General features: G+C 41.5%; 1 protein-coding gene across 1 annotated transcript; it reads right to left on the bottom strand.

Moving 5' to 3' along the window:
* Nucleotides 1-5,830: 5,830 nt before the first annotated feature.
* On the bottom strand, nucleotides 5,831-54,764 carry vps4b (vacuolar protein sorting 4 homolog B). The gene is made up of 11 exons (XM_041184592.1): nucleotides 54,606-54,764; nucleotides 42,422-42,533; nucleotides 36,455-36,602; nucleotides 33,812-33,873; nucleotides 30,651-30,770; nucleotides 26,558-26,714; nucleotides 22,586-22,734; nucleotides 18,614-18,695; nucleotides 17,388-17,607; nucleotides 9,108-9,248; nucleotides 5,831-6,649 (listed from the first exon to the last, which is right to left on the bottom strand). Exons 1-11 carry the CDS (start codon nucleotides 54,630-54,632, stop codon nucleotides 6,548-6,550), a joined length of 1,320 nt encoding a protein of 439 aa, XP_041040526.1. The 5' UTR covers nucleotides 54,633-54,764; the 3' UTR covers nucleotides 5,831-6,547.
* Nucleotides 54,765-72,089: the final 17,325 nt, after the last annotated feature.

The raw sequence follows: 72,089 nt of genomic DNA on the forward strand, positions 1-72,089 counted from the left end.
GCTGCTTAAGTCTTGCAAAATTAGTTACCAGCAGTTTTAGTACAGGCTCCCTTTTTTCAGGAGTGCATCAAACAATAGGGAAGAGAAGACAGCCTGCACTACATAGTTCCAGCCCAATGTCACTCGCCCCACTGCTAAACATTGAGGTTTTCTGCAGCAACTTAAGGAAGACAACAATGCAGAATCGATGTGGCTCCATGCTATTTTAATGAGGTGGGAGCACCAAAATTACGTGCTCCCTGCCTCTATTGGAATCGATGCAGGAAGGCCATAAATCACAGCCCCTGTAATTGGAAATGAGACTGGGCCAGTTTCTAGCTTGATAATCCTTGCAGAAACCACCTACTTTGTGTCTCACTAATTTTGCTCTCCCTAATCTGATGACAGGGACTGATTTTATGGATGGGTTAAACAACTTTAGCACTTACTTATCCTAGGCCTCAGTGAAGCCTGTTCATTGTTATTTATTAAATTAAGTATGAGCAAATTTGAAACATAGCAAAGTTCCTCAAGGTAGTATCCTAGGCCCAACAATCTCAGCTGCTTCAATGACCTTCCTTCCATCATAACATCAGAAGTGGGGATGTTTGTTGATGATTGCATAATGTTCAGCATCATTTGTGACTCCTCAGATGTTGAAGCAGTCAACGTCAAAATGCAGCAAGACCTAGGCAATATCCAGGCTTAGGCTGACAAGTGGCAAGTAGCATTCACGCCATATAAGTGCCAGGCAATGACCATGTCCAACAAGAGAACCTAACCATCGCCTCTTGACATTCAGTGGCATTACCATCACTGAATCCCCCACTATCAACATCCTGGGGGTTACCATTGACCAGAAACTGAACTGGAATAGCCATATAAATACTGTGGCTACAAGAGCAGGTCAGAGGCTAGGAACCCTGCAGTGAGAAACTCACCTCCTGACTCCCCAAAGCCTGTCCACCATCTCCAAGGCACAAATTAGGAGTGTGATGGAATACTCTCCAACAACACTCAAGAAGCTTGACAGCATCCAGGACAAAGCAACCTACCTGATTGGCACCCCATCCACAAACATTCACTCCCTCCACCACCAACAAACAGTGGCAGCAGTGTGTGCCATCTACAAGATGCATTCCAGGAACTCACCAAGGCTCAAAACAAAAACAGAATTACCTGGAAAAACTCAGCAGGTCTGGCAGCATCGGCGGAGAATAGTTGACGTTTCGAGTCCTCATGACCCTTCAATAGAACTCTAAGTTCTGTTGAAGGGTCACGAGGACTCGAAACGTCAACTCTTTTCTTCTCCGCTGATGCTGCCAGACCTGCTGAGTTTTTCCAGGTAATTCTGTTTTTGTTTTGGATTTCCAGCATCCGCAGTTTTTTGTTTTTAACTCACCAAGCCTCCTTAGGCAGCACCTTCCAAACCCACAACCGCTACCATCTAGAAGGAAAAGGGCAGCAGACACATCGGACACCACCACCTGGAAGTTCCCCCCTGAGCCACTCACCATCCTGACTTGGAAATATATCGCTGTTCCTTCACTGTCATTGGGTCAAAATCCTGGAACTCCCTCCCTAAGAGCACTGTGGGTGTACCTACACTACTTGGATTGCAGCAGTTCAAGAAAGCAGCTCACCACCATCTTCTCAAGAGCAATTAGGGTTGGGCAATAAAAGCTGGCCTTGCATTAGGTGGTATCAGACTGGTTCAGCATGGAACAAGACTGGGGGACCCTCTGTTGCTGTTAGGTTGGATACTCCAGAAATAAAAACATTGTTTTCCCCCTTTAATGACATGTTACTGCATGGTGAAGTTGAGTAAAAGAAAGAACTTGCATTTGTATCATGCCCTTCATATACTTTGGGAAAACCTAAGTGCTCCACAACCAATTAATTACTTTTGATGTGTAGTTGTTGCTGTAATGTAGAGAAATATGGAAGCTAATCTGTGCAATCACAGAATGTGCAACACCTGCCCCTTTACCTCCTCCCTCTCCACCATCCAAGGCCCCAAACACACCTTTCAGGTGAAACAGCACTTCACTTGCAGCACCTTCAATTTGGTCTACTGCATTCGCTGCTCCCAATGCGGTCTCCTCTACATTGGGGAGACTAAACGTAGACTGGGTGACTGCTTTGCAGAAGTATAACTCAGACCTTCCTGCCGCTTGCTATTTTAACACACCATCCTGCTCTCATGCCCATATGTCCGTCATAGGCCTGCTGCAATGCTCCAGTGAAGCCCAACGCAAACTGGAGGAACAATGCCTCATCTTCCAATTAGGAACCTTATAGCCTTCTGGACTTAACATTGAGTTAAAAAACAATTTTTTAATCCTTTTTCCCCAGAATTGTTTTATGTTTGAAAATTCCCATAGGCTTTATTATATCCATCAGCTATGCAGGCTAGTGTCACGACTCACTGGAGATAGTGCGCTGTAAACAGTCCACTGTTCTCTGAGCCGCGACAAATGTGAAAAGTTTGATCAAACCACCAGATTGCCCCAATTCTACCTGTTTAATTTAGGTCAACAGAATATGAGCACCACGTTTGTAAAGTTAATAAGTAAATAACTATTTATTGAACAAATTGTTTTTAATAGCAAAAGAAAGAAATATGAACTGCTTAATTCTAACTTACACTCTACCCACCCCCCATCTTAAATCCCTATACACACACACACACAAGACAAATAAAACATGGATTCTAAAGTGGGGCAAAACAGTTCAACAGCACAAATCCGGATTACAGGATTCAGTGGGCTGATTTTGATCAATGTCTTCCAAATTCCTTTCAGTTCTTGCTGATGACATGAGTCTTCCAGCACTTTCAGTATTTAGTTCACTAGTTGAGAACTTGCTTTTCAATGTCTCTAACAGTGGTTTTCTCCTTTTCCTTTTTAAAAGGGTTTCCTCAGAGAGAGAGCATGAGCAGGTTATAGATATAGGAGGAAAAGAGATTTTTTAGAAAGAGCTTTCTGCTGCATTGCTACCACACAAAACCCTGGGCACCTGGTCAGGAGCCAATTAAAAATATATTGTCAGGTAGCTCCCTTAGTCCAGAACTCCTTTCCAGAACCATCCTGTCTTTTACAGTATACTCTGTTCCAGGACTGCAGAATTGTATATATCTCCCATCCTGTTCCAGTGGACATGTCCTTAAACTTCAGCCATTGTAATTCTAATCCACAGTCCAACATAAAATAAAAAGATATGTTCTTTACAACAGTCCAACAGAAATAAAAACATATGTGCTTTACATGCCTCCACCCATTTCAAAAATGCGTTTCATTACAAAATATGGGACACATGGTTGGACAACAGAACATGAGACTTACTTCCATCCATCCTTCCTGCCCCTTTATACAATCTTATATGATCTTCGGCATTTCTTATTTTAGTATTTGACACCTGGCACAATGCATCCACAATCACAATATCTTTACTGGCAATGTGAACAACCTTTACTTTGAATGGTTGAAACAATAGACTCCATCTAAACATTCTCACATTTTGAATTTTAAACCTTCAGTGAATGCCAGCAGATTATGGTCAGTGTACATTAGTGTTCCTTTGTTGTCGTGTCAGACGTAGACTTCGAAGTGTTGAAGAGACAACAACAATGCTAGGGTTTCTTTTTCTACTGTAGAGTACTTTCTCTGATATTGATTTAGTTTCTTGGAAAAGTACCCCACCGACTTCTCTATCCCTAATTTATCACCTTGTTTAGCTAACAATATATCCAGGTGTATCTACAAATTCCCTTATACTTCCTAAGAAACCTTATTAGATCTTCCCATGGTCCTTCCTCTAAATATGAGAAGAGTGTCTAACAGTCTCAGTGTTGTCATATTGGTTTGTCAAATTGTAGGAGTTTCACTTTGGGCACCATCTATTTCTCCTTCTACCTTGCACTTTTTGTCTCTGCCATCCACCATTACTTCTACCACCTGACATACTTGCTCTGTCTTATCACGATGATATTACTTCGGCATGTTTATGTGACACAACCACTTTTTCTTCCGACACTCAGGATTATCTATCAGATCAGTCACTTTACTAACTCTCCTAACTATCTTGTAGGGGCCACTGAATTTCACTTTTAGGGGTTTACTCTGCAGAGGCAACAATACCATATTTTGTCTCCTGCTTGGAACATTCTAGTTGTTGTATGTTTGTCTACACGTTCTTTCATTTTGGCTTGGGAAATTTTTTAATGCTCTCATGCTCCTGAGTGTCTTTCTAGAAACATGGACACATAATCCAACATGGAGGATTCGTCTTTCTGCTTTAGGAACTTTTAATGGACCTCTTATTTCATGACCAAAGATCAATTCAAATGGACTAAATCCAGTAGAGTCATTGGGAGAATCTCTGGTAGCAAATATTAAGAAATCTAATCCTTTGTCCCAATCCTTTAGGTATTTGTAGCAATAGGACTTAATCAAGGTTTTGAGAGCCTGATGATATTTCTGCAAAGCTCCCTGTGTCTGTGGGTATTGGGCAGATTTTATTTGTTTGCTACCCAAACTGCTGATTATGTCCTGGAAAATTTTAGGTATGAAGTTAGAACATTGGTCAGATTGTATTTCAGTTGGTAGGCCATAACGAATGAAAAACTGAGTTAGCTTTTCCACTATCGGCTTAGCTGTAATTGTCCTTAAAGGAATAGCTTCTGGAAATGGGGTTGTCATATTCATGATTGTAAGGATATACCGATGTCCTGCTTTTGTTTTGGGTAATGGCCCGACACAATTTACTAATACCCAACTGTATGGTTCTTTAAAAACTGATATGGGTATTAAAGGTACTGAGGGTGGAGGTGAAACTCGAAGGCCTAAGTGTTTCCAATGTAATAAAGTGGGACATGTTTATCAGAATGCTGGAAGTTGCAAGGGAAGCCCTTGGGACTTACTGGAGTTCATAAGAGTGACTCTGAAAAGAGAACTCAAAGAAAATGCCACTGATCAAATTGTAGCTTTAACTACATGTGATTACATGCTTTGGTTTACCTACTATCTGACATGTATGACACATTTCACAAAATTGTACATCCTTATGAAGTCTTGGCCAGGTAAAATGCCTGTTTCTCTATGCTTGGGTACATCTCCTACCATAGGGATTTCATGTCCTACTTGCAATATCTCCTTACAATATTTGGGCGGTACCACTATTTGATGAACAACCGTTCATTTCTCATCCACAGATCGGAGAGGGTATCTCCACTTCATCATCAGAACTCAGTTTTTAAGGTAACAGCACTCTGGAATTCTTTCCACCTCAGCTTCAGTGTCAGCTGACTGTGCTAACTTGTTTAACTCTGGATCTGCTTTCTGAGCCTCAATTTATGAAGACCTGCCAAACACTTCCTTTGAATTATCCTCACCCTTAGAGAAAGCTTTGGTTACTCTAACATCTGCTCATGGTATTACTTTGACCTCTGGTGATAGACTTTGTTTAGCCAATGCTCTGATCACATCACACATGATTGAAAAATACCAGGAGCTTGTTCTTGTAAATGTTCCATCTCTTAAGCCTCAGTTGGACTTTCCGTAATTATGGGCGAAGCTATAACCTTCACTTCTGCCAAATCGTTCCCCATATCTCATTTCATAGTCCTAAACCCCTGTTCAACACTGAGTAAACCAGGTGAACTCACAATTCTGCACAAAAATAAAGTTGCTTCCTACCACCCTACAACCTAGCTATTATACATGCAGATTTAGATTTCTAGAAAAATGTGCCTATATCACTCACGAAGGACAAACAAGAATTTTTATTGAAGAGCAGCTCAGTAAATAAAAAAACACTGTCTCCTGAAAGAAGAATTCAAAACAGGATAGCATTAGGTAGATGTAAGCTTTATTTACAAAAAACAGAAATTAAACAGGAAATATAACGGCTCCCAAACAGGTTTCCATTATAAAAAATCTACATATATGGAAGTTGATCACTTCATTCGTATTTCTTTGAATACAAATAACTGCATAAGTAGTCCCAATTTCTTCAATACAAAGCTTCAAGTTTATATTTTACACACAGCTGGAAATTTTAGAGCCTACCTGAAGTACAATGAAATGGTCAATCCTATGGGCAGTACGGTTATTAGAGCTTATGTGCAAATAGTCTCTTTAAAATGCCCCATTCACAAAGTATTTAGAATGTACCAATGATATCCAAGATTATTTTACATTCCTTAATAATGTCAGCACATTGTATGTACAGGGTACTTCATTCATTTTAAAATTCTTAATAATTTCAGTAATGTTGTTTAAATATCATGCTAAACCCTCGATGAAATCTATATTATGTTTCTCTTAGCCTTTTTTAGATTATTAGATATGAGAACTAGTTTCCTAAAGGCAAATGTAGAAATTAGTATTATATAAAGTTGGAGTTAAGACTATATATATTAAGTCCCATGGCCTGAAACACAATAGTTCCAATAATAAAATGAAGAGAAAAATAAACCTTTACTATAGTATGCAATTGATTTAAGTGAATAGAAAAAAGAGATGTACAAGAAAAAAATATTCTGCAGTGCAAATTAAGGTCTTATGGTTTAGCCTTCCTGACCAAAATCTTCTGTGAATTTCTTCAACTTCTCCAAGTCCTCATCATTAACAGTCGGTTTTATGCTTGCCAACGATTGCATCATATCAGGCTGTTAAAGAAAATGAAAGAGGGAAATGATTAAGTATAGTTAGAGACTGTTATGAATAATCCTAGCAGAATGTATGACTATTTGCATAGATCATGTTATTGTTAAATGGCAATTTTTAGGAGACTTTCACTTTCCTCTCTTACACTCTAAACTGCTGGAATTGACCACAGCTCTTTGTGAAGCTCTTATATCTCCAACAGTTCCTTTAACAATTTAATAGGAACTGAATTTTTAAAGTACTCAGTGTACTTAATACAATTCCTTTAAAAATGAGCCAATTCTTTATATAAATTTTGAGTAAATTTTTAAAAGTTAATCTTCATCTAAGGGCAACTCAATATTTCTATACTGTAGATAAGTGATTTAAAAAAGCATTTTACCCATAAAGGTTATCCACACATAACGACACTATTCTCACTACCTCTTTTATATAAGAGACGACATGCTACTCCCTTGCATCTGGCTTTCCTCTATTCTCCCAGGTTGATACTGCTGTATCAAACACTACACATGAAAATTAAGTGGAACTCCATTCTTTTATATTCTCTGTAGAGAGTATGACCAACATCAAGAAGCAAGCAGAAACGATCTTATTGTGTGTAGATGGGGGCAGAAAGTTGCAAATGGACTATGATAGATTCAATGAGTGGACAAAACTGGAAGTTCAATGTGGGAAAGTGCAAGGTCATCCATTTGGACTAAAAATTGGAATATTTTCTAAATGCTGAGAAGCAGAAATATAGGGGGGCCCAGGAGCAAAAATCACTCAAATCTAGGGGACTGGTTAAAAAAAATTAAGAAAGGCTAATGAAGTGGTGGCCTTTATTGCCAGAGTTAGAGATTATTTATGGTTCTAAAACAAAAATTGCTGAAAAAAACTCAGCAAGTCTGACAGCATCTGTGGAGAGAAAGACAGTCATATTGACTCGAAACGTTAACTCTGTCTTTCTTTCCACAGATGTTGTCAGACCTGCTGAGTTTTTCCAGCAATTCTTGTTTTTGTTTCAGATTTCCAGCATGCTCAGTATTTTGCTTTTAAATTACTTACAGCTGTTCAGAACTTTAGCTAGACCACACTGAATTCTGCATTCAGTTTTGGATCTTAAGAAGGATATGCTGGCCCTGAAAGGTTTACATTGCAGGTTCACCAGAATGACACTGGGACCAAGAAGCTCAATTACAAGAAAAGATTGCACAAACCAAGCTTGAATGCCCTTGAATACAGAAGACAGTATTTAAAAGATGGTTAAATAAAAAGAGTTGATAGTGTAAATAGGAAAGAAACTATTTCCCCTGGTATAAAAGTCCAGAATAAGGGGCATAACATTCAGAATTAGAACTAGGTTATTCAAGAGTGATATTAGAATGTGCTTCTTCACAAAGGGCAGTTAAAATCTTGAGCTCTCTCCCCCAAAAAGCTGTTGAAGCTAGGTCAATTAAAAATGTCAAAACTGAGATCAATAAGATTTTTAATAGGAAAGGATACCAAGGGTTATGGAACCAAGCCAGGCAGATGGAGTTAAGATATAGATTACTCATGATCTACTTGAATGGTGAAATAGGCTCAAGGGACTGACTGGCTTACTCCTGTTCTAGTGAGTATGTGGTCTTTATTGCCAGAGTTAGAGATTATTTATGGTTCTAAAACAAAAATTGCTGGAAAAACTCAGCAAGTCTGACAGCATCTGTGGAGAGAAAGACAGTCATATTGACTCATATGGACTTTCATGGCTGGAAGCCACAATTTCAAAGTCTAGGAGCAACAGGATTGGCTAGTGCATTACTGATGGCTTAAAGGACACATGCAAACAGCCTCAAAAGCCAGCACTGCACAATTGGTGAGAAGCTAGATATTACTCAAAGTGCTGAGCTATCTCAAGTAATGATCACATGACTGAGGACAAAAAGAATGGCTAAATAGTTTACAAGACAAATATAGTTAAGGAAAATCATTTGCCCTATCCTAATTCTTCCATCTAGAAAGAATCTCATTTTCGTCTTTATAGTATCCCCCCGATTCTTAAATGATTCCAGGGTATTTGCCTTCACTAGCATACCTAAAAATGCATTTTACAGTTAAGTTTTTTTGTGAAAATCTTCCCAACACTAGTTCTATGTAGTTCTTAGTATCACAAAACATCTCAAAGCATCTTATATATAAAATAACTTTAACATGGGGTCAAATGCACAATCATTGTGTGTTAATTTTCACATTTACTTAAGGAATCAATTAGCATGCATCACAGCCTATGCATATAATCCAAAGGCTAAATTATTTATTACATAAGAATATATTTGTTAAACTCTTTCAATAAGATTGTTTTAGACAGCTGTGGATGGTAGTTTGAAACATCTCATTTTCATGACATGTTATGAAGTGGGGGGTGGTGTGAAGGACTATAAACAACCTGAGATCCGAGATATAACAGTAAGATCTGTAGAAATTAAGGCCACTTGCCATGGACACTACAGGCTCCAGAAGCTTATCCCCTGGAACATCGATCCAGGTCATCTCCAAAGCATTAGGATCACCAGGTGAACATGGCGTTAGAAGGTCATCCACAATCACGGATGGATCTGCATTTGAAGGACCTCTGACCTACAAATTTTAAAAAGGCAAACTACTTAGCAATTATGCTGCAAGTTAACAATGTGTCTAACACTATAAACTTAATTTAAATGTTTCTTCTGTACAGTAGAGTAACAGCGTAAATTCTTTAAGTTTGCAAGCCGATAACAAAAGCAAAATATTGTTTGGAGTCTGTAAGAAAGAAAATGCTGGAAACACACAGATTTGGCTGCATCTATAGAGAGAAACAGAGTTATCATTTTAGGTCAATGACCTTTCATCAGAACTAGCTGCTGGCCTATAGTAGTCAATTGCTAAGATGTTATGAGTTGCTACAGCCACTATTTCACAACAGACTGCTAAACGTGGTATGTCATAAATAACAATAAGTAAATTTGATTTTAATTGGGCCAAGTCTGAACAGAAGAACTTGCCTATCCAAGCAATACATCAAATAACGTACACATTGGTGAGATGCTATGACTAAATTAGACAGCAGCTTCCAAACCCACAACCACTGCCATCTAGAAGGACAAAGGCAACAGATACATGGGAAAACCACCACCTGGTTCCCCTTCAAGCCGCTCACCACCCTGACTTGGAACTATATTGCTGTCCCTTCACTGTTGGTGGGTCAAAATCCTGGAACTCCCTCCCGAACAACACTGAGGGTGTACCTAACACCACATGGCTGCAGCGGTTCAAGAAGGCAGCTCACCACCACCTTCTCAAGGGCAGTTAGGGATGGGCAATAAATGCTGGCCTAGTCAGCGACAACACATCCCATGAAAGAACAAAAACAAAATCCAGAAATATGAGAATATGGACAAAAACATTCCCACAACAAACTATAACAAGGCAGATTTTTTGCAAATACAAAGTTGGTTTGAATTTGTAGTAAAAATCAAAATTTAACACCATACTTTTTTAAAAGTGAGATGATAAATTTATGTGCTGTCTCTTAATCTGATATTTAGAATTTATGGTGGTTAATAGAAAAAATCTTTAATGGAGTTCTAAGTGATGCATTACTCTGCTATGACAAAATGGGAGGTATATTATGCCTATAATTATTTTATTTTTCACAAAGCAAATTACTTTTCAAATTTTGTCTAAATATTAGGCAAAGGCTGCAATAAGTTGTAAGTCTAGAATGCTCTTGCATGAAAAGAAACATCTGAGCAGTTTACAGTATGGAGGATGAAAGTCACCACTAAGCAGATGAATAGGGAAATGGAAAAGGAGCAAGGGGAAAGAGGACTTGGAGGCAGTAACCACCACCTAGAAGAGCTATCCAATCCAGTCCAGTCTGTGGCTTCAGAGCTGACTGGCCACGTTCTGAGAGAAATCAAAGTGTGACATAACAGGAAAACAGATAAGTGATTGGTTGGTGAATATTTTGCTAATTTATCTTCAAAACCTGTGCAATTCATTAGTAATTGAGGTTTTATTAGTCATAAAGGTTATTTGGAACAGCAGTGTTTATTAATTATGAATTAATTAATACATAAAAACGATGGCAGAGTAGGTGACATATTGCGATTCCAAAATGTGGGGAATTCCTGGACATTGGGGTGATCCAGGGCAAATATGTGTGCAATAACTGTCTGTGGCTTGAGCAGCTTCGGCTCAGAGGCACGGACCTGGAGGTTGAGCTGCAGACACTACGATGCATTGGGGGGAGGAAAATTACCTGGACACTCTGTAACAGGAGGCAGTCACACCCCTTAAGATTGGCTCTTCTGATTTTGGTCAGCAGTCAGGGACAGGAGGGTGTGATTTCGAGTGAGGTGGGTATGGGCATCCAGAAGGTAGAAGCGGAAGAGCCTCAGCCTTTGCAATTGTCCAACAGCTTCAAGATTCTTATAGATACATGGATGAAAGTTGTGGGTACAGGATGGATAAGCAAACTGACTATGGTACAGGAATCCATTCAAACATTGGCAGGGGGTGGGGGTGGCTGTGGTGGTGGGGAAGCTAAAAGGAATGTAGTGGTAGTTGGGGATAGTATAGTGCAGCCGAGAGCGGGAGTCCAGATGGCTGTGTTGCCTACCCAATGTCAGGGCTCGGGATATCGGCTTGGGGCTGGAGGGAAACTCCAGTGATCGTAGTCCACCGACGTACCAATGACATAGGTAGCTTGAAGAAAGAGGTTCTACTGAGGGTATACGAGCAGCTAGGGACTAAATTAAAAAGCAGAACCTTAAAGGTAATAACCTCTGGTTTAATACCTGAGCCACAACCAAATTTTTTTTTTATATTCGTTCATGGGTGTCATTGGCTAGACCAGCATTTATTGCCCATCCCTAATTACCTTTGTTCAGGGGACATTTAAGAGTCAACTACATTGCTATGCATCTGGAGTCAGATGTAGGCCAGACCAGGTAAGGACAGATTTCCTTCCCTAAAGGACATTAGTGAACCAGATGGACTTTTACAATCAGCAATGGTTTCATGGTCATCATCAGACTTTTAATTCCTGATTTTTATTAAATTCAAATTTCACCATCTGCCACGGGATTTGAATCTGGTTCCCCAGAGCATTATCCTGGGTCTCTGGAATACTAATCCAATGACAATACCACTATGCCACCACCTCCTCAAATTGGCATAGGGTAAATCAGATTAGAGCATTAAATGCGTGGTTCAAAGATTGGTGTGGGAGAAATGGGTTTCGATTCATGGGGCACTGGCACCAATTCTGGGGAAAGTGGGAGCTGTACCGTTGGGACAGTCTTCACTTGAATTGTGCTGTGATGAGCGTTCTGGCAAGTCTTATAACCAGATATAGAGAAGGCTTTAAACTAAATAGTGGGGGCAAGGGATCAAGTTTGAGAAGATGTGATAAATTAAATAGAGAAAACAAGGCAAAAGAGCAAGGTAGGAATAAGGGAAATGATGATCAGAGCATGGCAGAAAGGGACAGTGTACACAAATCTGAGTGCACCAGCAGATAAGGCTAGCTGTTACAAAAAAAAGTAAAAAGACAGAACTAAGGTTAACAGACGAGTGAACAGCACAAATAATTAAATTTGTATGATCTGATAGCAATTACAGAGACATGGCTGCAGGATGACAAAAATTGGGACCTGAATATTCATGGGCACACGACATTGAAGAAGGATGGGAAGCTTGGAAAAGGTGGAGCAGTAGCTCTGTTAATTAAAGGTGACATTGGTACAATAGAGAGGTATGACCTTAGTTCTGGAGATCAAGATGTAGAATCAGTTTGGGTAGAGATGAGAAATAGTAAAGCTAAGAAGTCAAAACAAAAACAGAATTACCTGAAAAAGCTCAGCAGGTCCAGCAGCATCAGCGGAGAAGAACAAAGTTGACGTTTCGAGTCCTCATGACCCTTTAACAGAACTGAGTAAAAATAGGAGGGGTGAAATATAAGCTGGTTTAAGGTTGACGGGGGGGGTGGGGGAGAAGAGAAGTTGGAGGGGGTGGTGGTTGTAGGGACAAGCAAGCAGTGATAGGAACAGATAATCAAAAGATGTCACAGACAAAAGAACAAAGAGGTATTGAAGGTGGTGATATTATCTAAAAGAATGTGCTAATTAAGAATGGATGGCAGGACACGCAAGGTACAGCTCTGGTGGGGCTGGGGTGAAATAAGACTAACAGGGCATAAAAGGTATAGATTTAAAAATAATGGAAATAGGTGGGAAAAGAAAAATCTATATAAATTATTGAAAAAAAGGGAGGGGGAAGAAACGGAAAGGGGGTAGGGATGGGCAAGGGAGTTCAAGATCTAAAGTTGTTGAATTCAATATTCAGTCCGGAAGGCTGTAAAGTGCCTAGTCGGAAGATGAGGTGCTGTTCCTCCAGTTTGCGTTGAGCTTCACTGGAACAATGCAGCAAGCCAAGGACAGACATGTGAGCAAGAGAGCAGGGTGGAGTGTTAAAATGGCAAGTGACTGGGAGGTCTGGGTCATTCTTGCAGGCAGACCGAAGGTGTTCTGCAAAGCAGTTGCCCAGTTTGCGTTTGGTCTCTCCAATGTAGAGGAGACCACATTGGGAGCAACGAATGCAGTAGACTAAGTTGGGGGAAAAGCAAGTGAAATGCTGCTTCACTTGAAAGGAATGTTTGGGCCCTTGGACGGTGAGGAGAGAAGAAGTGAAGGGGCAGGTGTTGCATCTTTTGCGTATGCATGGGGAGGTGCTGTAGGTGGGGGTTGAGGAGTAGGGGGTGATGGAGGAGTGGACCAGGGTGTCCCGGAGGGAACGATCCCTACGGAAAGCCCCTAGGGGGGTGAAGGGAAGATGTGTTTGGTGGTGGCATCATGCTGGAGTTGGCGGAAATGGTTTTCCACCCACGGTCATTGACAGGGCCCTCAACCGTATCCAGCCCATCTCCCGCGCATCTGCCTTCACGTCTTCTCCTCCCTCCCAGAAACATGATAGAGTCCCCCTTGTCCTCACTTATCACCTCACCAGCCTCCGCATTCAAAGGATCATCCTCCGCCATTTCCGCCAACTCCAACATGATGCCACCACCAAACACATCTTCCCTTCACCCACCCTGGCGGCATTCCGTAGGGATCATTCCTTCTGGGACACCCTGGTCCACTCCTCCATCACCCCCTACTCCTCAACCCCCACCTACAGCACCTCCCCAATGCATACGCAAAAGATGCAACACCTGCCCCTTCACTTCCTCTCTCCTCACCGTCCAAGGGCCCAAACACTCCTTTCAAGTGAAGCAGCATTTCACTTGCATTTCCTCCAAGTTAGTCTACTGCATTCGTTGCTCTCAATGCAGTCTCCTCTACATTGGAGAGACAAAACGCAAACTGGGCGACCGCTTTGCAGAATAGCTTCGGTCTGTCCGCAAGAATGACCCAAACCTCCCTGCCACTTGCCATTTTAACACTCCACCCTGCTCTCTTGCCCACATGTCTCTCCTTGGCTTGCTGCATTGTTCCAGTGAAGCTCAACGCAAACTGGAGGAACAGCACCTTCTCTTCCGAATAGGCACTTTACAGCCTTCCGGACTGAATATTGAATTCAAAAACTTTAGATCTTGAACTCCCTTCCCCATCCCCACCCCCTTTGCATTTCTTCCCCTCCCTTTTGTTTTTTCCAATAATTTATATAGATTTTTCTTTTCCCACCTATTTCCATTATTTTTAAATCTATACCTTTTATGCCCTGTTAGTCTTATTTCACCCCACTAGAGCTGTACCTTGAGTGTCCTGCCATCCCATTCTTAATTAGCACATTCTTTTAGATAATATCACCACCTTCAATACCTCTTTGTTCTTTTGTCTGTGACATCTTTTGATTATCTGCTCCTATCACTGCTTGCTTATCCCTACAACCACCCCCCCACCACTTCTCTCTCCCCACCTTAAACCAGCTTATATTTCACCCATCTCCTATTTTTACTCAGTTCTGTTGAAGGATCATGAGGACTCGAAACGTCAACTTTGTTCTTCTTCGCCGATGCTGCCAGACCTGCTGAGTTTTTCCAGCTAATTCTGTTTTTGTTTTGGATTTCCAGCATCCGCAGTTTTTTGTTTTTAAGCTAAGAAGTCAGTTGTAGGAGTGTGTCATAGACCCCTAACAGAACAACACTGTAGGACGGGTACACAGGAAGAAATAATGGGGGCTTGTGAGAAAGGTATGGTGATAATCATGGTTGATTTTAATCTTCATATAGATTGAACAAATGAGACTGGCAAAGGTAGCTTTGATGATGAGTTCATAGTATGTTTTTGGGTCAGTTTCGTAGAGGAGTGCGTTTCAGCACTAACCAGAGAGCAGGCTATACTAGATCTGGTAATCTGCAATGAGACATGATTAATGACTTCAGTGAGGGTGCCCCTAGGTAGCAGTGGTCATAATATGATTGAATTTCACATTCAGTTTGAGGGAGAGAGGAGTGGATCCAACATTAGTGTTTTGAACTTAAAAAAGGGCAATTATGAAGACAGTGCTGGCTAAAGTGAACTGGGAAATTAGGTTAAGGTCAGTAGAGATGCAGTGTCAGGCAGCAGAGATTTCAAAATACTCAGAAGATACATTCTGGTAAGAAAGAAAGGCTCTAAGGGAAGGACACACCATCCATGGCTAACTAAAGTTAAAGATAGTATCAAATCAATCTACAAACATGAATTGCAGGTCAAAAGATTGGAGAGAATATAAAGAACAGCAAAGAACGACTAAAATATAAGGAGGGAGAAATGAGAGTATGGAGAGAAAGCTAGCTAGAAATATAAAAACTGATAATAAGAGTTCCTACAGGTATTTAAAAAGGAAAAAGTAAAGTGAGCATCAACCCTCTAGAGAGTGAGAATGGGAAGTTAATAATCAAAAATAAGGAAATGGTGGATGAATTGAGCAGATATTCTACAACTGTCATCATTATAAAGGATACAAATAACATTAGAAATTATGAAACAGGAGGTAAAAGGGAGGGAGGAGCTGAGAAAATTATCCGTACCAAAAGCTGACAAGTCCCAAGGTCCTGACGGACTGCATCCTATGGTCTTAAAAGAAGTGGCTGCTGAGATAGTAGATGCATTGGTTTTTAATTTTACAAAATTCCATGGATTCTGGAAATGTCCCATCAGATTGGAAAATAGCAAATGTGATTCCTCTATTCAAGAGGGAGACTGAAGCAGGAAACTACAGGCCAGTTAGCTTAACATCTGTTGTAGGGAAATTGATGGAATTTATTATTAAAGAGTTTATAGCAGAGCACTAAGAAAATCTCAATTTAATCAAGCAGAGTGAACATGATTTTGTCAAAGGAAAATCATGTTTGACTAATTTATTGGAGCTTTTTGAGGAAGTAACAAGCAACACGGATGGAGGGGAACCTGTGGATTTACTGTACTTGGATTTCCAGAAGGCATTTGACAAGGTGCCACATCAAAGGTAACTACACAAAATGAGAGCTCACGGTGTAGTGGGTAACAGATCAGCATGAGCAGAGGATTGGTTAGCTAACAGGGAGCAGAGAGTAGAGATAAATAGGTCTATTTTGGGTTGTAAAGGTGTGACGAGTGGATGCGACAGGGATTAGTGCTGTGGCCTCAATTATTTACAATTTATATCAATGACTTGGATGAAGGGGCCGAATATATGGTTGCTAAATTTGCTGATGACACAATGATGGATTGGAAAGTAAGTAGTGAAGAGGACTTTAAGAAGTTTGCAAAGGGACAGGGATAGGTTAAGTGAGTGGGAAAAAAAACTGGCAGATTGTGTAAGATTTGGGAAATGTGAACTTGTCCATTTAAGCAGGAAGAATAGAAAAGCAGCATATTATTTCAGTGGAGAGATATTGCACATGAATTCTAATTAGTATGCAGCTACAATAAGTGATTAGGAAGGCAAATGGAATATAAATAGAAGCAAAATACTGATGTTGGAAATCTGAAATAAAAACAGAAAATGCTGGAAAAACTCAGGTCCGGCAGCATCTGTGCAGAGAGAAACAAAGTTAATGTTTTGAGTCCATATGACTCTTCTTCAGATAATGGAATATGAAAGTAGGGATGTTTTGCTGCAGTTGTACAGGGCATAGGTGAGACCATGTCTAGAGTACTCTAGTTTTTATCTCCTTATTTAAGAAAGGATATAAGTGTGTAGAAGCAGTTCCAAGGTGGTTTACTTGATTGATCCCTTGGACTTGGGAAGTTATCTTACAAGGAAAGGTTGCCTTTTGGCAAACCATCTTTATGCAGAAAGGAAAACCATAAAAAGAGATGCAAGCCTTTTCAAAAACAGAATTACCTGGAAAAACTCAGCAGGTCTGGCAGCATCGGCGGAGAAGAAAAGAGTTGACGTTTCGAGTCCTCATGACCCTTCGACAGAACTTCAAACCTTTGTTGTTGGTAAGAATTAAACCATTTGAAAGGTGTGGTACAGAGTGAACAGTGGGTTGAAGGCAAGGTAGATCCTTAAAGAATTAGGATGTGAAGAACAAAAGGGAGCACAACTCATTTTGAGTGCTATTCTCCAAATTCTAATAGCTGATACATAGAGTTAACATCCGTGAAAAATGAGCCATGGCAGACATGAACCAAATAGCTGAGGAGAAAGGGTGAAATATAATTTCAACTTTGGTTAATGAATTTCTTTACATTTATCTTTATGGTTAATAGGATGGATACATCTTTCCTGAAAATTACTGACTTTATTTTTATGGTACCTTACCGTCTTGAAATGAGTAGCTGACTGAACCTTTCTGACTGGCTGCATCAAAGCATCTCGTACTATGATACTGATGTCAGCCCCAGAATATCCTTCTGTTTTCTTCGCCAATATCCGATAATCTTCATCAGTCAGACTATTCTGCGTTGTCCCAAGGTGCAATCTAAACATTATAGCACGAGCACCCTGTTCAGGTAATGGAATGTAGATACGTTTCTCAAATCTGGAAAACAACAGTTTAAATGTAAGAAATTTTGTAATGCCAAAGACCCGGTGATAATGAGGTGCATTAATTTGATTTGATCAATAATAATGGTGATCATTGGGTATACAAAGCTTTGAGACTATCTGCATTCACAGCATTAAATCCATATTTTAGCACTGCTTTGCTAAGTTACGGGATGGGGATGGGGGCTGAATTAGCTCTGATAAGTAGATTGACCAAATTCAATGCATATGATTATTTGCACTTGTTTTGGGGATACTGTACTAATAGAACATTATTCTCCCATCAAAACATCAATTCAAATTGGCTTCAGTAGTTGGATTCCACGATATTATATTATCAATTAGGCGCCAAGATAAATCCAAAAGCCAGCTATATCTTCAAAATAATTTAAGATCTCTGCAAGGAAAATCTCATTCATAATTACACAAATAGATCTTTATGGTGTCTGCTTCCTTTTTTCAATCAAGCTTACCACAATTTGTATTTTGATTTTACAGTAAAAATGCATCATCCAAATAGAAAATCATGATAAAACATATAATGAACAATTTTCTATTTTCCCCAGTGACAGCACTGGCCATTGAAAGTAAACACAAGATGTTAGATGCATGCATTTAGGATTCCCCATATACCGTGCCAGTTGTTTCTCTCTATGAAATGACAAGAGGTTATACATAGTATTTTGTATCCAACAGTTAAAGCTCTTTGGACAATTACAATCAATGGCAGCACGAAGCAATCTTTGAATGTTGTGCTTTGTTAAGAGTGATAATTGTTTAGTGAAAAGTTGACCTGTAATTCTTGAGTGCAGCATTTCACAAGGGGCTGCTTTCAGTTTTCTTGACAGCAGGTTTTGTCAGCCATAAAAATCGGCATCATTGTGCATGCACGCATGCTAATAGGGAGTCATAATTTGTTTACCAGTACGGATAAACTTCTGACAGGTGTTATTTTCATTTAAAAGGCATCAGTAACAAAAAATGTTGCATAAACATTTTACCGTCTTCTTATGGCAGAATCCAGAACCCATGGGATATTTGTTGCTCCAAGTACCAAAATTCCTTCATTATCTACTCCAACACCTGTTAAAAGTTAATCAAGTGTTAGTGTGTAATGTGCATTATATACAAAACAGGACATAGTAGGAATTTGAACAGTGACAAGTTGAATTTCATCTCTTTGGAAACTCATCATGTTGAAAATTCCATAAAGTGAAATTTTGATTAAGTAAACTAAGGTTGTTATACCTTAGTGTCAAGTTAGACATGTGCTAGTTAATGTTCAGGTTCAAGATTCAGCAATGTGTCAGATCATTCATTAAAAAGATTGCAGTTCAATGAAAAGCAGATCCTCATCAATAAAAGTTAAGGTTAAAATTTTTCAGTAGAGCAGGTCAGTTTCTATCAGCACAAATCACAACAGGTGATCATTTCAAGCATTCTATTAATTTTGATATAAATTATATCGTGGACCAGGAGTACTGCTGGAAAGAAACATTATTCTCAGAAACTAAAACTGAAAATGCCACAGTAGTAAAGTTGGATGAAGCATCTTTGTAGCCTTCGATGCATATGTACAAATTTAACAGTTTTCTTGGGAGAGAAGTGTTGGTTTAAAAGATCTTGGTGATTACAGCTTTCAAATAGCTTTCATTCACTGATACATTAATTTTGCTTAGTCCATGAATTATCTAGTTAGATAGAATATTTCCCATTAAATCTTATTTAATAAATAAAAGCATCATAAAACTGACAAGTCTTTCATTTTCTGCAATTTAACACCAAGTCAAATGTAAAATGCAATGTCTTACAGTTATTTAAATATTTCACAAAACAACCTGGGACTATAGGCTGCACCCAACAAGAACCTGTAGTCCTTAATACACCCACATGGCAAAAGGTTGCACACACTAATAATGAAGACGCAGTCACAAAATTGAACTTGCTATCAACTTTTCTTCCAAATGCCATTTAGAACCTAAAATTAGACTACAGCTTTGAGCTTATCTTTTAATTTTGTGGTTTGTTAATAAAATAAGAACATTGCTGAACATTTTAAATTGATATATTGATTTCGTCACTGAACCGTTGTGCTACTTTAACGTGTCTGGCAGGTATGTACAAAAATGTCCTAGGTGAATTTACTAGGTTAAAGGTACTATATAGACAAAATCTGTTGTTGTAATGTCTAAATGGCAAGAGTCAATTAGGCCTAACTGTCCTATCTCATTGTTTGGGTGCTAGGCGCAGACTGGTTGCCATGTTTAGCATGCCATAACAGTGACACTTCAAAAGTAATTTATTGACTGATGTGTTTTTGGACTTCCTGAGGAAGTGAAAGGGGCTCTATAAATGCAAGTTATTTCATTTCTTCAGTTTTCATTTAAATACCAAAAGTAATTGATCATGTAGATGTAGGCTTCAACTGCGAATTTGGAAATTGAGTCTCATGTAGCACTTAATTAGGATTCTCTTTTCTCTCTCTGATGCAATAGATAAGTGGAACAGATTCCCAGCAAAATCTGTTAATGCTGTGTTGATCAATAGTTTTCAAAACAGAACTACATTTTTAAAATTCATTCATGGGATGCGAAAGTCGCTGGCTAGGCCAGCATTTATTGCCCTTGAGAAGGTGGTGAGCTGCCTTCTTGAACCACTGCAGTCCATGTAGTGGAGGTACACCCACAGTGCTGTTAGGGAGGAACTTCCAGGATTTTGACCCAGCTACAACGAAGGAACAGCGATATATTTCCAATGGTGAGTGGTTTGTAGGCGAACTTTCAGGTGGTGGTGTTTCCATGTTTCTTCCAGCCTTGTCCTTTCAGATGGTAGTGGTTGTGGGTTTGGAAGGTACTGCCTAAGGAGCCTTGGTGAGTTTCTGCAGTGTGTCTTGTAGATGGTACACACTGCTGCCATTGTTCGTCAGTGGTGGAGGGAGTGAATGTTTGTGGATGTGGTGCCAATCAAGCGAGCTGCTTTGTCCTGATGGTGTCAAGCTTAAGTGTTGTTGGTGCTGCACTCATCCAAGCAAGTGGAGAATATTCCATCACACTCCGGACTTGTGCCTTGTAGATGGTGGAGAAGCTTTGGGGAGTCAGGTGGTGAGTTACTCGCCGCAGGATTCCTATCCTCTGACCTGCTCATGTAGTCACAGTATTTATATGGCTAGTCCAGTTCAGTTTCCCATCAATGGTAATCCCCCAGGATTCAGCAATGGTAATGCCATTGATTGTCAAGGGGTGATGGTTAGATTCTCTCTTGTTGGAGATGGTCATTGCCTCGTACTTGTGCAGCACGAATGTTACTTGCCACTTGTCAGCCCAAGCCTAGTTATTGTCCAGGTCTTGCAGCATTTGGACATGGATTGATTCAGTACCCGAGGACTCGTAAATGGTGCCGAACATTAAGCAATCATCAGCAAACATCCCTACTTCTGACGTTATGATGGAAGGAAGGTCGTTGATGAAACAGCTGGAGATGGTTGGGCCTAGGACACTGCACTGGGGAACTCCTGCAGTGATGTCCTAGAACTGAGATGAATGATCTCCAACAACCATCTTCATTTGTGCTAGGTATGACTCCAACCACCAGAGAGTTTTCCCAGATTCCCATTGACTCCAGTTTTCCTAGCGCTTCTTGATGCCACACTCGGTCATTGATGTCAAGGGCAGTCACTCTCACCTCACCACGGGAGTTCAGCTCTTTTGTCCGTGTTTGAACCAAGGCTGTAATGAGGTCAGAAGCTGAGTGGCCCTGGCAGAACCCAAACTGAGCATCACTGAGCAGACTATTGCTAAGCAAGTGTTGCTTGATAGCACTGTTGATGATCCCTTTCATCACTTTACTGGTGATGCAGAGTAGACTAATGGGGCGGTAATTGGCCGTTTTGGACTTGTCCTGCTTTTTTGTGTACAGGACATACCTGGGCAATTTCTCACATAGTGGGTAGATGCCAGTGTTGTATCTGTACTGGAACAGCTTGGCTAAGCGCGCAGCAAGTTCTGGAGCACAAGTCTTCAGTACTATTGCTGAAATATTGTCAGAGCCCATAGCCTTTGCAGTATCCAGTGCCTTGTTATCATGTGGAGTGAATCGAATTAGCTGAAGACTGACATCTCTGATGCTAGGGAATTCAGGCTGATTCATCAACTGAGGGGGGCAGTATGTGGTAATCGGCAGGCGGTTTCTTTGCCCATTAACTGATGCCATGACACTCTAAGGGGTCCAGAGTCGATGTTGAGAACTCCCAGGGCAACTCCCCCAACTCGACTGTATACCACTATGGCATACCCAGGGACGGTGATGGTGGTGTAAGGTATGTTTCTGTGAGTATGACTATGTCAGGTTGTTGCTTGACTAGTCTGCAAGGCAGCTCTCCCAATTTTGGACAGGGCATTTCCGGTGTCTAGGTTGATACCGGGTGCTCCGTAGGTTCCATTCCTTTTAGACTTTTTAGCAATTAAGCCATTTCAGAGGGCAGTTAAGAGTCAACCACATTGCTGTGTGTTGTCCTTCCCTAAATGGATTTTTAGTTCCAGATTCTTATTTAATTCAAATTTCACTATCTGCCATGGTGGGATTCGAACCTGGGTCTCTGGATTACTAGTCCAACGACAATACCAGTATGCCACCACCTCCCCATAATATCTGGAACAAGTTTGAAGTTTGTAAAATAAAATAAAGAGAGGACCATAGCTCTGTGCTGCACAAGTTTTGCTGGCGTCACAGAAACATCACATTATGAAAACCACCAAAGAACAAGGATGGAACATTTGGTTGACATTCTGGGGACTCTATTTGCTTTTTGGGCATGCGTATAGAGAGAACGTCTGAAACCTCTGTTTAGAAGGTTAATTGATTGGATAAAGTTCACAATACTGTAAAGGAATGGTGGCCTAAATGAACTTTTCTGATTCCACATAGAACTTTAAACTCAAACTATAAACAAGACTAACCCCATTAAAGGTGCTTACCCTGCATCTGGACCAAGAATTCAGTTTTAATACGCCTTGCAGCTTCACTTTCATTTTCACTCCTCGATCCACAGAGAGAATCAACCTCATCTATAAAGATAATTGAAGGCTTGTGCTCTCGGGCAAGTTGAAATAAATTCTTTACCAACCTGAATAAGGCAGAAATACAATGTATAGCAATGTAAACATTCCTGCAGTGTAACCAACAAATACCCGAAATATACCTCACAAACGAAAGGTCTTATTTATAGTATGCAACCCTAGTTCACAAATCTTACTTCCTGTTTTCAGGATTTTTAATGGCATTTCTGGGTTAAGGTTTACCAAAATCAACCCTCCCTGTTCAACTTTTCCATATCAATTGCCACAATCTTGTTGCAGGTTCTGGCCACTGGTTGCTTTGTGGAGTGAGGTTCTGAAATCTTTCATCCAATTGCATCACAATCTTGTACACGTGTGCATTTATAGGATTGTTACAAAGACATTGGGAATTTGGTTCAAAGTGGGAATTCAGTGCATAGGGGGAAAGAGGTGCTTTAGGTAAGGTTAACTGCAAGAAGTAAAATGTGCTGAGTGGGGTGTTCAGTGAAGGGCGGGGAGGAGGTGCTTTTTGTTTTACTCTTTTTCAGCCTCTGGTATTTGATTTCCACTTTGGTGCAGCAGAAGCAGGTTAACCATTAACTGGTATTATTAGTTTCATCAGTATTCTAAGTACTGTATTGTTTTATCAGTATTGTAAAGTTTACTGGCAGTGCCAAAACCTATTGGGAAGTGCAAGCTTTATTAATTATAATTAATTATAATTAAATTAGCAATTAATTCATTAACACATATTGGAGTTGGCAGGGCAGGTGATGCGCTGCGATAGCAAAATGTGGGAGCTTCTGGCTACCGGTGTGATCCAGGACAAACACAAATGCAGTTAAGTGTTTGCAGCTGGAGGAATTTCGGCTCTGAGTTATTGAGCTGGAGGCCGAGCTGCAGACACTGGGAGGGGAAAAGTTACCTGGGCGCTTTATTCCAGGAGGTAGTCACACCACTTAGGATGGAGTCTTCTGATTTGGTCAGTGGTCAGGGACAGGCGGGTGTGACTGCAAGTGAGAAAGGTAAGGGAGCCCAGAGGGCAGGAGCCTCGGCCCTTGCAATTGTTCAACAGGTTTCTTCAGCTTGTTTGGATGAGCTAACTGGCCATGGCACCGTGGTACAGGAAGCCATTCAAGCAAGGGGAGTTACAAGGAATGTAGTGGTAATATGGGACAGTACACTCAGAGGGATTGACACATTCTCTGCAGCAAAGTGCATGATTCCAGATGGCTATGCTGCCTGCCCAGTGCCAGGGTTCGGGACATCTGCTCGGGGCTGGAAAGGAACTTGCAGTGGGAGGGGGAGGACCCAGATGTTGGGGTTCATGGTGGTACCAATGACATAGGCAAGACAAAGAAGGAGGTTCTGCATAGTCAGTATAAGGAGCTTGTCATCAAATTAAGAAGTAGAACTTTGAAGGTCATAATCTCTGGATTATTACCTGGGCCATGTGCAAACTGGCATGGGACAAATCTGATTAGGGAGATGAATGCATGGCTCAAAGCCTGGTATGGGAGAAGTGGGTTCTGGTTTGTGGGGCACTAGCACCAGTATTAGGAAAAGTGGGATCTGTACTGTTGGACGGTCTACACCTGAACAGTGCTGGGACCAGTGTTCTTGTGAGCCACATAACGAGGGAACTAGAGAGGTTTTAAAACTAAGTAGTGGGGGCAAAGGTACAAATTTGGGAAGATGTGCTAAATCAAAGAGTAGAGACAAGGCAAAACAGAAAGGTACTATTACGGGTAAGGAAAGGGTAGAGTTCAAATCTAACAGTAAATCAACAGATGAGACTAGAGGTTATAAAAAGGATAAAACTAAAGGCTCTATATCTGAATGCATGAAGCATTCGAAGCAAAACAGATGAACTGAGAGTGCACATAGAAATAAATAAGTACGATTTGATAGCCATTAATGAGACATGGCTGCAGGAAGACATGGATTGGGACCTGAATATTAAAGGGTATAGGACATTTAGAAAGGACAGGAAGCAAGGAAAAGGTGTAGGGGTGGCCCTATTAGTTGATGGTGGTATTAGCATAATAGAGAGGGATGACCTAAGTTCAGGAAACCTGGATATGGAAAAGGTTTGGGTAGGTATGAGAAATGGTAAAGGCAAGAAGTCACTTGTGGGAGCCACGTACAGCCCTCCGAACAGTAACCACATGGTAGATGGAGCATAGAGGAAGAAATAAAGGGAGCTTGTCAGAAAGGCATAGCAATAATCATGGGAGATTTTAATCTACATATAGACTGGAAAAGTCAGACGGGTAAAGCTAACCTAGATGAGGAGTTCGTAGAATGTTTCCGGGTAGTTTCTTAGAACAGCAGGTTGTGGAGCCACCCAGAGAGCAGGCTATGCTAGATCTGGAATTGTGCAACAAGCTGGGGTTAATGAGCTCACAGTGAAGGCACACCTAGGTAGCAGCAACCATAATATGCTTGAACTTTACATTCACTTTGAGGGAGAGAGGAGTGCGTCCCAGACTATGTTTTTAAACTTAAATAATGGCAATTATGAGTGTAAGAAAGCAGAGCGGGCTCAAGTGAATTGGCAAATTAGGCTAAGGGGTGGGTCAATAGAGATGCAGTGGCAAACATTTAAGGGGAAATTACAGAATATACAGAATAGATACATTCCAACGTGTAAGAAAAGGCCCAAGGGAAAGACACACCATCTGTGGTTAACTAGAAAGGTTAAAGATAGTATCAAACTTAAAGAAAAAGTGTATAATTGTGCAAAGATCGCTGGATGGCCAGAGAGTGCACAGAATATAAGGGACAGCAAAAGATGACTATAAAATTAATAAGGAGAGAAAAATTAGAGTATGAGAGAAAGCTGGCCAGAAATATAAAAAGATAGTAAGAGTTTCTAGAAATATTTTAAAAAGAAATGAGTTAACAAAGTGAGCATTGGTCTTACAGAAAGTGAGTCTGGAGAATTGATAATGGAAAACAAGGAAATGGCAGATGAATTGAACAGGTATTTCGCATCAGCGTTCACTATAGACGATTCAAGTAACATCCCAGAAGCAGCGTAAAAAATCAGAAATGGAAGGGAGGGTGGAACTCAGGAAAATTACAATCACCAGAGAAGCGGTGCTGAGTAAATTGTTGGAGCTGCGGGCTGACAAGTGCCCGGGTCCGGATGGACTTCATTCTAGGGTCTTAAAAGAAGTGGCTAGTGAGATAGTTGATGCATTGGAATTAATTTTCCGAAACTCCTTAGATTAGGGAAAGTTTCATCAGATTGGAAGATAGCAAATGTAACTCCATTATTCAAAAAGGGAAGGAGACAGAAAGCGGGAAACAGCAGGCCAGTTAGCTTAACATCTGTCATAGGGAAAATGTTAGAAGCTATTATTAAAGAAGCAATAGCACTAGCACTTGGGAAAGGTCAAGGTAATCAGGCAGAGTCAACAAGGACAGCCATTCACTGACTCATTCCTCAGGGTCAAGCTGCCTGGTTCAAATTTCAAACACTGCTTGGCAGTTAACTGTCAGTCACCATCAGTGATGCATTCCCCATGGCAACGCCACTTGCCAACCAATCAGCACTCTCTTCACATATAGTACAAGCTGCTGTTTTCCTCCTTATTTTGGTGTTCTTGTGAGTGTCCTGACGAGTGCAAGACGAAAAGCTTAGAAATGTCTCTTTTTTCAGCAATGACCTTAACCAACTTGCTATGTTAATTTCACTTTGAATTGGTTAACACTTCCTCTTCTGACCTGGATTGATTTAGACAGAAATATGACGTACAATATCTTGCAAAAAAAGCTCTTAAAGAGAAGAGGCAGGAAACACAAAATTGTCCATTATCAATATTCAAGTAAGCAATGTCAAAGATATTAATTCAAAGATCCATATACAAGATGATAGAAACTCACTTTTCACTTTCTCCAAGCCATTTAGAGACCAAGTCAGAAGAGGAGATTGAAAAAAATGTAGAATTGTTTGCTTCTTTTGCCACGGCTTTTGCCAGATAGGATTTGCCAGTTCCAGGAGGACCAAACAGAAGGATTCCTCTCCATGGAGTTCGTTTACCTGGAGAGATAAATCTCTGCTACAAAATTCTGCTACAAAAAAATCTTTACAATCATAAGTAAGTAAAATTATATGGAAGCTACATCAGGTAATACTCAAAGAACTGGAAACCCAAATTCACATCACATCAACTGGTGAAATTATAGATTATAGTGTTGCGAATACCTAGTTTATGCTTCATGTGTTTTAGTATATAACTTGTGGTTTTAGGAATTAATGTTTAACTGTAGATAGGTGGGGGGGAAACTTAATTTAAAACTGATAAACATCTGATGTGAATGCAACATAAACTAGCTGGGAGGTTATAACAGTTAAAAGGTCTAAATAGAAGAGCTATAAAACATTAGGTGGGAGAAACAACTCATGTATGACTTTACTGAAAACAGAAACTGACAATGGGCACAGAAAAAGGAAAACAGAGAGAGGAGACTAACCAGTTCTCAGAAAACCAAAAAAAAACTTGGATTTGGAAACCCAAATTGCAGGGCAGACGGAAACTTCGTCTATAAAGGGACAGAGGGACATCCAATTAATAGTTGCAGCTTGGAATTGGTGTGTGCAGTTTGCAGCTCACTGAGAGAAGACAGCCAACACAAACCTACACTGTAAGCAGAGTTTTAAAAAGAACTAACTTCACCATTCACCATGTGGAATGTGGGTGAAACGTGATCTCAGTTTGAATTTTGTGAGGGAACAGGAACTGGAAGGTTGCCTCATTTGAAATTAGTAGAAGAATCTACAGGTGATCCCAACAGTCTTGCGAAAGAAAGCAACCAACATTTTAGCTTGGAAAAGTAAGCAGAGGGAACAAGAGCATCCCCAATCAAGAGATGTTAAATGAAAGGTTTATCTCTGAGAATAGTTGGAGCTGAGAAGAATTAAATAACTTCCAGAGTACTTCGGCATACTTATGTTTGTTCCCTACAGAAGTAACTAACTTTTAATTATGGGGGAAGGAAGGAATAAACCTGAGGGCCTAGCATGTGTAGGTATAAGCAATAGTGTTAACATAACTATATGTATCTGCTTTGATTTGTTCTACATGCAATAAAGTTTGTGTTTTGTTTAAAAAAAGTGACATCTTGGGGCGTAGTTCTATTGATTAAAACAAGGTGTTCAGATTTCTCTTTAAATGTTGACTGTCCCTAGTCAGATCATAACAATAGTCATACTGGAAAAAAGAAAAACATTTTAAGTTACAATTTAAGAAGCATTTTGAAAAGGTTCAACTTTGTCTGAGTGACTGAGATAGTTGGTATATAGCTTTTCTAGAAACTACTTACTTACACTTTATACAAGATTTCATAGTAAGTAAATGGTTTCTAAGACACAGACTGTTCTGCGTCCTGCTGTCTTGGAGACTCTTGGTCACCTGATCCTGATATCATGCCTACATCTTCATCAACATAACCATTAACCCATTACTCTACAAGAATGAAGAATAAGACAATGTGGTCTTCACCTGTATTGTTTAGATGTGTTTTTTAAATGTATTTCTATAATGTTCAACAATTTTCTCAACAATGTGTTAGCCTGCAACATGGAGGTAATTTTGAAATGTTGATGATCTGTCTAGAGACTTATAAAAGCAAAATACTACAAATACTGGAAATCTGAAATAAAAACAGAAAATGCTGGAAAAACTCAGCAGGTCTAACAGCATCTGGAGAGAGAAAAACAGAGTTAATGTTTTGAGTCCGTATGACTCTTCTTCAGAATCATATGGACTCGATACGTTAACTGTTTTTCCCTCCGTTTTCCAGCATTTTCTGTTTTTTTTAGAGACTGTTATGGTTCATCTATCATTGGCACGCCATCAATGATGGCTTACATATGTAAGTCAGTGTAGCTTTCAAACAATGGTTACCTCCTGGGGTCCATTTGCCAAATGGCATTGGTCATTGTCAACCACCTCAAGTTACCAATAAAAAAAAGAGTCAATTTTAGTTAAACAAACAAATGAAAGATATGTTGTTAATCCACGGTGCTAGGAATATGTCAGACTCGAGTTCTTGGCAGGGTGAACCCAAATACAATCTTTTTCTTTTAAAGACCTTAGGATTTGGGTTTTTGTTTTTTCCAGTCAGGGTGGAAGGGTACACACTTCTATTTTCAATCTCTCCTGATCCAGATTACATACTGGAATGTTCTGAGAACTCTATTTGCACAAAATATAGAGATATAAAAATATCAGATGCACTGCAGACATTTCAGACAGGCTGAGGTCTTGAAATAAATTGTAATACAATATCAAAAATGAGATTATAATCATGTTACTGTGAAATATTATATTAACTTTTTAAATGTTATTTAGTGGACTTCAGAAATTAGAGAAAATTATAAAAAAAAGTATAGAAGGTGTCAGTTGATGGCTTCTCAAGGTTGTGGGTTCAAATCCCACTCCAGGGACTTGAGCACAAATATCTAGGCTCTGAACTGAAGGAGGCTACATTGTCAGAGCTGCCATCTTTGAGATGTCAAACCAAGCCTCTGCTTTCTGAGATGCACATAAAAGATTCCATGGTGCTATATTAAATAAATTTAATTCACTGCCATTTCTCTTTCAGGAATGACCACCTTGAAGCTCTGCTCGTCTCGCTGACAGAATTCCTATTTGTCTCTTTTATCTTTTCCACCAGGTCTGATGAAAGGTCATTGGTCTAAATTCAAACTCTTGTTTCCTCCTCTGCAAATACTGCCCAGTCTGAGTATTTTATCCCCAGTGCCTGGCCAATATTTATTCCTCAATTAACATCACAAAAACAGATTATCTGGTAATTATCACATTGCTATTTGTAGGAGCTAGCTGTGCACAAATTGGCTGTTGCACTCTTGCATCACAACAGTGACTATATTTCAGGAAGTACTTCATGATTATAAAGTGCTTTGGGATGTTCTGAGAGTGGGAAAGGCACTAAATAATTACAAATCCCTTTTTCCAAGAATCAGAGAAACAATAGTACAGAACCATCTAATAGAAGATAGGTTATGGTGACAGGCTAGTGATGTTGCTTAACACTAGTATTTCTCAGGGCAAAGTAATAGTCACTGATAAATGCAACAGGCAAGGGTTGATATTTTAACAGTCTATAGTGCCTTTAATGCCATTAAATGTTCCAAGGCACCTCACAGGAGCATTACGAAGCAAAATTTAACACAGCCACGTAAGGAGATACTAGGACAGATGACCATTAGCTTAGTCAGGCATAGGCTTTAAGGGGCATCTTAAAGGAGGAAGTATAGGAAGAGAGGTGGAGGCGTTTATGAAAAGAATTCTATTGCTTAGGGCCTTGGCAGCCGAGGCACAGACACCAATGGTACAGTAATTAAAATTGGGGATGCTGAAGAGGCCAGGATCGGAGGGGTCCATGTAAATCGGAATGTTAAGCGGATGGAGGAGATTACACAAGTAGGGATGAATAAGGTTGTGAAGGAATTTGAAAACGAGGATGAAAATTTTACATTGAAGCACTGCTTAACCAGGAGCCAACATAGGCCAACAAGCACAGGGATGATGGGCAAACGGGACTTGGTGCGGGTTAGGACATGGGCAGAGTCTTCGGATGTCAAGTTTTGAGGGTAGAATGTAGGAGGTCGGCCAGGAGTGCACTGGAATAGTCAAGGTAGTAAAGGCACGGTTGAGTGTTTCAGCATCAAATTAGCTGAAGTAGGAGAGTAGGTTATGGAGGTGAGAGGAGGTGTTTGTCTCAGGATCAAATATGGCACCAAGGTTGCGAACAGTCTGGTTCAAATCCAGACAGTTACCAGGGAGAAGGATGGAGTCGCTTGTTAGGGAACAGAGTTTGTAGCAAGAACACATGACTACAATGGAAATGCTCATTAGGAATGCTCATATAGCACATTTCAATGGAGTGCATGCCCTATGCAAGATTTTTAATAAGAGACAAAGAGATAGTCCTGTGAAATGTTACCAACCTGTAAAGAGATGAGGAAACTTGATGGGCAAAATCACAGCCTCTTTAAGAGCTTCTTTGGCACCTTCTAAACCTGCAATGTCACTCCAACCCACATTTGGCTTCTCCATAACAATGGCACCTACACAGTAAAAAAAAAAATTATAAAAGATACAAGAAACATCAGTTGCATTGGGATAATCCTCTTAAAAAATTAAATCAGTTCAAATAATGATTTTCCTCCTTTAAATGTTAATGTCCATAGTAAAACAGATAAACAGTGCGCTTCTGCATCAGCAGCTCTGGATTCTGAGCATTTATGATTCCCACTCTATATGGGAGCTGACATGGAATTACTCTGCATATTTAATAAGTTAAATTAAACAGAGAAACGGAAACAAAAAGACTTGCACTTATATAATGCCTTTAAGGTAGTAAAGTGGCCAAAGTGCTCCACAGAAGTATGAGGAGAATGAACGATCCAAAGAAAGAGAAATTAGGGGTGAATTAGCTTGGCTAAAGAGATTGATTTTAAAGAAGGTGTAAAAAGAGGGAAGAGGAGAGGCTTAAGAAAGAATTTAAGAGTGAGATTTACATGGCTGCCAATGATAGGGCAGTCAAGAGGCTAGAGTGAAAGGAGTGGAAGGGTGGTAGGGAGCATAAGATATATAGGGCTACAGGAAGTCACAGAAAGGTCTGGTGAGGATTTAAAGACCAGGACATTAATTTCAAATTTGAGGCTTTGCAGTTCTGAACACCAATTTAAATCAAGGAGGATGGGGCCAAAGGGAAAGTGGGACTTTGTGAAGGATGGGGGCAAGGAGGAGAGTTTTGGACAAGTTTGGGTTAGCAGAGTGGATTCTCCAGGTCATTTAAGAGAGCAGTAATCAAGACTGCAAGTGGCTAAGGCACAGATGAAAATTTCAATGGCAGAAAGGCTAAAAAGTAACAGTGAACTAAAACTGATCCAGACTTTAGTTCTCCACTTGGTTAATTTATGTGAAGCTCCTTTCACAAACAATTTTATCTATGTCTGACTGTTGTATCACTATATCACAACATCCTGCAAGTTCATGGCTAAGAATGCCAAAGCCAGAATATCTGACAAGCAAAAAGCAATTTAAAAAAAATTACAGCACTTTTAAACTATAAAGAATCAAAACAAAACTTGTTAGTATGTGCAAAAAGAAAAATAGTTCCTGTTTTTGTTTACTGTGATAGGTTTGAGTGAGCAGAGCAGATAAAGTGAAGTTTTAAAAGGGTAAATAATCAAATCAACTGTGATCTGCTCATTTACTAAAGTTTTGAATTACCACCCAATGTTCCAAGTGCTTTTTAAATTCTAAATATCTATTATGTATTAAATTCAACACAGTTCATTGAACACTCATTGTCACTACAGCATGTTATGCCCGTGATAGGATAACACCCTTTAAAATTGAAGTGAACTATGCAATGCACAATAGTTTCTCCTTTATTGTGAGGGTGCATCACTCTGTAGTTGCACAATCTAGCCAGTAGGGTTCCACAAATCACAAAATGTTTTCTGAAAATTCCCATCTGCCCATTTTTTCCTCAGTAATTGAAATTCCTGTCAGAAGTAAGTATTTAAACACAACACAAAAATTATATATCTTACAATAATGTGATCAAATTTAACTAGGGAATTATCCTTTGCGTTTTTAACTGGTTTCTTTAATTGAAGAACTCAACCTGGCACAAACGGTTTTAATATTTTTGCTCAATGCTCTGACTAAAATTTGGATTATGCAGGTTAAGCATGTGCTGTGTGGCTCAAGGCAGACTGTGTGCAAGCCTTTAGGCACATGACAAGACCTATAATGGAAGATCAGTCTGTCCCACCCATACAACTCAGAACAAAAATAGGAAGTCTGCAGGTTCTAACCTTGGCTTGCACTGAGTTAGTTGATCCCATTTAGCCAATGGAAAGGCAGTTCAATTACCCTCCCCAAGACTGGACTTGGAATAGTGGGAAAGGCATTAATGATGATGAAATAAAAGCAACCAAGGCTCCCATCCTTGATTGGTATCCAAGAAAACCTGCATAACCATCAGATGAAATGCACAGTGGACATTATTCTACATAGACTCATAGACTCAGACGTATACATCACAGGAGGAGGCTGTAATTAAGATTATAGGCTATTCGGCCCATCGTGTCTGTGCCGGTCACAAAGATCTGACTACACTATTCCCATTTTCCAGTGCTTGGCCCCTAGCCCTGGAGGCGATGGCAACACAAGTGAATATCTAAATACTTCTTAAATGTTACGAGAGTTTCTGACTCAACCACCCTTTCAGGCAGTGAGTTCCATACTCCCACCACCCTCGTTGAGAAAAATTCTCAACTCCCCTCTTATCCTTCCAACTTTTACCTTAAATCTATGTCCCCTAGTTATTGACCCATCTGCTAATGGAAAAAGTGCCTTCCTATCCACTCTACCCCTCATAATCTTATATACTTCAATCAGGTCCTCCTCTCAGCCTTCTAATAGAGGTATTCCCTTCAATGTCCAGGTTCAGGTTTCGGTGTCTTAAGGCCTGTGGGTCCTGCTCCATTCTTTAAACCTGAACACTGAACGAATTGCAGTTCTGACCCCATTTCCAACAACACTCTATTGGATAAAAGAATTATGTAGCCATATGATCCTGACCAACTTATTCCCCCCTTCCTGAGTTGCCCTTGTGTCTATGTTACATGCATTTCTATAACATGGTATACAAGGGGAATATATTTCACAAGCAGATTTTCTGTGAAATTGTTCAACAAGTTAAAGATTATGGTGCTGTGTGGCAACAGGTCGCATATGGTCACCGAAAAGATTTAGAAGAATGTTAGAGAGAATTATTTTTTAATAGTTCCTCAGAAACTTGAACCAATCAAGATAATTCCTAACTCACTGTGAATGTCATGTAGTTGGAATTTCCAAAAGATACATATAACAAAAGTATAAGGAAACAAAGGCAATCATTTACAGTATACAGAAACAAATTTTCTCTCAAAGAAACAACAGCCATCTAACATCTGCAGATTTTTAACTAGCCTTCCCATAGGATTCCAATCACCAGTCTGAACAATTAATTATTGAATTAATTTACACAATTTGTACATATTAAACACTGCAGCCATTACATTTAATACCCAATTATTTCAAAAGTTACCTTGTAGTTGACTCTGTAACTTCTTCTTCTCTGAATTGTCAGCCTCACCATCACTCTCATTCCTACAATAAAATCCAAATAAAATCTGTTGATAGCAAAAAACTATGGCTTATTTTATTCTATGCAGTAAACAAATATAATACATTTTAAAATGAGTGACATATCAAATAAAAGGAACAATGTTTATATAAAAATCCCAGAGGTAAATGAACCACCGGAGTGATCCAGGCTCAATTTCCCACTTTGTTGAGCTCCTAATGTTAATAAATGTGGTGGGGAGGCACAAACCAGCAGTCAAGTGCCATCCCAAGATGAGGGAGAAAGTAGGAAATGCCGGAGCAATTCCTAATCCATACACTTCCGATAGCTAACTTACAGAGACAAACAGCATGCTTTTTAAGCGCTGGTTATGCGTTGTCTATCAAGGCTAGAAAGTCATTACATACTTTTAAAAGAATAGGGAAATCAAACTAAATCAACTAAACGTACCATCACTTTGGCTGGAGTCTACAATCCTGTGCCCAAATGAACCAAAAGCAAGCTTATTTTTCCTGTGCCCAGTTGATACCTAATCACTGGTGCAACTGAATACTAGCTTTCCCTGGAGTTCCCAAGATATGTTAATTATATGGCAATTAGCTTCTTTGAAAGAAAGAACAAGTGTTTCCCGGAAGATCTTGATTGATATCACCTAGCTCTACAAAAATCAAGCTCTGTATTTAAGCATCTGATGCTTCTGCCCTTTCTGAATTACGTTTAATATGATGTGTAATTTGGCCCCGAGCATAGCCCCACTCCATCGGAGAATCACATGATTTTACCTCAAAAATACCTCTCGTCTTTCATCGTTCCATTTTTCCTCGCCCCACTGGATCTGAAGTCCTTATTTGTGCCTTTATCATATCCACATGACTTTTCAACGTCATCTTCGTAAGATGCAACTTATCCAGATTTCTGGTTTCCATACCGTATAAAATGTCCTGCCCACTTATTCCCATGCTTGTCAATCTCCATTGATTTTCCATTTGTCAGTACATCAATTTCAAAATCCACAAATTCTTATTTTCATGGCTTACATCCATACTTAATCTGCAATTTTGTCCAAGCCTATGGCCCTGCGTGCATCCATTTCTTTCTCCCTTTCACTTCTGGATTCTTCCCTTCCTCTGCTCTGTGTCAAGATACTGCAGCATTTCCTATATCCCCACAATTTAAATTCTTCCCCTAGTATTCCTAGAACTACTTCAGCTGGTTTTCCTGACTGTTGGACTTATTGACTCATTTTTATACTGAACAATGTGTGAAGTAAATAAAACAAAACTGCAGGTGCTGCAAATCTGAATCCAAAACATCCTGGAAACACTGCAAAGATTAAGCAGCATCTTTGGAAAGCAAACAAAATAAGTCAATTCATGCTTCATTACACGATCCTCGATCCAATATAGCCTTTTCCTTAGTTTTCTAGATCAAGGAACCAGTTTCTTGAATGCTATCATGAATTTGCCCTTAGCACTGTTACTGTCAATTTGGTTTGCCCAATCTATGTGAAGATTAAAATCCATGATGACAGAATCGCCCTTATTACATGCATCGCTAATTTCCTAATTTACACACTACCCAGCACCCAGCTACTTTTACAGGATTTATAAACTAATCCCACCTTTGCTTTCTGTCCCTCGTTATTTCTTAGCACCACTCAAAACGGATTCTATATTTTGATTTTCTGAGCTAAGACCCTTTCTCTTCACTTTCTTTTCCCATCCTTTAGTATCAAAGTACCCCTCCAAGTCACTTCTAAAAGCTAAACATCCTGGTATATTTAATTTCCAACGTTGCTCACACTGCAGCATGGCCCTGTAATAGCTCTTAGATGAAACTCATTTATTTCTATCTGTGCTATTAATTAATCTGCTTTATTGCAACAGTGTCATGCATTCAAATAGTGTCTTTATTTTTTCTACTTTTCCCTGATGTCACTCATCAATAATGCCTCCCCAACATTTTCAACTTTTGTCCTTCCTGACCCACACTGTTTTATCCTCTGTTCTATGATCTTAACATCACTCACTGCTTTTTAATTTCTTTCCTGATTATTTGCAAATCCTCTTTTCATTAGTTTAAGCCTTATCCACAGCTCTAGTTATCCAATTTACCAAGACACTGATAGCATCCCAGTTTAAGTGGAGCCCATCCCAATGAAACAGCTCCCTTTCCCCAGTGCTGCTGCCAGTCCACCATGAATCAAATCCCCTCTCCCACACCACTCTTTTGGTCATGTATTTATGAAAATCTTTTCCCCAGATAACAAACTACAGATTTTTAACAGAGATTCTGCATTTTAATTCTGACCCTAGTATTAACTACAACATGGTTCCTACATGGACCATAGCAACTAGATTCTCCCCTTCCCACTCCAAGACCTCTCCTACCACAAGGTGTCCTTAACGCTGGCACCAGGCAGGCGCAACTTTCAGATACCCCAGTCGTGGCTGCAGAGAACAACGTCTATTCTGACTGTACAGTCTCCAATCACTACCACATTCTTTCTCACTCCCCCCATCTGAATGGTCTTCTATATCATCTTGTTACGCAAAACTGCAGAGAAACATTTCAGAATAGAAAACAAGACAATTTTATACATACCCTTTGTCATCACTTGTATTTGACTCTTCAATTGGCTTTTTGACGTTCTGTTTTTTTTGCAGATATTCTTTAAGTTTCTCAGCTCGATCAAGGTATTCTGTACACTTTGCTCTAAGGCTCTCTTTTGCTTTAGCACCCTGAGCTTCATCTAACGATTAAAAATAACAATATTAATTTTCCTCTACTAAAAGAACAAAGTGAAATGATGTGGTTTATTACCATCAAGAAAATCACCTTCCTCCACTACAATTATTAAAGCCCTTGTTTTTCACTGTTGACTCTCGAGCCCTGTAAGCCTGTTTAGAGAAATCTGTATGTTATGACTGTGAGAATGTTTGCTAAATGGAATAACACACCTCTTTAACAATCTTGAAGAAAACTTAAATTATCCTACCTCCATTTTTTAAATACCTAGTTATTGCTTAGAGACTGGGATGAGGGGCAAGAGGAAAAGCAAAATTTTAAAATGCACCCAATTGATACAAGATTGAGAGTTCAGCATTCCATAGAATTTATAGCACAAACAGTCCTTTCAGTCCAATTGGTCCATGCCAGTGTTTATGCTCTTCATAAGCAACAATCCCTCTAATTTCAGTTAGCACTATATGACCAGCTTGTTGCACTGTGTGGTCCCTTTAAGAAATACACGTGGCCACGTACCTTAATGTGAAAAACGTTTGTGCGTGGCTTGTTTGTTCCATTCACAAAGCATTTCCAATTGCTCAGCAACCACACATCCATGCAGCTGAGGAAACATTGCACGAGTCTCCTTAAACCCTACTTCATCTAACTCGATCAGCATACCACCCTATTTCTTTTCTTTCATGTAATTATCCAGCTTCTTTTTGAATACAGTCAAGCTATTTACCTCAATTATTCCACGTGGCAGCAAGTTCAATGTTCTAACCACACTCTGGATAAAGATGTTTTGCATGCATTCCCTATAGGATTTTGTAGTAACTGTCTTTATGTCGCATAGATTTGATCTCCCCAACACTTGAAAACATATGCTCCATGCTTACCTTACCAAACCCTTTGACAGTTTCAAAAACCTCTATCAAATCAAATCTCAGCCTTCTTTTATCTAGAGAGCCCCAGCCAGAAAGATATCTTTCCCGAAAGGTATAATCCTTCATTGATATCATCCACGTGAATTTTTTTTTTTGCACTTACTCCAGTACCTCTAACATTTTAGTAACATTGAAAGCAGAATTGAACACAGCACACCAAGTGTGGTTTGACCAAGGTTCTACACAATTTTAATCTAACTACCCAGCTTTGCAATTCAAATCCTCTAGAAAGTATCCCCAGTGCTTTTTAATTAAATGCCTTAATTTGTATTTCCACTCAGTGATTTGTGTATCTGTACTCAGATATCATTTTGTTCCACCACCTCCATTTATTTTTCAAACAATATGCAGCCTCCTTATCTCTTCCCACCAAAACGAATCAACTCATACATGTCTATTAAGATCCAGAATTTTGCAGTAATAATGGTAGTGAAACCAGGAGATATCATTACTCCTCTGGAACTCCTCTGGACAAATATCTGGAGTCCATACCTGTGAAGGTAAATGTGCAAACCCACAAGTCGTTGGCAATAATTCAACTTGCCCCTTTAAGCTATTATCCTTGCTGTAAAATACAGGAAAAAGTTACACATTGTTGAATGAAGTATAACTGCGTTTTTAACAATATACTAGCTTTATAATTACCTTTGAAAAACCTTTCTGGCCCTGAAAAACTAATTTTATATTTTGTGGAATGCCAATTCTATTATGACAATAAATCTACATTTTAAAATGATTTAAGTTTATGATAATTCAACTTCTACCTTGATTCCATGTGCACATTCCAATCTTTTAATTCACTGCCCATATAATTTAAAGTGAGGGGCAATCTGTACATTTTACTTCCTGTTTGCTTTCCAGGAGATCGATTCAGTGTGACTGGCTGGTTAAGCTGATCATTGACATCACTGTTGCTGAACCTCTGGAGATCCTTTCTACTTGGCACCAGATTCAACCTAGTACTGGGAAAGCAGAATTTCAGACGAGAGATCTGGGTAGCTTTCTTCTAGATTGGAGGGTCTCTATCTCAATGACCACAAAATCTGGGCCATTTTCTATTGCATACCCATTCTTCAAATTTAGCAGTGTGTTATATTTTGTCACAATCTTCCTCTGTATTAACTATGCCCCCCAAATTGAGGTCGTCTGCAAATTTCGAAATTGTACTTTTAATTCCGGGGTCCAATTCATTTATGTAAATTGTGAATAATGTGGTCCTAACATTGATCATTGAGGAACATCACTTCCCACCTTTTGCTAGTCTGAGTAACTACCCTTAACACCTGCCCTCTGTTTTCTAGCCAGTTTGCTTTCCATTCTCCTACCTGTCCCTCTATTACCTTTCCTACTATTAAGCTAATTGCTCCATAATTCCTATGGACTATCTCTTCCCTAACTTATTTAATATGCACAGATGCAATCATCCAGGGGCATTATCTTCTCCAAGTATAATTAGTTTATCAATTATTCCCCACCTTTCTAACATAAATGTTTTACATCTTTTTGGATCACTTCTTGTAATCTCATGGCCATCTTTGTTAGTTTCTCTGGTAAATACTTAAGCAAAGTAACTATTCGGTGTTTCTAACATTTCGCTGTCAATTTCTGAGAGTTTACCCTTTGCATCCTTTTGTCATCCTGTCCCTATCCTGATATTAATTTTATTTGTGTCTGTAGAGTACTCTACATTTCCTTGATACTTTAATTTTGTAGTTCCTCTTTGCCTTCCTAATTGTATTTCTGACTTATTTCCAACCTCTCTATTTTCTTTACTATTGCTGAAAAAAAGAGAGATGTCAAAGCTTTTCATCTTGCACTCTTCAGGACACACAAATAAGTAATGTGGTATATGAATTTCAGTACCAGTGGGATGCTAGGTATGTAGGCCATATGTCCCAAAAACTGGCGGATTGTATCAAACAGCACGTCCTAGCCATTGTTCACAACAGATAAAGTGCAGACTGGACCCAACCAGCCCGTGCTTGCAAAACTGAGTGTCCAACATTAGATGTGATTCTGCGATTGGACAACATTTGCTAAATAATCCTCAGTGTGCTAAGAATTAAGATAACCAATTTTAAATATCTGTCAGGCTCACGGTGTGGCGCTTTTGCTTATATGGAAGCTACATATATTAATACATAGGGCCCGGCTCTTTGCAGTCAGAAAGAAGACATATACAAATGGTGCCTGTTTCAGCTAAACAAAATAAGTGACAGCCATTCGCTGACTCATTCCTCAGGGCAATCAGGGTCAAGCTTTCTGGTTTAAATTTCAAACAATGCTTGGCAGTTAACTGTCAGTCACCATCACTGGTGCATGCACCATGGCAATGCCTCTATCAATCAGAGTCCACTTACCAACCAATCAGCACCCTCTTCACATACAGCATAAATTGTTTTCCCCATATATTGGTATTCTTGAAATGTCCTGATGAGTGCAAGACAAAAAGCTTCGATATGTCTCTTTTTTCAGCAATACTCAAGTTCTGCACTACCAAACAACTACTTATGTTTCCTTTTGTCATTCTTTCCTTTACTGAGTACAAACTCTGTGTGCTTTTGTTTTTATTCTTTCATGGGATCAAAATGTCGCTGCAAGGCCAGTGTTTGTTACCCATCCCTAACTACCCTTGAGAAGTTGGAGATCCACCTTCTTGAGCTGCTGTTCATTTGGTGTAAGTACGCCCACAGTGCTGTTAGGAAGGGTGCTGAAAAGAGTGTTGCATTGGATTTTGACCCAGTGACAGCAAAGGAACGACATTATACTTTCAAGTCAGATGGGGTACGGCTTGGAGGGGAACTTGCAGGCGATGTTCCCGTGCATCTGCTGCCCTTGTCCTTCTAGGTGATAGGGGTTCTGGAAGGTGCTTGAAGGAGACTTGGCAAGTTTCTGCAGTGCATCTTCTAGATGGTACATGCTGCTGCCACTGTGCATCAGTGGTACAGGATGTGAATGTTTAAGGTGATGAATGGGGTGCCAATCAAATGCATTGCTTTGTCCAGGATGTCAAGCTTCTTGTGTTGTTGGAGCTGCACTCATCCAGGCAAGTGGAGAGTATTCCATCATACTCTCGACTTGTGCCTTCTAGCTGGGGGACAAGCTTTGGGGTGAGTTGGGGTAAGGAGGTGAGTGACTCTTCGCTGAATTCAATCTCTGACCTGTTCTTGTAGCCACAATATTTATATATCTGGTCCAGTAAATTTTTGGTCAACGATAACTCCCTGCATGTTGATATTTCATTAGTTTCAATTTCCCCTTTTTTCTCAACTCATGCTTAGTGTAGCATTATTAGCTAGCTTATTTTTGTTTATTAGAAGAATATATTCCTCCCGAACTCTACTGATCACTTTTAAAAATATTTCCCTTTGCTGTTCTGTCAATATTTTTTTCTACTTTACTTCACTAATTTTTCTCAAAGTTAGCCTCTTTCTAATCTAGTACTTTATTGATTGCCTTATGTAATTGAGTCATTATTTTTAACCTCATTACATTGTCATCACTATTGCTGAAACTTTTCCCTATACTTACATCTCTTTTCAGCTCATTTCCCATTATTAAAACTAGCAGTAAATCATCCCTCATCTAAGGAGCCAAATCATACTATTAAAAAAAACTTAGTATCGCTCTCTAAATTAGGGTGGTTCTATATTATAGAAAATCCTTGTTAGTGCCAGCTGCTCTGAAGGTAAAGGTCATGCAGCTGATTGCAACCTGAAGGCAAGGGTGTCGAATTTATTAGTTGGCTTAAGGTCAGTTGCCAGGATGACCTGTTGAAAAATAGGTCATCCTGGATGTTGGCCAAAACCAGGTAGGTTTATCTTCAACAAAAACAAAAATACCTGGAAAAAATCAGCAGGTCTGGCAGCATCTGCACAGAGGAGCACAGTTAAGGTTTCAAATCCGAATGACCCTTCAAAAGAACTAAGTAAACATAGAAGAGAGGTGAAATATAAGCTGGTTTAAGGGGTGGGGGGGTGGGACAGGTAGAGCTGGATAGAGGGCCAGTGATAGGTGGAGATAACCAAAAGATGTCACAGACAAAAGGACAAAGAGGTGTTGAAGGTGGTGATATTATCTAAGGAATGTGCTAATTAAAGGTAGAAAGCAGGACAAGCAAAGTACAGATAGCCCTAGTGGAGGTGGGGTGGGGTGAGGGAATCAAAAAAGGCTAAAAGGTAGAGATAAAACAATGGATGGAAATACATTTAAAAATAATGGAAGTAGGTGGGAAAAGAAAAATCTATATAAATTATTGGAAAAAAAGGGGGGGTTAAATCGGAAAGGGGGTGGGGATGGAGGAGAGAGCTCTACGTGTCCCACCCCCCCCCCCCTTAAACCAGCTTATATTTCACCTCTCTATTTTTACTTGGCTCTGTTGAAGGGTCATTCGGACTTGAAAGTTAACTGTGCTCCTCTCCGCAGATGCTGCCAGATCTGCTGAGTTTTTCCAGGTATTTTTGTTTTTATTTTGGATTTCCAGCATCCGCAGTTTTTTGCTTTTATCTTAGGTTTATCTTCAGATGGCAACATTCTTGTATAGTGTAAAAGCAGAATTAATGATTAAAGAGCACATTCATTTCCCTCAGAATTGCATCTTATTGCTTTCTTTAATACATTAGCATGAAGATGACAATCAGTTCCACTTCCTCCATCCATTTTGGAGGTTCTTTAAACAGAGCAAATCTGTAAATGATTATAAAGCAAGTGATAACCATCAACAATGGACTTAATGACCATTACTATTCTTTAAAAATTAAGGGGGAGTTTTGTGCTTTTCTTTTTGAAAATTATTTTACTTTGGTTTGCAGCTTCATAAATATGCTAATAGAAAAAAACTTGGAAAGAAACTGCAGCAAAATGTAATGAATGGAGGTCCTTTGTTTAAATTGCTTACATTTAACAACATGCAAAAAGTATTGCACTGCACATTGGTATAACCGTAGGGCTTCTTCATAGTTTCCTCCCTTATCTTCTTGAGCTGCTTTGCTTGCAAGGTCTATACCTTTCTATAAAGAAAAACAAAGTTTTAAACAATTATCATCACTGAATTCTAAAGTTTAATCTTTAGCTAAAAGTTAAAATAAATTAAGCTGCCAAAGCTTGAAAGATTATGAATCCAGGACTTTGATGAAGGATTACTATTTATTAAAACTTTGTCCAAAACCACTAGGCTAGTAACTTCAAATTTAGTCACATGTTCATGATGGCAAAGAAGGTATTCAACCCATCTTGGTTATTCCAATCAGAATGACCCCCAAATCCACCATTGGGCATTCTATACATTACTTGGAGAGAATGACCAACACATTTTTATAAAATACCAGCTTTTGAACAGTCTTTCTGGACGCATTATCTTTTTGAGTTTGTACACAATGCATTTTCTTTGGGGTCGGCATCAAAGACCATCCCTGAATGAGTCCTCAGTCCTTTTGACCTGGAGTGGGTCTTTGTTTATGCTATATCTAGTTAAATGCAGTAAGTCCAGGGTTTGTACAGAGAACCTTTTTTGTTGTACTTCAGTTTAGTGGATAATTATCTGTCAGTATGTGGTTTCCTAATCCTCAGTGGTGGAAGAATAACCACTAACTCAGAGTGGCAATTGGGTTATGAACACTAAAAAGTCACAAAGTATGCCACTTCTGATTTCGACCACGTTAGTTTCAATGCTATGCCTATGCAGAAGGAACCATTGATGGCATCCTTGAGCATTGGGATAAATGAAATGATTGAATTATGTAGGGAACTGATCAAGAGTGAAGTGAATCTCAGATTACTTAAGTGAAAAAGGGAGATAAGTTACAGAGCAAAAAGGGTATGAAGTGGCCACTGAGGCTTAAACATCACAGTATGAATGAAGTGACTAAGTCTAACAAAAGTGTACATCTGCAGTCACAAACCCCTAATTGACAGCCTCTATTATCCTACCTGGAATTCCATTACTAAACATATTGTTCACTTGTGTGAAGAAGATCGTCCTGACATTAGACCTAAATTTGAACCATGACTCTCTTGTTCCACTTCATGGTTTAGTTTGTAATTTTCCGATTTATCTTTTACTATGGATACTTCTCAAAACCCCTATGAGCAGCCACCTTTCCAAACCAAAATCTTTAAATGTTTCCATTAGTTCCTCATAACTCAGTTCTCTGTTGTAGAAATCAATCTCAATCTTCTGGCATCAAATCCAGAGGTTGAATTTCTCTCTTGGGTCTCAGGGACCAAAGTTGTCCAAAGTATAATAGTTTCAGCAGGACATGTTTAGATTTATGCAACATTAGTTTGTCTGCCCTTTTGACTGTTGCTCCAGTGTGACTGGACATGTTAAGCAGTCAATAGCTCTGCTCACTCAGTATATATGCTAACCATTTTTAAAATTTGCACAACACTTTATACTTTTCTACGATGAATTTCACCCTTCACATGAAATATTGGTTGCCAAACAGCTGGGAGTCAAAGTCCTAAAATAAGCATATGGAATTGACCATTTTCGTTACAACACAATGATGTAAAGTGGGATGAGAGACTGCAAGGTACTTTGCTCTCCACACCTCACATAATGAGTCTCTGGAACTGCCTTCTAGCAAGAATTTTAAAATCTATGTCAACTAATTTTAGCTGAGGAAGTGGATAACTATCTGGACAAGAAATGTATTGGAAAGAATGAAATGAAAGCAAAAAATGCTGGAAAAACTCAGCAGGTCTGGCAGCCTCTACGGGGAGAGAAACAGTTAACATTTCGAGTCCGTATGACTCTTCGTCAGAGCTAGAGAGAAGTAGAAATGTGATGGATTTTATTCTGTTTAAGAGGGAACAAGGTGGGTGATGAGGTATAGGTGGGAGCTAAGAAGTGATTGACAAAGATTTATGGACGCAAGACAAAGGGAGTATTAACGGTAGTGGCAAAGACTAAAAGGTGCTGATAGTGGCATAAAGGTAAGAGCAAGATGTGTTAATAGTAGAACAAGGGTCAGCTCTGTAAAAACTACATAGAAACCAGTGACAGATAGCCCTGTATGGGGGGGAATAAAATATATATATATATATATATAAAAATTAAATTTAAATTAAAACAAAAAAAAAGACATTATATTACATTCATATAGCACCTTTTAGGATGTCCCAAAACACTTTGCTACCAATGGATAGCTTTTAAAATGCAGTTGCTATTGATATGCAAATATGGCAACTGGTTGACAAATATGACAACATGACATTTCCAAAAAACAGCTATTTTGGTGATATTAGTTAAGGGGTGAATATTGGCCAGAATCTTTTACATTTACCTGAATGAAGCAGATAGAACCTCAAAACATTACAACTTCCTCAGTTCTGCACTGAAGTATTTGTCAAAATCGTGTAAAGTCCTGAAGCGGGCTTGAATCCAAGATCTCCCAACTCAAGTTGAGAGTGAGCTAGAATGACAGATGAAATGATAGAAATACGGAAATAGCCAAATGTTCTGAAGAATAATGGCTCTTGCACCTACTGTGGAGGGTAGAATTCATAAGTTAACTGCTGCCTTATTCTAATGTGGAGGTATAGAATAAGCCTGGTCATAGTTAACACTTGCAGTCGTTAGGATCTGGAATGCACTGCCTGAAAGGGTGACAGATGATGATAACTTTCAAAAGGAAATTAAATACTTGAGATGGAAAAAAATTGCAGTGTTAAAAGGAAAGAGCAGGGGAAAGGGGATAACTGTCTCCTTTAGTACCAGTAAGGGACGTGCGAGGATTAGTAAGGGACGCGTGAGGAGACAGGTGACTATGCCAGAGTGAGATAGAGACTAAGTGAGTAATGAATTAGGCTCATGTGGGAATTCAGCACGTGGAAAGAGGTGCGGTATACATTCGAATTATTCTAAGTTAATTGAATAATGATATTAACTAAATAACATAAGTAACAATGGCAGGACAGGTGTTATGTTGCAGCTGTAGAATGTGGGAGCTTTTGGACGCCACAGTGATCCATGACAAACATGTCTGCAGAAAGTATAAGCAACTAGAGGAATGCCGGATCAGGATTACTGATCTGGAAGCCGGACTGCAAGTGCTGTGTAACATCACTTTGTTCCAGAAGACGGTCACGCCACTTAGAATAGGGTAGTTTGTTTTAGTCAGCAGTGAGGGATAGGAGGATGTAAGTGTGAGTTAGACAGGTAATGAGACTGAGCAGACAGTAGTGGAAGAATCTCAGACTTTGCAATTGTCAAAGAAGTCTGAGATCTGAACCTGTGTGGACAAAAGCAAGGTCTGCAAGGTGGATCAGCAGGCTGGCCATGGCACCATGATACAGGAAGCCATTCAAGGAATGTAGTAGTGGTAGGGAACAGTATAGTGAGGGGGGTTGACAATGTTCTCTGCAACAAGGAATGAGAGACCAGAAGGCTGTGTTGCCTGCCCAATGCCAGGGTTTGGGACATCTGCTCAGGGCTTTTTTTTAATTCATTCATGGGATGTGGGTATCACTGGCTAGGCCAGCATTTATTGCCCATCCCTAACTGCCCTTGTTCAGAAGGCAGTTAAAAGTCAACCATATTACTGTGGGTCTGGAGTCACATGTAGGCCAGACGAGATAAGGACGGCAGATTTCCTTCCTTAAAGGGCATTAGTGAACCAGATGGGTTTTTACAACAATTGACAATGGGATTCATGGAATTAAAAGTCTATTGATGACCAAGTTTTTTATTGAATTCAAATCCACCATCTGACAGTGGTGGTATTCTATCCTAGGTCCCCAGAGCATTATCCTGGGTCTGTGGATTACTAACCTAGCAACAAGACCATGACTCCATCATCTCCTCTGAAGAGGAACTTGCAGTGGGAGGGGGTGGATCCAGTCATCGTGGTTTGTGTAGATACCAACGACATAGGCTGGACAAGGAAGGAGGTTTGGCATAGTCAGTATGAGAAGTTAATACTAAATTAAGCAGAACCTCAAAGGTAATAAATTCTGCATTATTACCTAAACCACGTGCAAATTGGCATAGGGCAAATAAGATTAGAGAGATGGATGCATGGCTTAAAAATTAGTGTGGGAGAAGTGGCTTCCGGTTCACGGGGCACTGGCACCCTTGGGCAAAGTGGGGAGTGTACCGTTAGGACCCTCTACACCTGAACCTTGCTGGGATATGTGTTCTTGCGAATCACATAACTAGGGAAGTAGAGAGGGCTTTAAACTAAACAAGGGTGGGGGGGGGGTATGTGTGTGTGTGTGTGGGATCAAGCTTGGGTAGATGTGGCAAATCAAGGGGTAGATTAAAGGCAGTACACCATAATAGTAATATGGGGAATGAGGGCCATAGAACAGCAGGAAGGGACAGAGATAAAACCTAAGAATACATCAACAGTCAAGACTAGATGTTACGAAGATAACAAGGACAAAACTAAAGGCTCTGTATCTGAGTGTGCCTAGCATTCATAGCCAAACAAATGAATTGATACCGCACACTGAAGTAAATATCTGATAGCCATTACAAAGACGTGGCTGCAGAATGACAAGGATTGGGTCCTGAATATATGACATTCAAGAAAAATAAGAAGCTAGGTAAAGGTGGAGTGGTAGCACGGTTGACCGAGGATGGCACTGGTGCAATATTTAGAGATGACCTTGGTTCAGGAGATCAGGAGGTATTATCGGTTTGGGTGGAGATGAGGAATAGTAGGGGAAAGTCGTCACTCGTGGGAGTGGTCTACACACTCACGAACAGTAGGCACAATGTAGGACAAAGTATACAAACAGAAATATTGGGTGCTGTGATGAAGGGACAGCAATAACCGTGGGTAATTTTAATCTACATCTGAACTGGAAAAATCAGATTGGCAGTAGTAGCCTTGATGAGTACATAGAATGCTTTCAAGGTAGTTTTTTTTCAGAACAGCATGTTCTGGAACCAACCAGAGCAGGTTCTTTTTGACTTGGTACTGTGTAATGTGACAGGATTAATTAATGACCTCAGGGTAAAGGCACCCCTAGGTAGCTGCAACCACAATATGGTTGAATTTTGCTTTCAGTTTGAGGGAGAGAAGATTAGGTCTAAGACTAGTATTTTAAATTTAAATAAGGCTAACTATGTGGGCATGAAAACTGAGCTAGCTGATGTGAACTGGGATACTAGGCTAGGGGATAGATCAATAGGGAAGCAGTAGCAGGCATTTAAGGGGATTTTTCAGCACACTCAGAATAAGTATATTCCTACTATAAAGAAAAATTCTAAAGGGAGGACCCACCATCCATGGTTAACTAAAGAAGTTAAGGAAAGCATTAAACATAAGGGAAAAACATAACTGTACAAAGATGAGTGGCAGGACAGATGATGGCCAGAATATAAAGAACAACAGAGAATGACTGAAAGATTAATCAGGGCAAAGAAATTAGGGTATTAGAGGAAGCTAGCTAGAAATTTAAAAACAGATAGCAAGAGTTTCTACAGGCATTTAAAAAGGAAAAGAGTTTGAGTGTTGGTCCTCTTGAGGATGACAGTGGGGAGTTAATAGTGGATAATAAAGAAATGGTGGGTGAAATGAACAAATATTTTGCTTCTGTCTTCACTATAGAGGATACAAAACATTCCAGTAATAGCTATAAATCAGGAGGGGATGGAAGAGGACAACTTTGTGAAATTACAATCACTAGGGAAGCCTTACTGAGCATGCTGATGGAGCTGTGGGTTGACAAGTCTCCGAGTCCTGATGGGCATCATCTTAGAGTCTTAAAAGAGGTGGCTAATGAGGTAGCAGATGTGTTGGTATTAATTTTCTAAAATTCCCTAGATTCTGGAAAGTAACAAATATAACCCTCTATTCAAGAAGGGAGGCAGAAAACAGAAAAGTATAGGTCAATTAGCTTTACATCTGTCACAGGTAAGGTGTTAGAATCGATCATTAAGGAGATTATAGCTGGGCACTTAGAGAAACTCAAAGGAATCTGCAAGAGTCTGCATGCCTTTGTGAAAGGGAGATCATGTTTAAACAATTTACTGGAGTTCAATGAAGGAGTAACATGCGTTGTGGATAAAAGGGAGCCTGTGGCCTTGGATACAGAGATGAGGAGAAACTTCTTTAGCCAGAAAGTGGTGAATCTATGGAATTTATTGCCACAGAAGGCTGTGGAGGCCAGGTCATTGAGTGTATTTAAGATGGAGATAGATAGGTTCTTGATTGGTAAGGGGATCAAAGATTACGGGGAGAAGCCATGATTGAATGGCGGAGTAGACGCGATGGGCCGATTGGCCTAATTTCTGCTCCTATGTCTTATGGTCTTATGATATCCAGAAGACATTTGATAAGGTGCTGCATCAAAGGTTAATGTGGAAAATAAAAGCTCATGGTGTAGGGAGTAACATATTAGCATGGATAGGAGATTGGCAGGCTGGCAGTAAACAAAGCGTGCATAAATGGGTCTTTTTCTGATTGGCAGGTTGTGACGTGTGGAGTCGAGCAGGGTTTTGTGCTGGGGCCTCAACTTTTTACAATTTATATCAATGACTTAGATGAGAGGAGTGAACGCATGGTAGCTAAATTTGCAGATGACAAAAAGACAGGTGGGAAAGTATGTTGTGAAGAGGAAATAAGCATATAGATAGGTTGAGTGAGTGGGCAAAAATCGGACAAATGGAGTATAATGTGGGAAAACGTGAAGTTGTTCACTTTGGCAGAAAGAATAAAAAGGCAGAGTGTTACTTAGATGGAGAATGGCTGCAGAATTCCAAGTTCAAGAGGAATCTAGGTGTTCTAGCACACATGTCAGAAAAAGTTAGTATGCAGGTACAGCAAATAATTAAGGCTAATTGAATGCTATCCTTTATTACAAGAGGGATTGAACATAAGGATAGAGTAATACGGACTTGAAATATTAACTCTTTTTCTCTTTCCACAGATGCCATTAGACCTGCTGAGTTTTTCTAGCATTTTCTGTTTTTGTTTCAGGTTTCCAGCATCCGCAGTATTTGCTTTTATAAAAGTGAGGATGTTATGCTTCAGTTATAAAGGGCATTGGTGAGACCGCATTTCAAACACTGTGTGTAGTTTTGGTCTCCTTATTTAAGGAAGGATGTATGCATTGGAGGCGGTTCAGAGGAGGTTTGTTAGATTGATATCTAGAATCAGCAGGCTGTCTCATAAGGAAAGGTTAGACAGACTGGGCTGGTTTCCACTGGAGTTTAGAAGAATGAGGGGTGACTTGATTAGAGTATAAAAGATCCTGAACGGTATTAACAAGGAGGAAGTTGAAAGCATGTTTCCTCTTGCGGGTGAGTCCAGAACTAAGGTGCACTGTTTTAAAATTAGGGGTTGCACTTTTGGGACAGAGATGAGAGGAATCTTTTTCTCAGACGGTTGAGACACTTTGGAACACTGCCTCTGAAGGAGGTGGGGTCACTGAATATTTTTAAGGCAGAGGTAGATAAGACTGTAGATAAAAGCAAAATACTGCGGATGCTAGAAATCTGCAACAAAAACAAAAATACCTGGAAAAACTCAGCAGGTCTGACAGCATCTGCGGAGAGGAATACAGTTGACGTTTCAAGTCCATATGACGAAGGGTCATATGGGCTCAAAACATCAACTGCATTCCTCTCTGCAGATACTGTCAGACCTGCTGAATTTTTCCAAGTATTTTTGTTTTTGTTGTAGGTAAAGTCTTGTTAGGCAAGTGAAAAGGTTATCAGAGGTGGATGGGAATGTCGAATTCAAAACACAAACAGATCAGCCATGATCTTATTGAATGGCAGAGGAGGATTGATGGGTTGAATGGCCTACTTCTGCTCCTAATCATATGGTACATACAAACATACGAAATATAAAAATTTCCTACAGATGGAGTTCTTAGTGTAGGGAGCAGGCACACTGTATATAACAATACTGGAGAGAGAAGCCTAATCGGGATGTTCACTTAAAACTGCTGGTTGGACCACATTTGGAGAGGGCGGTGGTGGGATGGGTGTAGGCCAAGTGGGGTGGGGTCACTTTTTCAGATTTGGTCCCTCAAAATTAAATACTGTACACTTCTCAAAATTGTCTTTTGATTTTAAACCAGCATATAAATAGCAGTTTAACTTTTCATTATGCACTAAAGTAGGCACAATTCTGATGGTATGCTGTGTTTGTTAGGAAATAAAGATACCATAACTGAGTTATATTAGTGTGTGAGGGTGTTAAGAATGAGTTTTAGCTTTAATGTTTAAGTTTGATTTGTATTTCTGTATGTGTGTGTTAAGAAAAAATCAAGTTGAGTTTTAATTTCACTTTAAAAGGTGCCTGCAATTCTAATGAGAGTTTTATGACTGTTGCAGCTAAGTTAAACAAACAAGAGTAGAGAAACTGGGCTGTTGCCTAGCAACAGGGGTGCAGAGAGGCAGGTCCCTCCCACAGACACACACAGAAGAAACTAAGAACAGCAGTTTGATTTGGAAGCTGTTCGAGTTCAGTTGGTTTTGAAAGTAGCTGCCAGGAGAGACTGGAGCAAAGTGGACAGATAGCCAGTCTGAGGCTAAAGAAAAAAGCCCCAAAATCCAGGGGAGTGGAGCAGGAGCAGGCCTCCAGCAGACCTTCTGGTCAAAGGAAGGACAGGAACCTAGGAAAACGTCCTGTTAAGTGAAGTTAAGAGTAGGGGGCAGAGAAAGGCTCCAAGCTTCAGGTTTAAAGAGATAAAGGCTCGAGAAGTCAGAAAGGAGGTCCAAAGAGACAAGTGAAGGTCTGTAACCCTTTGCTAGGGGCAACTGAAGCAGTGGTACTTTTGATGGCTGAGTTGGTGAAAGAGTGTGTGGAAGACAGCTTAAATGTATGCTGTGACCCAGACAAAAGGAACAGCAGAAGACGACTTCGAAGCCCTGGAGATGAACGCTTGTGGAAGGCATCTGAGAAAAAAAGCATCAGTTTGGGAGAAGATTCCTAAGTGAGTTCTTGGAAAGAGATGATTGGAAATCTTCATGTCAAAGACAGAGTTCGGTGAGACCGGTTGGCTCACTGTGTGACAAGCATCTGGGAGCAGCTGAGGAGAGATCCATAGCTGTTTGAGTTGGCGTCTGTCACTTGGTTTCAGAGTGCGGTGTGTCTGACCACAGGTTGCCAATTGGGTTACATGGACTATGTACTTACTGTGGACATTAGAGTATAATTTAGCTTTTGTAACTTATGTTAACCTTACAAATCTGTAAATATCTGTAACGGTATAGTTGTGGCTGAAGCAGTATTGTAATAGTTCATCTTTTCTTGTTTAATAAATGTTCTATTCTTTTGTTAAAAGTTCATTAGCTGACTTCGCTGACTTTTTTTCAGTAGCCCTCTTCACATATCTAAAAAAATAAACAAAAGTTAGAATCTATCAAGCTGGGTTCCACCCTGGGATCAGGCTTGTCCAGAGGTAACTTCAGCTGGGATCTTAACATGTTGATGTAGCAGAGACTTGAGAATCTTGGGCCTTATCAAAATAAATGTTAGAAACTAAAAACCAGAAGTGATGCAAAACAGGGAGTTGACCATTTTATTACTCTTGCAAAGTCTGGGAATGAAATCCCTATTTGACACTAGGAGATTGCTTAAAGAAAGGTTTTACAAATCTCTACTCCATCCTAGGTTCACCCCAGATAGGTTGTAAATTCACAGCGTACAATACAATTTGTATGACAGCTTCTGGGACAATCCAGTCCTTGAATTAAGGTCTTACTGAATTTTTGCACCATGTATCAATCTTCTCGGAAAAATTCAAATCAACAATTCAATGTACATTTTTTCTGAGCTGCTGTTTTATTGGCAAATCCTATGGAAAGCGCCATGAGCATAAAAGGGGCAGATGTCATTGTTTCTTGAGGGTTGGCTCCAGAGAAGTCAGAAAGGTATGGCTGTATTAGTTACAGGGTTGAATTGTCGCATAAATATGGTGATTTCTTTGTAGCCACTTACGTAACATCAGTTGATTACTCTGATTAATTATCCTTAAAGAATCAGCATTGGGCCTCCAAGTTTACCATTGCTACAGTCACTGCTTACTGCATGCAGGTGTAAGAAAAACAAATCTAAATTTATACAGCACTTTTCACAATGTCTCAAATTGCTTCATATCCAATTAAGTACTTAAGTTGTAGTCCTTGGTATAATGTAGGAATATTGCCAAATGGCAGAGCAAGCTTGAGGGGCCAAATGGTTTACTCCTGCTCCTAATATGTAGGTATGTTCATGTGTCATTTGGATGGATGGAGATGAGCTGGGCTAGATGGCCTTTGTCATTCGTAATTATCTTGAAGAGGGTGAAATCATGGCTGGACTTCTGTTTATTTTGTTGCTAATGAAAGTTTACTGTGATAAAAACAAAAAACTGCGGATGCTGGAAATCCAAAACAAAAACAGAATAACCTGGAAAAACTCAGCAGGTCTGGCAGCGTTGGCGGAGAAGAAAAGAGTTGACGTTTCGAGTCCTCATGACCCTTCAACAGAACTGAAGTTTACTGTAAGCAGAATTAGAGGTGAAATTGCCAGGACAGGAGTGCATAATGGGCTCATTGTGCAGTGGAAAACAGATTACTGATTCACTATGCTAAAGAGTCTTTTCCCTTGAATTCAATATTGTCCTTTTGTCTACTTATTACCCACTCAACCTTGGTGCTTTCATGAGTTTCTTGAGGTATTGAAATATTGTGGTAAAGTTGTGTTGTATGCTAGATATCGAAAGTATATTGAAGTGAGAAGCAGCAGAGTCTTACTGATCAAGAAAACAGATACAACTGTGAGCTTTGTCCTCTGGCCTCTTCAGTTGAGTTGCGCAGAGACACCCAAGAACTCCAATGCTGCTCACTGGCCAAGACGACCTATGTTGTTCAATCATTCTACTTTGTTGCTTAGGAGTCAATCGATCTTTCTACCCTGAGAGATTACTGATAAATTAGACTCCAATTACACCCCTTCCATGAAATAATTATATTGAATAATATCATGCACCCAGACAGGAGAAAGTCTACTATTTCTTCTTCATAATGGAAAAAATCCTATGCAGTTTATCTGGGTTGCAAGTATTGAAGATTCCCCAAAATATGAATTAACTGTCATCATGTCCATAAGGGCAATGTGCAGAACATGTTAATGTGAGCTGAGGCAATCACTAAAATCAGTGTTATCATCTGCAGTGTTATAAATAATAGAATATTTTCTTGTCAAATTAACAATATTACACAATGCTGTTAAACAAACCTGAATACAAATTTTACTTTAATAGTCATGGTGGGATCACCTATAGGCACACACTAGCACTATATTGTTTCGTTGCTGTTCTTCATATTAATGATCCATGCTGCAGATATATCGGGCAATATTTGTAACCAGATGCCACAATGGGTATCATTTTACTTCAACCTTCCTCTGATTGCTTGGTAAATGTTGAAAGGAGAAAAAATATTATGCATGATTGAGGGTTTTTGGGAGTGTGAGGGGAGGAATAAGGGGCGCAGAAACAGAAGCACCAGGGCCCAGGGATTTCTCTCCCTGGCTCTGTTGGTACTAGGGACTATTTGTATTTCAACTAATCACCGATTGTCAGTTATGTAAATAAATGGAGGTTCGCCAAGGCCGTGCTTTTCTCATGAATACTGCCTTTTCTTTTAAGATCTTCATTTCCTATCCCATTCCAAACGTGAATGCTTTAGAGAATAAATATCTTATTCCTGCTCAAAGAGCAGTAACACTCAATGCACTCAGCCTTTGGGTTTCGCACTGCTTCAAAGAACTGGAGGCTTGGATGTTTTACAATCTCTATCGGCGAGTGTTAGGGTTTTATGGGAGGGGCCGGTGGTTACTCTAGAGTTTCTTCCCTATTCACCTTTCCCTTTTCCGGCTACCCTGCCCTTTAACAGTCACGTCATGTGAAATTCCCGCTGCAGTTTCCTTCCTTCTCCCTGTTCAGACCACACACCGGCTATTTAAACCTTTATTTCAATCTCTCTATAGGCTGTTGACACCAGATTTCTGGACCCACAGCTACCACCGACTCCCCCATCCCTACAAGCTCAGGAGCTGCTGGAGGAGCCCGGGGAGGAGAAGCTCAGCACCGCTCTCCCCACCGCGTCAATCAGCCTCAGCAGCAGAGTTTACCTGCAAGTTGTTACTGTTGGCAGCCATCTGCCTTGTGATGAGTGGTCGAGCGGGAGCTGGAAGGAAATCCCAAATCCCCGGGTCCAAGCTGCTTTTCCTCACCGACACTACTTCCGCCTCCAGCGGCAACGCAAAACACACCTCACTTCCGCCTGCTGGCCGCCATGATGGTGACGCAGTTCCTGCAGCAAGCACCCTGCAGCGGGTTTGGGGCCGGCGCGCAATGAATGTGCGTACTCCCTTTGTCTCCAGAGCTACAGCAACAGCATCTCCAGTGGGGCAATAGAAAGGCTGAGATAGAAAGAAAATACATCGGCAAGGGACCATCTGTGGACAGAGGATCTGACTTCACGTTTCAGGTCAATTGGCCTTTCATTAGAACTGGAAGTAGAGATTTAACAATTTTTAAAGCAAATATAAGTGCATGGAAAGGGATGAGGGAAGGAAATAATAAAAGGGACAAAAGTTTGCAATTATATTTTGTCCTTCATGACCACCTTAAAGCAATTTAGAGCTAACGAAGTACTTTTTAAATGTAGACACTGTTATAGTGTAGCAATAGTGTCAACCAATTTGCACACAACATATTCCCACAAACAATGATAATGACCAGATAACCTGTTTTTGTGATGTCGATAGAGGGATAGATATTATGCAGGATCTGGATAATTGCTATGATCTTCAAAATAGTCCTATGAGATCTTTTAGATCCACCTGAGAGGGAATACAAGGTCTCATCCAAAAGATGGCACCTCCAACAGTGCAGTATTCCCTCAGTTCTGCACTGGAGTGTCAGTCTAGATTTTTTTCCTCAAGTCTTGGGTGACGCCTTCAAGCCTGAACCTTCTCACACAGGCAGAGATAGTAGTATAGTGGTTGTTGTAATGAGTTCTTTATACATCTCAATTACGAGATCTTGAGACTTGTATATCTAAACATGAACCATTTATTAATAAATAGTTAAAGGTTACAAATCCCAGGTTACAATCATGCATGGTGCTGTTACCTCCATGCTGGTTCATTCCAGAGTGTTCTCTCAGTCTAACATCATGTGACACTTTACATCAGACCGTGGGCAGTGCTATTCTCCAGTCCCACATTAACCCTTGCTCTGCCAAGCACCTTTACATTTACAGTGGCATGCAGCCACATCATACAACCAAGGTAATGTTGCTGGGTTAGTAATCCAAAGGGATTTATTCTCTGGAAACATGAATTCAAATTTCACTACAGTTGGGAGAAGTTCAATTCAATTAATATAGAATAGCTACAGGGCAGAGGGAGGTATTTGGCCCATTGTGTCTGTGTCAGCTGTCTGCAATATTTTTCTCTTCAATTAATTATCCAATTCTCTTTGAAGGCTATAATTGAATCTGTTTCCACCACACTCTCAAGGAGTGCTTCATAAATAAGAGACCAAAACTGTACACAGTACTTCAGATATGGTCTTCCCAGTGCCCTGTACAACTATAGCAAAATTCAAAATAAATAGTGGAGTAGAGAATGCCAGGAGTAACAACAGCAGCCCTAAAAATGAGATTCCAACCTGATGAAGTTACTACATAGGACTACATGTACGCTAAACAGCAGAAGCAGCATGCTAAAACAAAGATACACAATTTCACAACCAACATATGTTATAGACAGGGCTAAGTGAACTCACAGCCAACAGATCTGATCAATATCAATATAGTCCTGCCACAACCAGCTGTAAATAGTGGTGGAAAGTTAAAACAACTAACTCTATCAGGAGGTCCCACAAACATCCCCATTCTCAATGATGGCAGAGCATTGCACATCAGTGCAAATGACAAGACTGAAGCACGCGCAACATCTTCATCCAGAAGTGCAGAGTGGATGATCCATCTCAGTCTCCTCCTGAGGTCCCCAGCATTATAAATGCCAGTCTTCTGCCAATTTATTTAATTAATTCATTCCACATGATATCAGGAAACAGCTGAAGTCACTGAATACAACAAAGGCTAGAGGGCTTGACAACATCCCAAATGTAGCACTGAAGATTTGTGCTCCAGAACTAGCCAAATTCCTAGCCAAGCTGTTCTCCACTGGCATCTACCCGAAAATGTGGAACATTGCCCAGGTATGTCCTAAAAGCAGGAGAAACCCAATTGAGCCTATTCCCGCTCCAACAGTTTACTCTTAATCATCAGCAAAATGATGGAAGGTTGACAGTACAATCAAGTGGCACTTACTCAGCAATACCTGTTCAATGATCCTCAGTTTGAGACCACTTGGCTCCAGCCCTCAATCCAGCCTTGGTCCAAACATGGACAAAAGAGCTAAATTCCAGAGGTAAGGTGGGAGTGACTGCCCTTGACATCAAGGGAGCATTTGACTGAGTATGACATCAATAAACACTAGTAAAATTGTTGGCAATTGGAATCAAGGGGAAAACTTTCCACTGGTTGGAATTACCCCAACATAAGGTTGTCGGAGGTCAATCATCTCAGCCCCAGGACATTACTGCAGGAGTTCCTCAGGGTGGTATCCTGGGCCAAATCATCTTCAGTTGCTTGATCAATGACCTTCCCTCCATCATATAGTCAGAAATGGGGATATTCACTGATTTTGCACAATGTTCTGTAAACTTCGTGATTCCTCAGATACTGAAGCAATCCATGTCCATAAGCAGCCCTGGACAACATTCAGGCTTGGGCTGATAAGTAGCAAGTAATATTCACAGTATAAAGGTGTCAGACAATGCCAATCTCCAACAAAGAGAGAGCCTAACCAACTCGCTTTGACATTCAACAGCAATACCATCACTAAATCTACCTCCATCAGCATCCTGGAAATGCCATTGACTAGAAAGATTGTGTTATGTGGGGAACCAAAGCTATAATTCCTGAAAGGTACAGATAGTACTTGTTATGTGATTGTCATGATAAACACTTAGGGATGAGCTTGACAAAGAGTCTAGTGAATAGATATCTTTGGTAGCCAGGATTAGATAAGGACATACAGTGAAACAGTGTAGAGCATGTCAAGCAGTAGAAAAGCGGTCAGCATCAGTATCTGTGCAACTGTGGAAATAGCCAGCTAGAGTGTGGCAGAGGCTGCACATAGATTTTGCAGGATTTGAAGGGAAGCACTTATTAATTGTGATATATAACCGTTCTAAGTGGGTTGAGGGATTTCCAATGAATCGCACAACAGCTAGCAAAACTCTAGATGTTTTGTGTAGTTTGTTTGCTGCATAGGGGTTCCCAGAGGAAATTGTGTCTGACAACAGACCTCAGTTTTGTTCAGAAGAATTTGTAAAATTCACAAGAATGAACAGGGTAAAACATACTTGAGTTCCACCATAACATCCTACTTCAAACAAAGCAGCAGAACGCACAGTACAATTTTTTAAGCATGTACTTGTTAAGAAAATGCTAGATACACATTGGAACAAACATCAGTTGTCATTGAATCAAAGTAGCAAAATGTTTTGTTTATTTATTGTAACACCTCACACTACTACTGGCAGAACACCAGCTGAATTGTTTCCTAGAAGGTGGCCTGTAATGAGGTTTTCATTGCTGAATCTACATTTAGCACAGTTAGTAGAAGAGAAACAATCAAGACAGAAAGAGAGTCATGATAGAGATTGAGTGCGAGAAAGAAGTCTGAAGTTAAACCAGAAGGTTAAGGTCATCATAAGTGGTCAAAGTGACCACCAGGAAGAGTCATGAAAATGTGGTTCTCGCACATATTTGGATAAGATGTTTTGAAATGGAAAGGTTAGGTTTGTACAGAAAGATCATGTTCTACATCCAGAGGTTCATGAGGAAGAAGGGAGTTGGGAAGAAATACATTAGCCTGGTGAATTGGACAGTTGAGATGAAAGTAGACTACTAATAGTTACTCCAACACAAGTGGTGCCTGAAACCAGTTCAGATCCAGGTCAGAGTCAGACAGACATGTCTGATGAAGTGGAAAATTCAATTGAAATTTAAAGGGAAAAAAAAATCAATCTTTGTTGGAGAAAACTTCTCAGCCTCAGGCCAAGATCAGTCAAGGTCCTTCCACAAGTTTTAAAAGTTTGGATCAAGAAAGGCAATATCCTGTTAGGAATAGGAAACCAGTGGTTAAGTTGGATTTGTAAATAAATGAAAAACAAGAAATACATGTAAGTTGTACAGAATTTGAACATTTTGTAACTTTTTCATTAAAGGCAAGGAATGTAACAGCACCCTCTTGAGGCCATTCGCATAAACTAAAACTAATAAACCAGTTCAGTTGGGTATTGGAACTCCATGTGTATGAGCAGGTGTTTTTGTCTTACCTCTTTTTCCATTCTTCTTATCCTTTAAAGATGTCAAATTGAATATGCAGTTCCAGCCTTCATCACATTGCAACCACTTATACCATACCCATTTATTTCTATTTGTACAGTTAATTCATCTACCATGTTACAAATGCTACGTGTATTTGGATAAAGAGCCATTAGTTCTGACTTTTTACCATTTTCCCTACTCTGATCCGATTTACTGATGCACTCATCTTTGTACACTTTATCCCTTCTGGTCACACTTAGGTTATTATTACTCACATTGCTACCCTGTACTATTGCCTTGTCCTTTCTCTTTAACTTTCTAAATTTCCCCAGTCTCCCAATATTTAGTGTAAAGTCCTACCTACAGGTCTGGTTAATTGATTAGCCAGGACTGTGTCCCAGCACAGTTCAAGTGAAACCTGTCCCAACAAAACAACTCTGTCTTTCCCCAATACTTGCCAGTGCCCCATGAATTAAAACACACTTCTCCCACATCAATCTTTGAGCCACACATTCAGTTCTCTGATATTATTGACTCTATACTAATTTGCGCATAGTTCAGGTAGTAATCCAAAGATTGTGACTTTTTGTTGCTCTGCTTTTTAAAATTAGGTGCTAGCTGCTCATATTCCCTCAGCAGTACCTGTTTCTTAGTCCTACCTATGTCCTTGATGCCTACATTCATCATTACAGTGGTATATTTCCCCCACCACTCCAGGTTCCTTTCCAGCCCCAAGGAGATGCCATTAGCCATGGCACTAGGCAGGCAACACAGCCTTTGGGACTCATACTTGGCTGCAGAGAACAGCATTGAATTACTGAACTGTTCTGTCCCCAACACTACTACATTCCTTTTTACTGTCCAAATTGAATGGCTCCTGTACCATGGTGCTGTGGTCAGTTTGCTCATTCTCATTGCAGAACTTGCTGTCATCCACACAGGCTGCAAGAACCTCTTGGCTATTGGACAAGTGGAAGGGCTGAGATTCCTCCAGTGCTGCCTTCTGGATCTGCATACCTTCCTCACTATTGTCACATCCTCCTGTCCCTAATCACAGTCCAAACTTCATGTGCTTAACGTAAATGGTCTGACTGCCTCCTGGAACAATGTATCCAGTTAACTTTCTCCCTCCCTGATACATCACAATGTTCAAAGTTCAGACTTCAACTCATTGATTCTGAGCCAAAATTCCTTGAGCTGCAGATGTTAACTGCAGTCGTGGTTGCTGTGAATCACCTTGGTATGATGTGTAAGCTAAGGGGACTCGAGCATGATTCTGGATGAGAGGGGAACCATGGAAAAGTTACAGGGCAGAAAGAGGCCATTCAGCCCATTGTATCTGCACCGGCCAAAAAAAGAGAAAAAAAGAAACTAGCCACACATTTTTAATACCACTTTCCAGCACCTAGTCAGTAGCCGTGTAGGTTACAGCACATTAGGTGCAGATCCAGGTACCTTTTAAATGAGTTGAGCGTTTCAGTCTCAACCAGCAATTCAGGCAATGAATTCCAGATGTCTACCACCCACTAGATGAGAAAGTTTTTCCTCATGTCCCCTCTAATCCTTCTACCAATCACCCTAAATCTATGCCCCTGGTAATTGACCCCTCAGCTAGGGGAAACAATTTTTTCCTGTCTATCCTATTTAGGCCCCTCATAATTTTATACACCTCAATTAGGACATCCCTCAGCCTCCTCTGTTCCAAGGAAAACAACTCCAGCCTATCCAATCTCTCCTCATAGCTGCAATTTTCTAGCCCTGGCAACATTCTTGTAAATCCCTTCTGTACTCTCTCCAGAGCAATTATGTCCTTCCGGTAATGTGGTGACCAGAACTGTACACAAAATTCCACCTGTGGCATAATCAGCATTTTAAATGCTTCCATCATTACATCCCTGGTCTTGTATTCAGTACCTCATCCAATAAAGGAAAGCATTCCATGTGCTTTCTTTACCACATTATCTACGTGTCCTGCCACCTTCAGGGACCTGTGGACATGCATTCAAGGTATCTCACTTCCTCAACCTCAACAATGTCCTCCTGTTTATTGAGTATTCCCTTGCTTTGTTTGCCCTCCCCAAATGTATTACCTCACACTTTTCCAGATTGAATTCCATTTGCCACTTTTCCACCCACTCAATCATTGATATCTTTCTGGAGTCAACAGCTATCCTCTTCACTGTCAACTACGTGGCCAATTTTTGCCTCATCTGCAAGTTTCCCAATCATGCCCCAAACATTTAAGGTCCAAACTCATTAATATGTACAACAAATAGCAAGAGCCCAAACATTGAGCCCTATGGAATGCCACTGGAAACCACTTTCCATTCACAAAAACATCCATTGACCAAGACGCTTTGTTTCCTGTCATTGAGCCAATTTTGGATCCATCTTGCCACTTTCCCATGTATCCCATGGGATCTCATTTTTCTGACCAGTCTGCCATGTGGGACCTTGTCAAATGCCTTACTAAAATCCATGTAGACCACATCTACTGCACTGTTACTATGTACATTTCTGATAGGCCTCACCCTTTCCTTAGTTATTCTCTTGCTTTTAATGTACGAGTAAAACATCTTTGGGTTTTCTCTGATTTTACCTGCTGATGTATTTCCATATCCTCTCTCTGCTTTTCTAATTTCCTTTTTTACTTCACCCCTGTACTTTCTTTACTCCTCTAGGCTTTCCACAGTACAGGGTTGAAGGCAGAATTGTGGGATATGGGGTGCTTATGGTCATAGGCCCGTCAAACACAATGGCCTGAATTTTACACTCGACAGGCGCGTGTGATTGGTGGGCCCGGGAGCAGACGGGAAGCGCTCCTCTGACAGCGATCAGCCCCCGACTGCGATTTCATGCTGGCTGGCCAATTAACGGCCAGGCAGCGTGAAACATGCCCTGAGAAAGGCTCAGCACTGCCAGCGGGGGCAGGAAGAGGGCTGGTGCCGTGGTCACTGCGGGTGCTGGTGAGCTCCCTGAAGGCAGACAGATGCCTCAGGGAGCTGCAGACTCCAAATAATAAAATAAAGCACAGAAATACTGCAAAAAATGTCAATGCAGCACAATCAAGCACCTGAATTTGTACCTCATAAAAGTACTGTCCCCAGATATTTCTTTTTATTTTATATGCTAACAGAGATTTTATCCCGCCCTTGGATGAGGTTTCAAAAATGTAAAGTCCACCTGGCCAATTGGCCTGCCTGCCAGCCATAGGGTTGGCCACAAAAAATTGCTTACAAGTGGGCCGTTAATGAGCTTAATTGCTTGCTAATTTGTCGGTGGGCGCTCTTCCGAATGCCATCACACAAAATATCGTGCGCGGTGACGTTGGGACGCTCGCCGCACGTGATCTTGTGTGATTTTATACCCATTAGGTTCGGGCATGTGCGGGACGTAAAATTCTGGCCAATGGATCGGAATCCTGTGTTGAGGAAAAAGAAATGTAGTGGAAACACAGGTGAGTAAGGGAGCATCATCAGCACAAATTGATGGAAGCATGCAACAGGCAGGTGAATTCTGGAAGTGATAATGAGCACATGGACTCAAAATTCATGCTTTCTAATTGAGGAATACACCATTATTGAGGCTGCTTTACACTGTAGCTGAACCCAATGCATGTAAATAATATATATTCTAATTCAAGGCTTCCCAAACTGAGGGTTGCTACCCAATAGGGGTCACTAGACAAGATTTTTGGGTCATAAACTCTGAGGCAGCAGTGGCTGTGGTGAAGCTCAGACTGAATGCTAGCAGCTCCATGGCCCCTTTAAATTCTTGTGTTACTCTACTGGTGGGTTTGGCCGAAAGGACAGCTCTCCAAGTCTCAACTGCTGTTTCAAACAAAACCTGTGAATAGGTAGGGGATTTTTTTGGAGAACCACATCCTTTTTGTCAACTTGCCCCCATGAGAGGAATGAGGGGGGGTGGGAAGGAGATGGGGGGATGAAGGAGGTGGATGTCGGGGGAGGGGTCAAAGAGGGAGAGATGGGCGTGAAAGGGGAGTGATGAATGATGGGAGGTGAAGGCGGTGAAGATGGGGGTGAAGGCAGTGAAGACGGGGCTGAGGGGGAGACATGAGTTAAGGAGAGGGAGATGGGGGTGAAGGAGGACGGGTGAAGGGTGAGATGGGGGTGCAGGAGGGAAAGTTTGGTGGGTGAAGGAGTGGTAGATGGGGTATGCTTAACTCCTCCTCCTTTGCCCCCCCCCCCCAAAGTCACTCAACAACTGGAGTTCCCACCCTTGTTCAACAACTGAAACCTCTGCCCTCTCCACTCAACAACTCTTGTAACACCCCCAAATTTTCACCCCGGGGTCACACCAAGTCTGAGGCATTAAAATGGGGTCACACTGGGAAAGAGGTTTGGGAATCACTGTTTTAATTTAAAACTCATTCTACGTAACGTCTTACAAATTTAATAGATTTCTTAATGAAACTAACAACATATTGATAAAGAAAATTGTGTATGTGCATTTTATTTTATAAGTCGTTGCACTGGAGCCTTGTTGATAAATTTAAAGCATGTGATATTAAAGAACTCGTGGGAAGCATGGATAGGAAGTTGGTTCAAGGGCAAGAAGCAGGTAGTAATGGTTAATGGGTTTTTTGACTGGAGGTTATAAACAGTGATGTCCGCCAGCATGATGGGTTTTATCAATATATTGGCCTGGCAAGTATAAAGGCAGTGAAAGGGCTGGGGGAAAGAAAAAGGCGTGGACAAGGGGAACCCTATCATGGCTCCAGGAAAAAGAGGAACAGATAATAGCAGAAGCATTGGAAATGAAAAGGAGACAGTCCAGGGACCTGTCAACCACAGTGGAATGGAATCCTTGGCTGAGGAAAAAGAAATTCAAATCAGAATGATTGGTTTGGAAAGTTGCCTCATCATAACAGTCATGATGGAGACAGAGAAATTGGGAGAATGGAATGGAGTTCTTTTAGGAAGCGGTGTGGGAGGAAATGTCGTCAAGGTAGATGTAGGTTTATAGTGGATATTAGTTGAAAGCCTATCCTTAGAAATGGCGACAGAGAAATTGAAACAGTGAAGGGAAGAGTTGGAGATGGGGCTTTTGAAGGCGAGGTGGAAATTGTAAGAAAGGTTAATACAATTTTCCAGTTCAGGACAAGAACAGGAAACAGCATTGATGCAGTCATCAATTTACCTAAAGAATGTGAGGGAGGGGACCTGAGAAAGACAGGTATGGTATAATGTGGTTGCAATGTGACCAAGGCTGGAATTGCATATTCAATTTGACATTTTTAAAGCAAGGAATGTTCCACATATCCCACTGAAAGGATGGCATAGCTACGACCAATACGTATTCCCATATCAACATATTTCATTTGGAGGAAGTGATTGGACATTGGTATCCAAGAAACATTGAGGCTTATGATCCTTGACACCTGAAAAAGAGAAAAGCATGAAACATGGTTAATTGTGAAAAAGCCTGTAAGTGACTTCAGGAGGACTTAGGCAGGTTAGTAGATTTGGTAGATGCACAGCAAAATTCAATTTAATGTAGGGAAATGTGAGGTGATAGATTTTGGAAGAGAATAGATAGTAAATGATAACATTTCAAAATGGGTAGAAAACAGAGATTTTGGGGTTCAGATGCACTAAAATTGGAAGCACAAATAGGCAAAAAATTAATAAATTTTACAATTGGAGACAATAGTATTAGAGGTAATTTGTATACAAATTATTAGTTATACTGTAGCTAGGACATTGTTTCTAGTTTTGGTTGCACTACTTGAAGGTTGCAATGTCATGTAAAGGGGTTAGGAATGGGAGGTTTCAGCTGGAAGAGGATATTAGAGAAATTTATTATAATGGAAAGGCTGGTGCAGAAGTGGTGGAAATGGCAGATGATCCATGGAATGTAGAGCCTGGTGATGGCATCACTAAGCACGTCTTCCCCTCTTCTCCCTTTTCAGCATTCTGATGGGACTGCAACACCCTGGCCCACTCTTCTATCATCCCCAACACACCTCCCTTTCCCACAGTAGCTTCCAGTTCAAGCACAGGGGATGCAACAGTTGCCATTTTACCTCTTCTGTTCCCATTGTTCAGCAGGGAAGTTTGCTACAGTTGGTGAGACCACATCTGGAGTACTGTGTACAATTATGGTATCCTTACTTAAGAAAGGATATAATTGCATTAGCAGTTCAGAGAAGGTTCACCACTGATTCCTGGGGTGAAGGGGTTATCTTATGAGGAAAGGTTGGATAGGTTGGGCCTCTATCCGTTGGAAGAATGAGAGATTATCTTATTGAAACATATAAGATCCAAAGGGAACTTGACAGGGTGGATGCTGAAAGGATGTTTCCCCTTGTGGGATGTGGGACAGACTAGAACTAAGAGACACAGTTTGAAAATAAAGGGTCTCCCATTTAAGACAGAGAAGAGGATAATTTTTTTCTCTCTCACAGGGGGTTGTTAGGCCGTGGAATTCTCTTCACCAGTGAGTTGTGGAAGCAGGATCATTGGATATTTTTAAGGCTGAGTTAGGTAGATTATCAATTGACAAGGAAATCAAAGGTTATAGGGAGTAGACAGGAAAGTATAGTTGAGACCACAATCAGCTTGGCCATGATTTTATCAAATGGCAGAGTAGGCTCAAAAGGAGCCAAGTGGCCTACTCCTGCTCTTAATTCATGTGTTTGTATGTATGTAGGAGTCCTAACATTCCTCCCTGATGAAATGGCAATTTACTTGAACTTTTCTCAAATTACTACGCTGTATATGCTGCTCACAGTGTGGACTCTACGGATGGAATTTTCCCAGAATTACACTAAGACAGGTAAAATGGAGTCCTACCCGCCAACAAAAATGGTGGGTATTCATGCCATATCTTACCGAGCCCACCTCATTAGTTATGCATTCCCAGGAAACACGCCGTTTCCATAGTGGCGGGCTCTCATTCGCTTGCTTGCCATCACCCCAGCCACCATCTATAAAAGGCAGCTACCAGCAAAGCACTCATCGCCACCAGCTCACCACCGCTGTCCGGGAGACATGGCCAGCAAAGGCAAAAAGACTGTAGTCGCCAACCGCCCCCCCCCCCCCCCCCCCCCCCCCCCCCCCCCCCGCCCCCCTGACACCCAACTTCAATGATGGGTCCCTTGAGTGACTGCTGTATGCCATGGAGGCCCAACGGGACTTGCTCTACCCCTGTTCTGGCCGCAGGATGGGTAGCAATGTCACCAACCCATCTTGGGAGGCAGTGGCAGCGGTGGTCAGCACAAACGCCCTGCAGAGGAAGGCAGCTACCCAGTGCCACAAAAGGATGAATGATCTCCACCGTTCTGACAGGGTAAGTCACTGTTTTCATCACTCCCAACTCACACGCTCACAAACCCATCACACATCCACAGGACCCTCACTCACTGCGAGTGTAAGGGACATCACCATTCACTCTTTCACACACACCATCATTGTGCTCATTCCGTCCATGGGACCATTCACCACCCACACAGGCCAGGCATACTTATCATCTGGACCAGCAGGTGTCCTGATACACTCTCCCCATCTCCATCCATGCAGGATAACCTAGCTCACAACACGAGGAAAAGGTCACAGACAGGTGGAGGGAGGCCAGAAATCAAAGTTCTGACGGAATTCAAAAACAGAGTCACCCAGCTGGCCGGCGATGACCGGGACCGGTCCTGTGCTGACGGCAAGATCAGCGCTGCTCTACCAAGTGAGGATCTAGCAGTGCAACATCTGTCAGACAACCATCCTGTGAGTGATGTGTCTTCTTTCATAGGCCACTGCCATGCACTAATTATCTCCCCTTGCTTTTGCAGGTACTTCTGCCAAACAACCAACAGAGTCCATGACCCAGGGCCTCCAATCAAGCCCCGAAGAAATCTCTGAAGAGGAAACTGATGGCACCCTCCCTGAAGTCCCGTCACAGAGCTCACCCACACCCTCCACCAGCGCAGAGACACACACCTTGGTGGTACCTAGCTTTAGTGTTGCCATGGGTTTACAATCTGGTGAGCACATCGCATGATCTGATCCATAGCAGGTGGAAGCAGGGACTTCCCAGATCCCCGGCACTCAGAGGACATCTGGAGGCCAGAATGTTGCTGGGTCCGAGCCAGATGACGAGCCTCTGGACTCAGGCATGTCACAGTTGCTGGAGCCTCAAAGGCAAGCTCAGGAACATCAGGAAGGGATGTCCACTGCACTCCTCAGATTGCAAGGCACGATGCAGGAGTCCGACCGTCTTCAGTCTGGGGTGATAGTTCCGGCATTGCAATGCACCGTGGTCAACACTGGCAGGATAGCAGCCGCCATGGAGATCTTGGTCCAGGACGTCACTCCCGGACTGCTGCGCGGGCTTAACCCCATCGCTGATACCATAGTTGGCCTCCAACAGTGTGTGCGCGAGAGGGGTGCTGGGCAGCTCGATTTCATTCCAGCTACCCTTCTGCTCACGCAGTCAGCCAGGGGCCCTCGGGCACCCATATGGAGGTGGATCAGCAGGTGCATGCTTTGGAGCCATCCACCCAGGTTGCTGTAGAGTGGCCGGCCCATCCGAATCCTATCTTCCTGTGACCTCCGCAGATCCAGCTTCACAGGCTGAGGGGGATGCCACTGCCACACAGCAGGACCCCAAAAGCAGGCTGAGGCCCTCCAGGTCTCGGCCCTCCAGAGCACACCTGTCAAAGTCATCACAGACAGGGTGTCACAGTCAGCAGGCTGCCTCCACCTCAGCTGTGGATGTCCGGGAGCACCAAGACGTAGCAGCAGCGTTAGGAAAGTTAGGTAAGAGTAGTTGCACAACCTGGCAACGGGTGTTGGTCACTTATACATACTGTTCACTGTTGTCAATAAACTCCTAAGGATATTTCCCTGCCTGTGGCTCCTGATGAGCAGTGTTCTTGTCACTCAGATGTGAAACCTTTCTGCGCAAGATAAAAGGCAGGTGCATCAGTGCAAGGCCTCTTCCCTGTGCTTTGTGCAGTCTTCAGACCGAAGTGATGGTCAAGCCTCACACTCCCTGGAAACATTACTGATGCCTGCACCTCAGCAGTGCTGGTCATTGCTGCCAGAATGTAGTGGGCAGGCACCACAGAGTTCTCTCATACTCTGTGTGCTCTCAGCACCTTTAAGGTAGGGTTGGCCTCCATCACACCAGCATCTGTGACCAGTGATGTTGTGCACCAGCTCCTGTAGGGCTGAGATGCTGAAGGCAGACACAGCATCAAAAGCGCCTAAAGTTTCATGGCTGCATCTCTGAAATAGCCCTGATCATGGACCGCAAGCGAGCTGCCCTCACCCAGACAGGAGTCAAACATCCTCAGAGTGAGGATATGTGAAGATCTATGGAATGTCCTCACTGCATGTTGTCATAATCCTCCTGCAACTGAGTGACTATTGGGGCCTCCACTCCATCTCCATGACTGGAGTATTCTCACAGAGAATATTGGCGCTGTCTTAAGCCAGACTGGAGTCAAACTGCGATGTGAGGATCTACGGGGACACCTCGCTGCATGTCGTCATCATCCTCCACAAATCTGGCAGGTATGAGGTCCCCCTGAGAGCGCCTGCCTCATCTGGCCAGCCTCATCCCCGTCATCATCACCACCAAGGACCCCCTCACCCTCATCCCCGTCAGCATCCTCCTCTTCAGAGGAGACATGCAGCTCCTCCATCTCCTCCTCAGTCAGCTTCTCACCCCATTGCAGAGTTAGGTTGTACAGGGAGCAGCAGATGACAACGATGCATGATACCCTCTGCGGACTGTAATTCAGGGCTCCACCAGACAGGTCCAGGCACCAGAACCGCATCTTCAGCATCCTGATGGTCTACTCCACCAAGTGCGAGCTGCTGCATGAGACTCATTATATCATTGCTCTGCTGCAGTCTGAGGCTGCAGCACAGGTGTCATCAGCCATGGCCTCTGTGGGTAGGCCTCGTCCTCAAGGAGCCAACCCTGCAGCCACTGTGGACCCTGGAAGACTGCAGGGATCTGTGAGCGAATCAGGATGTAGGCATCATGCACTCTCCCTAGGAACCGTGCACATACCTGCAGGATGCGTTTCTGCTGGTCCCATACCAACTGCACGTTCAGCCCTTGTGGTTGATGAAGTCCACCAAGTGTAGCGATGGAGACCTGAGCGCCACATGAGTGCAGTCAATCACACCCTGTACTTGTCGGAATCCTGAGATTAGGGTGAATCCAATGGCTCGTGCATCCTGGCTGTCCCGGTCCTGGGTGAAATACACAAAGTTGTGTGCCATGGAGAAGATGGCATCCATGACCTCATGGGTACATTTGTGGCGGCGGATTGTGAAATCCCACAGACGTCACCTGTGGAGTCCTGAAATGAGTCATTGGCATAGAAATTAAGCACTGCGGTCACTTTCACAGCCACTGACAGTGGATGTTCTCCATGTCCCCTTGGTGCCAAGTCCTGCAGTAAGTGGCAGATGTGAGCCACCAGGTCCCTAGACATGCGCAGTTGTTGGCAACACTGGTTCTCTGTCATCTGCAGGAATGGCAGGCGGTGTCTATAGACCCTGGATGTTGCTAGGCGCCGACCAGCCACGTCTCGCTGTCACTCCCAGGCAGCGTGTGCGGGAGCCCCTGCTGCCCCTTCTTCAAGAGGTTGTTGCTCCTGCCTTTGCACGGCCAGTGCCTCAGTCGCTTTCGCCTCCGTCTTCTGTAGGCCATCAGGCAGACAGCTTGGTCACCAGGATCCATGATCCTGACATGGTCCTCCTGCAGCATGATAGAGAGAGAGGCTTAGTTATCATGGCTGTTCTTAGCACCTTTCCTGGCCCTTTGTGACCATCCCTTAATGCTTCCCAGAGAGTGCTGGTCACCCCTCAGATGGCCAGAGATGAGTGTGCTGCATGGCTGCCCTGTCAGCCTGCAACATGGGGGACACTGGTTCAAACCAGAATGTTGAGATTGCAAGGGGCTGTGAGCGGCTCCAGCAATGACTGCTACATGGCCAGTGTTGGCGAGGAGTTTGTATAACTTGTGCAGTCCAACTGCTCCATGGTCCAATAAAGTGGTGGCAGACTCGAAGTCTGTGCCGGTGGGGTGGGGGTGTGGGTAAGGTATGGAGTGCTTGGTGGTCCTTTGGTGCCTCCGTGTTGCGTGCAAGGGCGGGCAAGCTAGGAGCCTGACCCCAATCATATCACTGTGGCTGCGCCTTCGTTGCAGAGGCATAGTCAGTTTATACAGGTGGCCACTCCCCTCGCTTACCATGACCCCCACCTCAATTGCCTGTGCGCAGGATGCAGCACCATGGCAGCACTTGACCGCTCCCCCCTCAGCAGTCCCCTCTAAGGCTGGGCAGCACTTGCTGGGGGAGATGAGGGGTGAAGGAGCGGGAGATGAGGGGTGAAGGAGGGGGAGATGAGGGGTGAAGGAGGGGGAGATGAGGGGTGAAGGAGCAGGAGGGGGAGTTGGGGGATGAAGGAGGGGGAGATGGGGCAAGAAGGAGGGGGCAGCTGGGGAGGTGAAGGGGGAGATGGGGTTATGGCGGGTAAGATGGTGGTGATGGAGGGGGGAGATAGAGAATGAAGGAGGGGGAGATGGCAGTGAAGGTTGGGGTGATAGGCATTAAGTGGGGAGATGAGGGGTGAAGGAGGGGGAGATCAGGAATTAAGCTGGGGAGATGGGATTGAAGGAGGGAGAGATGGGAATGAAGGAAGGGAGAAGGGGGTGAAGGAGGGAGAAGGGTGTGCAGTAGGGAAGAAGGGGGAGATGGAGGTGAAAGCAGGAGAGATGGCTGAAGGAAGGGAAGATGGGGTGTGTAGGAGGCAGAGATGGGACTTAAAGAGGTGTAGATGGAGAATGAAGGAAGTGAGATGCAGTTGAAGGAGGGAGAGATGGGGGATGAAGGAGGGGGGTGATGGGGGTGAAGGAGGGGGAGATGGAGAGAATGTTTGTTGATGCTTGTTGCCACAGAGGTCTAAGCACCACATGAGTGCAATCGATGGCACCCTGCACCTGTGTAAAACCTGATATTGCTGCAAATCCCAGTGCTCTTGCTTCCTGGCTTGCCTGATCCCAGTTGAAATGCACAAAGTTCTGTGTCTTTGCAAAGATGGCGTCTATGACCTCCTAGATATACTTGTGAATGGTGGCTTCTGAGATACCACACAGGTTACCCGTGGAGCCCTGGAATGAGCCACTGGCATAAAAATTGAGCACCTCAGTCATTTTCACTGCCACTAGCAGTGGATGTTTTCCGAGTCCCCATGGCATCAAACTGTGCAGAAGGTGCATTTGTGAGTGACCCATTCCCTAGATATGTGGAGTTTTTGGTGACACTGGTTCTCACTCGTGCAGGAATGACAAGCTTCATCTATAGATCCTGGATCTAGCAAGGCACCTATGAGCGATGGCTCACTGTGGATCTTCAGCTGCATCCGGAGGAGGCCTTGCCGCCTATTCACCTTGAAGGCGGTGCTTCTCCTTTTTCCAAGCCAGGTGCCTCTGTTGCAATCTCCTTCTTCTCTGCTCCCTGTAAGCCATGAGCAAACCGCTCAATCACCAGGCTCCATGTTCTTGATGTTCTTTTCCTGTAGTATCAAACACAAACAGACGCCAGGGCTAGCATATGTTTCCTAAGGACCTCCAGCTTAAGTCTCCAGCTCCGGTTGCATCTCAAGGCCCCTTCACGCATGCCGGAATGTGCTGGCCACCACTTGGATAGCCAGTACTTAGTGTGATTTGTGGCTGTCCAAAACCAAAACCACCTCCTGCCCACTCCACTTGACTGATTGACAGCAGCTTCAGCCACTGGACTGCATGCTGTGCTCTCAGCTCAGGCACATGCATTATCCTAACCTGCACTACAATGCAGCCTTGTTCGCTTGAACCATGAGGGTTACTGGTCGAAACCTGAATAAATACATTGCAATGGAAAGTGAGCGCTTCCATCAGTGACTTCCATGCCCACCTTTCGCAAAAGGATTCTACAACTTACCCAGTTGTCCAATTGTTTTGCAGCCCCCTAAAACTCACATTAATTTGCAGTCTGCGTCTGAGGGGTGAGAAGTCCTGGAGCATTTGGTGGCACCTTGCATTGCTTGAGCAGAAATGCTTCAGAGGCATGTTAATGGAGCTGCTGGTGAATGGTCTCAGCTGTGGAAGAATGCTCAATTTTGACAAGTTTTTCCAAGTGTGTGGCCACTTCCCCCCCCACCTCCCCCCCCGACCCCCCTCCCCGGCC

The sequence above is a fragment of the Carcharodon carcharias genome, chromosome 3, assembly GCF_017639515.1.
Source record: "Carcharodon carcharias isolate sCarCar2 chromosome 3, sCarCar2.pri, whole genome shotgun sequence".
Classification (NCBI taxonomy): Eukaryota; Metazoa; Chordata; class Chondrichthyes; order Lamniformes; family Lamnidae; genus Carcharodon; species Carcharodon carcharias.

What these genes read in the sequence shown, in the direction of transcription:
- vps4b (XM_041184592.1), bottom strand. Translation starts at nt 54,632, where the DNA reads ATGGCTGCCAACAGTAACAACTTGCAG. An exon ending in CTTTTTGCATGTTGTTAAAT is followed by an intron (nt 36,603 to 42,421) that starts GTAAGCAATTTA and finishes TTTAATCGTTAG; the next exon opens with ATGAAGCTCAGGGTGCTAAA. An exon ending in GTTTCCTCATCTCTTTACAG is followed by an intron (nt 26,715 to 30,650) that starts GTTGGTAACATT and finishes TTATCTCTCCAG; the next exon opens with GTAAACGAACTCCATGGAGA.